This window comes from Pristis pectinata, chromosome 34 (genome assembly GCF_009764475.1).
Source record: "Pristis pectinata isolate sPriPec2 chromosome 34, sPriPec2.1.pri, whole genome shotgun sequence".
Classification (NCBI taxonomy): domain Eukaryota; kingdom Metazoa; phylum Chordata; class Chondrichthyes; order Rhinopristiformes; family Pristidae; genus Pristis; species Pristis pectinata.
Window position 1 is genome coordinate 5,056,548 of NC_067438.1, and position 71,790 is coordinate 5,128,337.

Genomic DNA, 71,790 nt, shown 5'->3' on the forward strand with positions numbered 1-71,790 from the left:
GATGCAACCAGTCAGAATGCTCTCCTGTAGAAACTTGCAAGAGTCCTTGGCGACGTACCAAATCTCCTCAAGCTCCTAATGAAGTAGAGCCACTGGTGTGCCTTCTTCGTGATTGCATCAATGTGTCGGGCCCACGATAGATCCTCTGAGACGTTGAGGCCCAGGAACTTGAAGCTGCTCACCCTTTCCACCGCTGACCCCTGAATGAAGACCATCTATGGAGGGAAATGAACTGCTGACTGACCTGCTGAGTTCCTCCAGCGCTTTGTATGTTGCTCCAAATCACAGCATCTGCAGTCTCTCGTGTCTCAACTCCCAAGGGTTCGTCTGGAGGCGAAAAAAAAATTGATTGGTACCGGGTGCTCCTCCAGATAAGCAGAAGGTGGCGCTGCCTCTCCCCACCTTCCACTGCCTTCGTCCTCTGGTGTCTCGCTTTGAGTGAATTCCCTCCCCCCCCCCCCCCCACCACCAACACCCACCGGCCCACAGAGCTGGGGTGGAAAGACTTAGCATAAAAGGCGCGATCACTTGGGGGCTCACATTTAAACCTCAAACCAAGCCTGTTACCAGAGCGGAATTAAAACAACAAAACCAACTCGTCACTGAAGAGAGTTCAGACGGGGGGATGAATCGGGAGAAGAAAGACTATAAAGCAACTCAGAAGGTTAGAAAGAGTAACTCTAGATCCAGAACAGTTTAAGAGGCTGCCTTGGCATCAGAGGGTAGGACTGTGACCATCGTTGATGGGAAATAATTCTTTATCTCACGGAAAGTAAGATTTAATTTGAGAGCAGGTTTATCCTGTAGAGTGAATTCTCTTCGTCAACAGGGTGAGCGAGTAGGATAAAAGGAAACATTTTATAGATATATATGGGACCGTTATATGCAGGGAGGAGGGGAAAAAGTAAGATTTATCGCAAGGAGCTGTGCTGTGGAGTCTCAGAGCGGACTAGGTGACAGGGCAAGGAGACTCCCGAGGAAGAGGGGAGGGGAGATTAGCCCCGGAACTGGTGTTCAGGTCAGGCACAAGTTAACGTGGAAGCGGCGAGACTGAAAGGGAGTGGGGGGTGAAATAAGGTTACTAACCGCACGGGGGAGGATAGAACGAGGGGGGGGGGCAGCACAGGAGAGAAAGGGGGAGAATAATATAGATAAAGGGCAGGAAGAAGGGGGAGTTTAAAGGATCGGGGTGTCCCGAGAGGAGTGGCAAGACAGAAACAAAGACCAGAAGGGCGATAGAAAAGCGGGCAACGGAGGAGGAGGTGGGGGGGGGGGGAGAGAAGAGAAAAATAGGGACAATAAGATACAGAAACGGGGGCAACTGAAAGGGGAATCAAAAGAAACAGACCTACATCGGTGCTTAGAGGCAGGGAAAACAGAAACGGTGGACTGCATTGGGGAATAAGGGGGAGTTGTTGTTGGGGGGGGGGGGCGAGGGAGCAAATATAGTGAACTAGGGGCAGAAGAAGGAGCTTTGAAAGAGGGGGAAGGGGACTGGGGTAAATGGGGAGCAGAAAGAGGGTAACATAGATATGGGCAGATAGAGAGGAGGGTAATCGGCGGGAAATCGAGGCTGCAGAAACAAGAGGCAAATAGTGGGAATATAATCGGACAAATTGGAGAGCGGGGAAGATTAAGCCAATATAATAATCAATTGGAATAAATCAGTCCTTGATTGGAACTAACCAGGTCAATTGAAATTGGATTTAAAGGAATCAGTGGGCTGCCTTGGGGAGGGAGTTCGTGTGGGCTTGAGTTTTCTGCGACCGGAGACATGGCACTTCTCGGGCGATACACCCATGCAATCGTCAGGGCCGTCCCGACCGCCACGCTCCAGCGGGAGAGGGACGAGGTGAAGGAGTCTGACGAGGCGGTCTCGGAGTTGAACGTGGCCAAACTGCAGCGGCAGCTGGGGGTCTACACCGGGATCCTGAGGCAGAAGCTGGGCTTGCAAGTGGTGGAGCTGCCGGCGCTGGAGGTGCCCGGCTTGCCTCTCAGTCTCCGTGTGGAGGATATCGCCGTGGTCCAGGGCGATACGGCGCTGCTCGCACGACCCTGGGACCCCATCCGGAGGAAAGAGGTGAGAGTGATCGAGCACCCTCCCGCTGCTCGACTTGTTTTTCTTGCCCTCATTTATTGACTCTAATTCTAACTCTTTAGTCTGTCTCTTTCTCCAACTTTTTTTCCTTTTCATGCTAGTTTCTAACTTGCTGTGTCGTTATCTTTGTCTACGTTTGTTTAGATTAAGGGTTAACCGCTTGTTTTCTTTCCCCCTCTTCCTCATTGCAGTTTCGAATCGCAGGCTTTGCACTCCATTGAAATGTTTTCTTATTGTTTAGTTACTGTGACCTCATCCCTTGCATTCGCTGCCGTCCGGGCGGTGTTAGGCTGTTGGGAATGCGTTCTCTCCCTCTCTCTCTGCAACACTCCCCGGTGTCTTCCAGTTGCGTTTCGCTTGCAATTTCGTGCATCACTCTGGTAACTTCTGACAGATGAGTGTGGGGGGGGGGGGGGGGGTGAAGTCTAACCCATCTCCCTTCAATACGCATCGATAACTAGAAGAGGTGGGGGCATTGGAGTTTTAAACGTGATGAATGTTTTGGAACAGACCTGTTTAGTATTGATGGACACGAACAGCATAACCATGGTGGGCCGAAGGGCCTGTCTCTGCTCGAAGACTCGTTTGTGCTGAGATTAATGACAGATGATTTATTGCACGTTTAAAATAAAAAAAAAACTTGAAACTCTCGGGTCAGGCAACATCTGTCCTCGAACTGAAACGTTAACTTTCCCGTCTCCACAGATGCAGATTTTAATTTTACCGCTTTCCTCTTGTAAAGGGGTGGGTGACCCCATAAGAAGTATATGAAATTGTGGGAGGTACAGATCGGGTAGATAGCATTTGACATGAAAAAGACTAAAAGAAGTAGCTTTAAGGTTGGGGGGGGGTCGATTAAAGGAGACCCGCGAGAATTTTTAGTGGCGGGTGCTTGGAACGCGCTGCCGGGGGTGGGGTGTGGTGGAAGTAGCTACTATCAGCAATGTTTGAGGCATTTAGGCAGGGGTTGGGGGGAGAATGTAGGACGTGAAGGCAGACAGGTTTAGTTTAGATTTGGTATGGTGGTCAGTGCAGACAGTGGGCTGAAGGGCCTGTTTCATGTAAATCTTTGGCTATGATGTGCTGGGGGCTGGGAATTGAACATGGAGATTAAACAAACTACTTTTGCACCACTTTGAAAAGTACAATGGTGCCCACATCCTCCTGAGCAAGAAGGACTTGCTGAAAATTAACCCCATGTTCCCTTTGTTGTCTTGTCCTTGCCTCTTAACTCAGAGGCTCTCTCGACACTTCCTGTGTGGGTTTTTAATCGGGATAACTTGCATGGAATGGCCATAAAAAATGGGAGGACGCCATCTGCCCCGTTGATCCTGCTCCTCCATTCAATAAGGTCCTAGCTGATCTGACCATGGACTCATCCACCTACCTGCCTTTTCCCCACAAACCCTTAATTCCCCCACTATGCAAGAACCTATGTGTCTTAAATATTTAATGAGGTAGCTTATACTGCTTCCCTGGGCAGAAAATTCCACAGATTCACTCCTCTCTAGGAAAAGTAGTTCGTCATTTGTCCTAAATCTATTCCCCCAAATCTTGAGGGTATGTCCCCTAGTTCCATTTACACCTACCAGTGGAAACCACTTTGTCTCTTATTTATCCTTTTTCATAATTTTATAAGATTCTCTCTCGCTCTCCTGGATTCTAGTGAGTATAGTCCCAGGTGACTTGACCTCTCGTGGGCTAACCCCTGTGGTCATTGTCTTGATGTACTGTTGACAGTTCTAAAACGGGCCCTTGGACTCGATGGGTCAGTGAGCCCAAGCGTGGGTTGGAGACACGAGACTGCAGATGTTGGAATCTGGAGTAACAAACAATCTGCTGGAGGAACTCGGTGGGCCAAGCAGCCTCTGTAGGAGGAGGGAAAGAAGGAATTGTTGATGTTTTGGGTTGGAACCCTGCTTCAGTACTCCTGATGCAATGTGTTGACCTGAAACATTGACTATTTCTTTCCCTGCCTCAGATTCTGCTCCACCTGCTGAGTTCCTCCAGCAGATTGTTTGAGCACAAGTTGTCTTTTAATCTATCAGACAGTTCCAGAGTTATAATTGTCCTCCCCACCCTCCAGCTGCTCCTTCCTTGTTTGTGAAAGTAAATCACTCTAGGGAGAGGTTTGGGAGTGTCTCGTCAAATGTAAAGAGATTGGGTAAATTCTTTTTGGGAACAGTGCTGTTCTATGAATAAATCTGGACTAAATTGCCCCTGGAGCAAAGTGGCATACTAGTACTACTTTTGCACAGTAGGGCAGGCAAGTAAATCCTTATTTTATTCTTTTTAAGTGCATGAGTGTTAATGGTATCCACTGGTAGAATTGTAATGGGTTTTAAACATTTATTTAGTTCTGACCTATGCTCCGTCACCAGTAAGACTACCTTTTGTTCATTGTGTCTTGCTACATCCTAGATTTGACTACAATAGTCCTCTTGTTCTCCAACTTCTCCACAACCAGGTCTCCTTATCTAGAACTCTACCATCTATCCTTCTATCTTAATGCCCAATTTGTCTTAACACTTCTTGCCCACATTCTCCTAGTTGAGCAATATTCCTGTATTGTGATGCAGGGCTTTGACCTGAAACATCAACAGTTCCTTTTTCGCCCTAAGATGCTGATCGACCCACTGATTTCCTCCAGCAGCTTGTTTTTTAAGTGACTCTCGTTTTCAAATCCCTCCAGTCTGTCCTCCCTAATTCCTTAATCTCCTCCAGCCCCATTTTCCACTGGGGCGTTGCCTTGGGACTGGGGATGACCAGCTTCCCCACACTCCTCGTGGCTGGGGAGCCCATTGAGGGGGAAATCTGTTTGCTTTGACACAGTGGGTGTCACGAGCCAAAGGAGCAGAAGTAGGCCATTTGGCCCATCAAGTCTGCTCTGCTACCTCACCATGAACTAAACTATTCTCATCTAGTCCCAATTCCCAGCCTTTTTCCCCATATCCCTTGTCTCAATACATACCTATCAATCTCCTCCTTAAACACCCCAATGATGGGGCCTCCACAGCTGTGTGTGGCAATGAATTCCATAAGTCCTCAACCCGCTGGCTAAACAAATTTCAACTCACTTCTGTGACTGGGAAGCTGTTGTCTTCTATCACGTATTCTTCATGCTTGGTGCTCTTTTCCCCAGCTCCACCTCCACTTCGACTGGTTGGGGTCCAGGGATTCCCGAGTTCCGTTTTCTCCTCCTCCATCCCCAGGGGACATTAAGAATGTATTCTGTTGTCATAATTGTATCACTGGCCCAGCAGAATTTATTGTCCTCTGGACTATTTTGGAGAGCTCTTGGCATCAACCAAGTGGTAATAGGTAGCAACGTGGGTAGGTCCAAATTGGTTACAATAGGAGATTTCCTTCCCTGAAGGAGGTTCGTCATGTCGTCCAGAAATGGGGCCCTTCAGCCCAACATTGTCTATGCTGACCAAGCACCCATCTGTACTAATCTCACTTACCAGCACTTGGTGCATTGTCTTAACCTCTTCCTTGGGCGGCTCTTGAGTGCTCACTAGGTTTCTGGGTGTGTGGCTGATGTAACTTGCCTAACCAATGAAGCCGGTGACCACAGTGCTGGTGATTGTTGGCCTGGGAGCTGATGCTAACATTTTCACCCATGCTGGCAATGGATTTGATAATTGGTGTACTCTTGTCACATGTACTGAGATGCAGTGAAAAGCTGCTATTGCATGCCATCCACACATCATTCCATACACACCTACATCAAGACAGCACCAAAAGGAAAACAAAACCACAATGTGGAATATAGTGTTGCAGAGAAAGTACAGGTAGACAAATCAGGTGCAAGGGCAATGACAAGGTAGATTGGGAGATCCAGTGTTCATTGTGTGAGGTCCATTCAAGAGTCTTGAAACAGTAGGACAGAAGCTGTCCTTGAGCCTGGTGGTACATGCTCTTTGTGGAATTTGCAGAGATAGCATCGTTAGTGGTGCTTAAAGTATTTCAACATCTATCCCTGTTTATCTCTGACCTGTTGATCCTTTTTTTTTTGCCTCACTATATGCTTTCAGCTGCCATAGTCTTGGAAGCCACTCTCTACTTGAAAAGATGCAGCATCCAGACTCGGGTTTATAGCTCTGTTCCATCGTGTTCACCCTGGGTGCTCTCCTGTGGTTTAATACTTTTGACCTACAGTCAGACATGTTAAAGCTATCTTTTTCTTTCTCCTCCTCAAACTTTATTTATTTCTTTTGTGATCACTTTACAAACCAAAGAGTGAAGGACTTGGGGGTAGTTTAATTTCCAGCATGAATTTGAATTATCCTTTGTATTTCTTTGTGCAGTAGATGGAGGGCCATTTGAGTCTATAACTGACTTTCAGAACAATCGTATCAATCTGGTTTCCCTGTAACCTCTTCTCTCTTCCCACTAACACTAGGAGTAACTTGAAGTGGACAATTAATTCCACAATTGGGATGTGGGGGGAAGCCAGTGTAATTAGGGGGAAGAATGCATGTTCTGTTGGAGAACATGCAAACTTCTCAATCACTGGAGGTTGGGATCAAACCTGGGTAGCTGGAGCTGTGCCATCCACTTTCACAGGAGTGACCACTTCCCTGTCATCCAAGTGAACCACCAGGGTAGAAAGAAAATGCTGGGGATAATTCCAGCATTAGTGGAACGAAAGGAGTTAATGCTTCAAGCCAATGACTCCCTCCATAACTGCTGCTTGACCTGCTGAGTGTCCCCGGCATTTGTGGTTTTTGCTCTTGCATTATCAAAGTAATCTATCATTGACAGGTGCTGTGGTAACTATTGGCCAGTGTTTCAAACTGACAGGTGGATGTGGCCTCTTGAAGACGGCACCTATTCTGAGTAAAGAAACCTGCAAGACTTCATGCATACTTAAAAGCATATGCTAAACCAGTAACTGTCTAAAACCATAGTGTTTTAATGGTTGAGTTTAAAAAAAGAACAAGTACAGTTAAAATTAAAAACCTGTGCATGATTTTAGTGGCAATAGCAAGGTCTATAATGCAGTGTAGTCTCTGTCTTGCCATTATAACCCAGAAAGCTTGGATTCTATTGGCTTGAATTTTCCAAGGATTTGGGAAGGACCATTACATTTTGTAAAGCCTTAAAGGAAATTGCCAGATCTGAGTATTGGCAACTTGGTAGGCATAGCAACAGAATATGAATTCACATTCCAACATGAGTACAGTGTTAGTACAGCAGTTAAATATGAAACAAATAATCCAGAGTTTGAATACCACTTTATAGAAATGAAACCAAGTAATTTTTAAATCAAACTGGTTCACTAGTCTCGGATGAAAATTTGGCAGTTTTTTTAACTAGGCTTGATAACAATAATGACCCATTGGGCAGAAGATGCAAAAGCCTGAGTGCATACTACCAGGCTCATGAGCAGCTTCTAGCCCACTAAGACTATTGAACAGGCTCCTTGTATAATTAGATGGACTTCTGACAATCTACCTCATTATGGCTTTGCATCTTGCTGTCTGTCTGCATTGCACTTGCTTGGTAGCTATGACACTTTATTCTGCATTCTATACTACCTCAAAGCCCTGTGCATGTCTTTTGTACAGATCATTTTTAATCAAAACAAGTTTTTCACTGTACCTTGGTACATGCAACAATAATAAACCAATTTACCACCAATGAAACTTGATTCTGAAATGGCCTATCAAGCTAATCTGTTCAAGGGCATTTGGGGATGGCCTTATCAATGATGCCCAGATACTTTTTGCTGTTAACAGTGCTCCTAGTAGAGTTATAACCTCGTGGTGCTAGTGACCCAGGTTTGATGCTGACCTCTGGTACTGTCTGTGTGGAGTTTTCACATTCTCTCTCCTGTTTCCTCCTTCCCGAAGATGTGAGTTGGTTAACTACCTGTTGTGAATTACCACTTAATGTAGATAAGTGGCAAAGGGGAAGTTGCTGGGCATGAGGGAGAGAATGTGCTGCAGGGGAATGGACTTGGTGCACTTGCTCTGGGATCTGGCATGGACCCAATGTGTTAGAAAGTTTGGTCAGGACCCAGTGACTTGCTAATACTTCCAGATGAAAAAGTTTCTAAACTTCTAGTGCTGTTCCACATGAGAACAGTGTCTGGAAGTGAGGACAGTTGTGTGGGCACTTTTATATAGAGTGGAATTCTTTAAGTGTTGCTTTTCACAAGCAACTCCAGAACAGCTGTGTGCATGAATCATATTTTATGGTGAGATGTCTCTGCATTCTGCTCCATATTAAAGCATGGTGTTTATTATAGAGCCTGTTCACTGTCTTCCCTCAAGGCTTTTGTGAAGTAGGAACTTTCCTCCACCCCTTAACTGTTTAGTTTGGGTTGATGAGTCACACCTTTCTATTGTTCCAATTATCTAAACATCTTTGACAGCTTGGGAAATCCAATTGAAGGCTCAGTAGGAAGGTAAAAGTGTCTTTGAAGGGAATGTTTTTTGGCAGAAATTAAGTTGCTAATAGAGTAATTAAATTGGATGAGCAGAGGTTTGGGGATGGGAAGGCTCTAGTCATGGAGATATGGCATTGAAATGGGTCCTTCAGTCTGAGTCTGTGCTGACCACCAAATATCTATTTGGACTATCCTACATTAATTCCATTTTTTAAAAAATCTGTCCCATATTCCTTTTAACTTTACACCACCACCCCCCCCCCCCCCCCCGCACCTACACACTAAGGGCAATTTATAGCAGCCAATTAACTTAACCTGCACACTTTTGGAATGTGGGAGGGAATTGGAGCACCTGGAGGAAACCCATGCAGTCATGGAGAATGGGCAAACTCCTCACAGCCAGCACACGAGGTTGTTTGAATGCAGGTTACATGCTGTGAAAGATTAAATTTTGTGCATTAGAACCATTCACAATGGGTTGGGCTCACCCACATACTTAACAATTTGTAGTATTGTTATTGGCATGGAGGGCCTTTGGCCCATTAAATCTGCCGGAAGTACTTCTAAAGCATCACTTTTTGGGAGGGTGAATTTTCCACAGGAAGGAGAAGTGCAGGACTGATGTGCACAGCAAGCTCCCACACAACAGTAATAATGAGCAAGGATTTCTTGTACCAAGATGCGGTGAAGTGTTTGTGCAATCCAGACGCATCATTCTGCCTGTACATTGAGGTCACAAGGGAGGAAATGCAGATTAGTGTTACACTTGCAGAGAAAGGGCAGTGCAGGTAGACAAAGTGCAAGGGCCATAATGAGGTAGATTGAGTTCATCTTTATGTACAAGAGGTCCATTAAAGAATTCTAGAACAGTGGGATATAACTGTCCTTGAGCCTGGTGATGCATGTTTTCAAGCTTTTGTATCTGCTACCTGACTGGGGGGGGGGGGGGCGGGGGGGGTGGGGGTTGGGGGCGGATGGGAGGATGACTGGGGTGGGAGGGGTCCTCTTGTTAACTGACAACAGGAGGTGTAGATGGAGTCAATGGAGGGGAGGTTTGTTTTTGTGGTAGATTGGGCTGTGTTCACAACTTCCTACAATTTCTTGCAGTCTTGGGCAGAACAGTTGCTGTACCAAGCTCTGATGCATCCGGATGTCTTCTATGGTGCAAATTGCTGAAATGTCAACTTGGGGGAAAATAATTGGCCAGGACACAGTCCCCTCTTGCTCCTGAATGGTGGCTGCAGGGCTTGTTTGGTCTCACAGACCTCAGTTTGAAGGCTTGTCTGTAGTATTTCATGGGGTCTCAGCTTCTGCAGTTAGTAAAAGATCTGTCAGAATCAAAGACTCAAACCTATAGCGTTTCTAGTCCCATGATAACATGTTTGTGTATAAAACTTGACCAAAAAAAAAATTGGAATTTGTAGAAGTCTGTCCCTTTGACCCTCTTTATCTTGAGTCTGACCTTGTTATCTTGGTCAACTGATTTTTGTGGGGCATAGTTGATCAACTTTCAAGTGCAGTATCCTACTCTGTTAAATGCAATTGACCTCTACTCGTCACATTAAGTTGATATTAGCACTCACTAGCCCTTCTGCAGATCCTATGATCTGTTGCCTGAATGTTAAAACTTTAGTCCCCTTGCCTGCATGTGGACTGTACACCCCCATCCCCTGTGCCTGTCTAAATGCCTCTTAAACATTGTTATTGTATCAGCTTCCACTACCTTGCCTGGCAGCCTGTTCCAGGCACCTACATCTTTTTAAAAAAAAACTTGCTTTAAATTTCCTTAAACTTTCCCTCTCCTTCACTCATCCTCTGCTATTTGTATAGCACAGAAATTGATCCTTCAGCACAACTTGTCTATGCTGACCAAGTTGTCTACCTGAACTAGTCCCATTTGGCTGATGCCCCTCTAACTCTTTTCTAACAATATACCTGTCTATAACTATCATTGTATTTGCCTGTAAAACAATGAAATAAACCTGGATTTGATCCATTGAACTTTGTTATTGGGGAGATTGAGGTGCTCATGCAAGAAATGAGGGGAAAGATCAGCCATGAACTTGCTAAATGGCAGAATAGACAGTCTACTGCAAATGAGCTTAACATTTTTGTCATTGGATTTCAAATGGTTTTTGGACTGCAGACTATTAAAAGTTTGTAATTAGGAAGGAAGATATTGTTAATGTTCCAGCCAACAGTTTGATTTCTTGCTTTGTGGCAGGGGGAGGTGGGGGTGATGTTAATATAGACAGATGACATGGGGCCACTATAACCTCCCTCTGAAAAGCATTGAATGGAACCTTTTTTTATTTTGGTCAGGGCTATGTAATGTGACTCTTTCTAAACCGGCAATGTTTGAATGGCTTGCAGATCCCCATAAAAGAACTCCTGTGCACTGAAGTATCTGCTTGCTTTCCACAGCCCACCCCCCCCCCCCCCCACCCCCCACCTCTAGGAAGGGTCAAAAGTGCAGCTAACTATTACTTCACCGCTTCTCTTCAGGATGGGTTTCTTGCAAAGGAAGACGCAGGGTCTGCCACTGGACTCCTGAGCAGTGCATTCAAATAAATCTGTTCCCCACAAACTTGCAGGAAAAATGTCTCCACTTTTGTCATCTTACAGCTGAACTGTACAGCAGACTGGCTGAAGTGGTGGGGAGCAAGAGGTGGCAGTTTAAAATATCCATTTAAAAAAAATGGAATATTGTTTTCATTTGGAATATTGTTCAGTGTTGGTCACCCTGCTATAGGAAAGATGTCATTAAGCAGAAAGAGTGCATAGGGAGATTAATGACATTGCTGGGACTTGAGGGATTGAGTTGAGAGGTTGAGCAGGCTGGGATGGTTTTCATAGGAGAATGAGGGATGATCTTGGAGGTGTATAAAAGTCATGAGGGGCATGGGTAGGGTCAATGTGCATAGTTGTTTCCCAGGGTTGGGAAATTGAGAACTGGAGGGCATGAGTTTAGGGTATAGACTTATCTATATTTCCAGTAGACTGTCTATTCTGAGGGTTAAATTGGGTGGTGCATGGACTTGATTTGTTGAAGGACTTGTTTCTATTCTAAGAAATTCTAAGACTGATACTAAGATAGATCCCAAGGAAGAATTGGTATTCGTTCCATCCAAACTTTTGCAGCATGGATCATCTGGCCATTCTCCAAAGGAGTCCAGATGAAGTGTCTCAACCGGAAATGTCAATGGTCCATTTCCCTCCACAGATGATACCTGACTCAATTCCTCCAGCAGTTTTTTGCTCCAGATTCCAGCATCTGTCTTCAATCCTACTTATCTATATTTCCACTTCTGCATTTAGTCCCACTTCTAACTTTTTTGGTCTTGTGCACTCAAACTGGGGATTAAATATTGTCCTTGCTCTACTGGTGTGGATGGTGCAAGTCAGATGCAGCACAGAAATGGGTCCTTCAGCCCACAGTCTGTGCTGACACCCATTTTTGCACTAGTCCTCCCCAAATCCTCTTTATTCCTGTCAACTTGTACCTCAGTGTTTCCTGAGGTGAAGGTTGTCTTCCCTTGAAATGCCTGGTCTTTTAACTTGGCTTCTGCATTGGGAGGAAGGTTGTGTATGGAGCTGTGGAAAATCTAACACTGGCTTAGAGGAAAAAACCTTTTGGTGAGGGTTAAATTGAGCAGATTACAACCCAATGTGCTTGATAAATCTCTTGTATTAAGATTTATCTCTGTATTCAAAGCTTTGTTTCCACCATTTTGTTCTCAGCAGAAGACATCATTAGCAATGTTTGCACTGATTATCCATCTTTCTGCTCTCTCCACACCCCCTGATTTCTGCTCCAATTGGTCACATTGTGACTCCATCTCTTTCCTTAGACTAGATAAGAATGGTGACCTCTGAAGGCTATTGTAAGTGGCATCTTGGTTCAATAGTCCAGTGGCTTTGTGGCCACAACTGCTGACACTGGCATTTGTTTGTCCCAGATTTATCTAATTACTTTGATTCTGTGGCAGCTGTGAGCTTTGGACTCTTCTCTGGATCATTGGTTTGAGCACTCGCTGTTATGCTGCTGGACTTTAGTGCTTGTTAACAGTAGCAAGGCAGAGGGCAGGAAATGGTAGTCTTGGTTGCTCAATTATTGCAAGCGTAGAGCCTTGGAGTTGTACAGCATGGAAACAGGCCCTCCATCCCACCAAGTTCATGCTGATCTCTGCCCATCTATGCTAATCCCACTGTCCCACATTAGGACTGTATCCTTCTATGCCTTGCCTATTTAATTTCTGTGTAAATGCCTCTTAAACAATTATAGCTGATTCCATCTCCTCTTGGCAGTGTGTTCCACCTATCAAGCATGCTGTAAAACACAAACTTCCCCCTTGGATCCCCTTTAAAACTCCTTCCTCCCACCTTAAACCTGTGCCTTTTTGCTACCCCTACCATGAGGGAGAAAGGCTGAGTGTTAAAATTTATCTATTCCCCTCATAATCTTGCATACCTCTATCAAGTCACCCCTTGGCCTCCTTTGCTCCACAGAAAATGAGCCCAGGCTATCCAATCTCTCCCCACAACTAAAGTCCTCCAATCTAGGCAATGTCCTGATAAATGCCCTCTGTGCTCTCCAGCACAATTACATCCTTCCTGTGGTGTGGTGCCTGGAATTACACACATTCCAGTCACATTAAAAATATACTGCAAATATTCTGGATAGGCAGCACCTGTGGGGAGAAATTTAAACAATTTGCATTGATTAAAGATCAATGCTTTTTGTTGAAAATTATTAGTTGGACCACAGTGTTGTGCACCTTATCTAGTTTCCACATCAGTGTGCAGAAGAGATTTGCAAGGATGTTGCCAGGACAGTTGTAGCTGGAGGGAAGTTTAATGATGAGTTTACTCCTTTGGAACCTGAGGCTGCAGGGAGATGTTTTGATTAGTATTGAGTACCTTGGCAGTTGATTAAATGGGCACTCTGTAAAACAATTTTAGTTACTTAATTGAGGTGGCCCTGCACATGATACCACTGCCTCACAGCTCCAGTGACCCAGGTTTGATCCTGACTTCTGGTGCTGTCTGTATAGAGTTCCCCTTGGTGCTCAGACTTCCTCCCACATCCTGGAAGAGAACATGCTAGTTGATAGGTCAATTGACCCCTAGTGGTTGGAGATTTCGGGTGGAGTTGATTTTGGGGAGGCGGGTGTTGGGGGGAGGAGGTAGAGAAGGATTGCCTTAAGCCAACAGTTTCAATGGACCAAATGGCTGCCTTCCATTGAGAAATCTGAATTGTGAAATGTTAGATCACTTGGTCCATTCCAGCTCCCAATGATGCAATCTAATTGGTTCCATTATCCCCACTTGATTCCCTGTTCTCTTGCAGCTTGTTCTTGCATGGCCCATCAACTCCTGATTCTTTGCCACTTAGTTCATTAAGGGTAATTTACAGCAGCTAAGTAACCAACCAGCATGTCTTTGGGCTGTGGGAGGAAACCAGAGTGACTGGAAGAACCTGCAAAGTCTGCAGTAGTAGAAGCTGGGGTTGAACCTGGATTGCCAGGGCAGCTGCACTACCTGTTTCATCACCCTGCTGCCCTGTGAATTATTTTCACCTGAGTATTGGTTCATTATTGTCACTTGTACTGAGGTACAGTGGAAAAACTTGTCTTGCATTACTGATCAATTCATTCCACAGTGCAGTTACATTGAGTTAGTACAGAGTGCATTGATGTAGTACAGGTAAAAACAATAACAGTACAGAGTAAAGTGTCACAGCTACAGATAGTGAAGGTAAACAATAAGGTGCAAAGTCTCAAAGTAGATTGAGGTCAGAGTCCATCTCATTGTATGAGGGAACCATTCAATAGTCTTATCAGTGGGGTAGAAGCTGTCCTTAAGCCTGGTGGAACATGCCCTCAGCCTCCTGTATCTTCTACCTGATGAAAGAGGAAAATGACCCAGGTGGCTGGGGTCTTTGATTATGCCGGCTGCTTCGTCCAGGCAGTGAGAGGTAAAGGCAGTCCATGGAGGAATGTGGGAATTGCTTGCTGAGGTGTTGGTGAAACCATTGCCCTGCCCAAGTATCTGGAGGTGCACTTCTCAGTGTAACCTACGCTGCTGTAGATTACAGACCAGAAGTGGTTCTGCTCTTGTTAGCAGAAGTATGACGGGGCAAATGGACTCTACCTTAATTTTCTGCTTCTGTAGGAGTGGTGACACCCATTTAGTGCAAGATTTGAAGGTAGTTTGTTAGATTAGCAGCTCCTTGGCTGCAAATCTTGGCCTACGTTCAGCATTTAGTGTCCTTGTTGGATAAATTCCATAAACCATGATTTGGCCTTTTACACCTCCCCTTCTTTGCTTGTGACTCTCTTCCACCTACTTTGCGTTGGATGTGATGTTGAGCCAGTGTAGTGGGTGCCCAAGCCTCTTATCCTGAAGGATTAAATTGCTGTTAAATCTTGCAGAGCATTTCTAGGAAATCTCCACTGTACTATGTTGAGTGGGTTTCTGTGAATTCAGTATGGGAGCTGACATCCCACTTGTGGAATGGTCACTGAGAGAGACTTCAACCAAACATGCAAGGAAGGTCATCCTGTTCTATAGGATATAGTAACATGCAGAGTAAATTACTTTGTCTAATTCTCTAGAGTTCAGTTGCTTGAGACAAGATGGGTGCTGTGGTGTTGGTCATGGTAGGATTGTGCAAAAAAAAAAAATCCAAGGGAAAGTATTTGTAATCCTCAATCCCAATTTTGAGCACAAGGTTCAGCATCCACATGTTGAGTTTAGTCCTGTAGCACAGTTCCCCCCCCATCCCCAAAATAAAAATCACCACCTATAGGGCAGGCCATTTTGGCACACAGCCTCATCTGCCACTCGGTATGGCCAGGACTTATTATTCAGATTTGGTCCCTTGTTCCAGCTTTCTCTCCATATCCCTTAATCCCTCTAACAATAAGTGATTTGAGGGTGAACTCTCTTGTGTACGCATGTACTGAGCAGGCAGTGAGAGGTACTCTGTGAAGGTTGAGGGTTTGAAACTCTAGCAGAGATGGGAAAACTGCAGGGTGAGGCTCCCCTTCTAAGAGGTTTCAATAAATCCCTGTCCTTTGGATGGATCCCACTGTACTAGAGGGGCATGAGGGCTGGTGAGTTCTCCACTACTTTTTTCCCCCTCCTAGGGTCGGGGAATCAAACTAGGAGGCATGGGTTAAGGTGAGACAGATATTTAATAGGAATCTAAGGGTGGGGGAAGCTTTTAATTGTTGGGTGGTCAGTATATTGACAAGCTGCCAGAGGAAGTGGTTGAGACAGGTACATTAACTAAATTTAGACATTTGGACAGGTACATAGATAGGAAAAGTTCAGAGGCCAAATACAGGCAAATGGCAATCTTGGACCAGTTGGCCAAAGACCATGCTGTATGACTCTCAATTCCCACATTATTGTGGGAGCTCACCTCTACAAATTTCCTTCCTGCTTCATCCTTCCATCTTGGACACTGAATGTCAAACCTCCTATTGGTAGCAAATCTTTTGTCTGTTGGCTAAAAGCTGATGTTAAAACTCAATGGATGGGAGTGAATGGATGTTCAATATCCAAGTATGTTTGAGCTGTTTTGTAGCTGGGAACATCAGCTTTCAGTCTGTTTGCTTTGACTAGAAAATGCAGCTGTTTCTTGGTATGCTAAACAGAGGCAGCCAGCGAATCAGCATCTGTGTTGGGGTCGTAACCCTTTTTCATTAGTCCTTGTGAAACTGGCCACCCAGCTCCCCTGTGCAATCTGCTGGCTCTGGCCCCTGATGGCAGCTGTAGTGCTGAGCACTTGCAGACTTCCTGCTTGTACTGGAGGGCTAGATGCACAGTGTATTGAACACTGCACAGAAACAGGCTGATACTCTGTGCCTCCTCCCTGTTTTCATTGAACCCTATGTAATTGTGGTTTTGATTTATTAACTAGAGGCACCAGCATGTGTTGTGGTCTGACTCCTTTCTATTCTCGGCACCGGCTGCTAAGAAACTAGAATGAAACCATGAGTGCAGATTTTGTCTTTCTCCTCACCCCTCCCTATGCACCCTGAAGGTTCTGAGTCCTGACATCAGTCCTTGCCTGCCTGCCTCTCCATCCTTGCTGCTCACTCCAGTGAGTGGGGGATAACTATTCTACAGTGGTAGGAATCATATTTTACTCCCTGCAGATCATAGGCCTGAAGTTTGGAATGGATGCTCTGGTTAATTATTATACTGTTGGTGACTTTTGTATGGAGCTGCTTAAAGCATCAGACATGTTCAAAAGGGGAGAGAACCATTCTGGACCTTCAAGTCCTTGATATTAAAGTAGAGGCAAAGCAAATTTCAAATTGAGACATTAGTACTTGGCCCTGAGTATGAAGGCTGTGGGTTCAAATCCTGTCACATCCATTTCTGTGCTGGGATGATCCCTCTCTATCCTTCTGGATATGGTAATTGTTGCTGCGATACTAATTCCATTGAAGCAGAGTGGCTGATCCTTGTGGTATTGGTTTATGATAGTCATGTGTGCTGAGATGGTGAAAAACTTTGTGTGCCATACATAAACTATCATGATACTTAAAACAGAATGCAGAATATAGTGTTGCAAGTAGACAGTGCAAGGTAGATTGACAGATCAAGAGTTTCTTTATCATCTAAGGTCTAAGTCTGAAAGGTGGTCAAGAAGCTGTGCTTGAGCCTGGTGGTGTCTTCAAGCTTCCCTATCTCTCCAATGAGAGGGAGGTGAAGAGTGACTGGGAGGGGTCCTTGATTATGTTGGCTACTTGAGGTAGTGTGAAGTGTCGATGGAGGGGAGGCTGGTTTGTAAGATGAACAAGGTCACAAAAAAATATGAGCAGGAGTAGGCCATTTGGCCCCTTGAGCCTTCACCCACCATTTAATGTGATCATGGCCAATTGGCCCAAGTCCTTGTTGCCCTTGGATTTTTGGAAGATCAAGGAATTATCACTTCCTCTTTAAATACTCTAAATGATTTATCCTCTTAGGATGGAGAATTCCAGAGACTCCCATCCTCTAAGTTCCTACACACTTTATTTAAAATGGCAATAGTTATCAGAAGGAACTAAAATGAATGACTTGGTGATTATTGGCTCTCCATGGGAGCTTCCTGTGCAGAACTAGTCAGTTTCCCTTGTTACCAGAGTGCCTTCAGCACTTCACAATTACCTTTTGGGAGTATAAACCAATTGCTGGTTCCCTCCCTCCCTGCTTGCAGCACTGAATTAACATGCTGTTTGTTTGCAGGTAATTGCTAATGAGACAAATATCATTGTCTTAGATGTGTTGCTCTTGGCTAACAGTTTTACTTCACCAACTTCACTACAAAGGAAGTGGTTGGTGTTGAGATTATTGTATTGCCCCAGATGTGTGCAGGGGATCCAAGGGTCACTGGGCCACAAAACTGAAGGAGTAGCTTGAAGTGCACAAATGTGTGCAGACCATGACAGGCTTGCTTTCCACTGTATTTTAATAGCCCCACCACAAGCCTGTATTTGAATAAAACCTGACATACATGAGTTTTACAAGGGCAAAAATTGCTGGCAGGTCACTATTTATATTACAATGAAATGAGCATTCTATTTTAGTAGCTTTGAGTCAACAGTGGATGATGCATCTGGTAACTTCAATCCATTGATGCTGTGTCAGCTCCCCTTTGAGGCAATAAAAGGGCCCATGCAGCCTGTCCAATCTAATTCCTCCAGAGAAATCCATTTTTCTATCTTTTCACCCCACTCCCCAATTTGGTTGAATTTGCCTCCAGAAATGTGTCCAGTTCCCTGGATTCCAAATGTCACTTTTATCTGTCCTAACTTGACAATTCCCTGTTTTCTCATTTAATCTCCTCTTCCATCTTCTCTGCATCTTCAACTTGTCCCATCTCTGCACTTTCCCTGTTTTGATGCAGATTCAATGATGAAGAAAGAAATCTTTTTCCCTCATGGTCTCAGCATTGCTGGTTTTCCTACCCCCACATTGCATTATAATTCTACTCTCCCTTGTTCTCAACCCTTTTGCTATTAAGACTGCAGTGTTAATGCTTGATATTAGACTCATCAGATTTTGGATTCTTGCAAAGTGTAGTGGTTAGCATAATGCTACAACAGCACCAGTGACCCAGGTTCAATTCCCACTTCTGTCTGTAAGGAGTTTGTACATTCCCCTTGTGTCTGTGTGGGTTTCCTCTGGGTGCTCTAGTTTCCTCCCACATTCCATAGATCCACAGGTTAGGAGCTGTGGCCATGCTATGTTGGTGCCAGAAGAGTGGCAACACTTGTGGGCTGCCTCCAGCACATCCTCAGTAATGCAAAAAGACTCATGTTACTGTGTTTTGATGTACATGTGACTAAAATCTTAAACAATAGATTCATTCTCAAGATAGATATTCAAGTCCTTTATCCCTGAAACTAGAATTCAATGGTTACAGCATAGAGGCCACTCAGCCCACACTTCCTCCACTTTTTCCAACTAGACCAACACCAGTTTCACCTACCACCTTTCTCTGTAGATTGTAAATGTTTCTTGCATTTATCCAGCTCCCTCCCCAGCTACAATGGAACCTGCCTCCACCACATTGGCAAACACTACACATTCTCCAAATAACCAGTGGTTTGCCCCAGGTGCTCCAGATTCCTCCATAGCCCAAATATGTACATGTCAGTAGCTTAATTGGCCACTGTAAGTGGTGAGAGGTAGAAGAATTGAGGCAGCTAATGAGAGAATGGATTACGGGGAAATAAATTGGAGTGGACAGGGTGATTGGGTGAATAAAATGGATTGGTGTAAATGGATGGTTGGTGTTGACTTGAGTCAAAGGACTCTTCCATGTATATAACTCTCTATTTGAAGTCTAATGCCCTCTTTCCTATAATGTGGGGACCAGAATTGAACACTTATTCCAGTTGAAATTATTCTATACAATGTCTTCTGTAATTATTTCAAAGGCAGTCTCTCCATTGTATTGCTGTACTCAGATGGTTGTAATTCTCTTATCTGGGCTTTTTAAATGTTGGTTCAACTTGGGCTATTTTTCGACTTGCTATAACAAATGGTGTCTAAGCCTGAGTATTTCTGGAAGGGTTTTAAAGGTGCAATGCAACCTCCACTAGCCTGTTCATTCAGTAAAATTGGGCTGAAAACAGTCCAGTCAAATAAAAGCATGATAATTTTTAAAGCAGGACAGTATTAAGGAAACAAATGGTGTTTCAATGCTTGTTCGGGTGGGGGGGGAGGGTGGTGAAGGTATGGATTTAAATTCTAGGCTTCCCTAAAACCTGAATTCTCTAAATGGGGCAAAGGCTTGTATGTGTTGTGGCTTTAAAACACAAACATCATTAATTGGGATACACAAGGGACTGCAGATGCTGGAATTCCCAGCAAGAACAGGCTGCTGAAAGAACTCAGCAGGTCAGGCAGCATCTATGGAGGGAAATACAGTTGACATTTTGGGTCAAGACCCTTCATCTGGATGGGGCTAGAACACTCCAGATGACTGGGTCAATCACTTAAACTGAATAATTTCTATACTTGGTTGGCTTGATGTTTAGCCATTGGGTGTCACTGTGGGTGGAACTTCAGCTACAGGATGAAGCTGAAATAGTATTGGGCACTAATCTCCCTAGTGACAGGAAGGATCTACTCCTATTAGTGTATGAGGCTGCTTGGGTTTGATTTCTGGTGCTTTCAGTTATCAGAGGCTTTGGACAGATTGTGCCAATTGTCACAAACCAGCAACAAAAGAAACACACTGAGCACGATTCAGTGTTTAAAAACTATTTTATTAATCACTACTTGTGATAATACATAAAATAAAAGTTTAAAAAAAATGTTAGTATGTTAGAATTCAAAAATGTTAAACCTTGAACGTTAACCCCAAAACTAAACTCTTCGTGTGTGTGTGACAAAGTCCAAAACTCCCAGTTCCTGAATGGTTCTTAAAGTTCAGTTCCGCAAGCCATAAGGTGAAACATGAGCAAGGGCTTCTTCAACAACCACCGTTGTCTGAAGATAAGATGTAGATGTAGAAAAACATAGAGTACATACGAAATCCAAATGTTCCACGATGGAACCCAAACGACACTTCAGTGTTTACTCGGTAGTGACTTCCTCACCCCGAAAAGCATCCGAACCGTGGTCGTCCACATACAAATACCTGTTTCCTTCTACAGGTCAGCAACAAAGTGAACTCCACCGGATTACTTCCAACTTCCATACATGGATTTCAGTGGCGCAAACAGTTATTGTTTCTCATCCATCGATAGAGAAAACAAGCAGGCTGGTGTCTCTCTCCCTTCTCTCTCTCTTCTAACTTCTTCAACAACGTCATTACGTCCTTTATCTTCTATTGACGTAAGCACGCCCCACACACATACACACACACTCTCTATCTTAAAGGGACTTTCACTGAGTCCGTAACACAATGCACAGAAGAGGTGATCTCATTGAAATAAGCTAAATTATGGGATTTGATAGGGTAAATGCAGGGACACTTGGCTGTGGTGTCTGGAGCAGGGTTACAGTCTGGAAGGAGTTGGCCATTGAGGATTAAGATATTTATCTTCAGCCAGAAGGGAGTGAATCTTTGGAATCCTCTACTTGAGGGCTGTAAAGGCCCTAGTTGCTAAATATGTTGGTTATAGAAGATAATGTTTTCTCATAAGTGCAGCTACATCCTGTTTAACAGTAACTGGTACATTGGTTTAATTTAAGCAACTGAAGACTCTATTTTCAGTAAGACTTGTGGCACCAGAAGATGCTGTATTTCAGTGGGGGCTGGGGAGAAAAGTCTTGGAACTCCAAACCTTCAAGTTATTTGGTTCCCATGGTGATTCCAGTAGTATATTCCCAGAAAACTTTGGCAGTCCACTAAGGATAAGGAAGATTGGGTTTGGAGAAGTTGAGGGCAGGGCAATTGCTTAAGCTCTTGCATTTGTACACCTAGTCTGCATCCCTCTCCATTCTCCTGTGCTTGTGGAAGCCTTCAGTAGATTATCGGCCTGGAGTGTGGTGAGGACCCCTCCATTCTAGTGTCACCAACATCTTCCTCTAGGGGAACAACTTGACTTTTGGACTCCAGAGAATGGTTACATGCTTGCCATTCATAGGGCAGTTGCCTTCCAAGTGGTTCTTTCCTCTCAGGAGGTTTGAGGTGGCCAGATTTGTGGCCTCTTTCAGAGCCCAATCTTGTTGGCCCTTGCAGTTGGAGAAACTCTTTGGGTATTGACATCTTTCAGTTGAGCTGGTGGCCATCTTGTGGCTCTTGATGTTTAAGGGCAGTTGCTCACGTAAACCACTTGTATTTGCAATTATTGCTGAATTGCATTGATATACAATGGATGTACCTTGATCAATATTGGTGGCTTAAGCTCCTAGTTGATTATTCTGCCTGCAAGATTCACTGTCCTTTCACTTTTGTATCAACAATTGACCCTCCTGAGAATTTGGCACTAATATTGCCTTCCTAGTGTTTTCTGTAGTGAAGAATTAGGCTCTACCAATAGTAACCATGACAACAGCAACCAGGCCTAAAAAGCCTTTGCTACATGGGGGTGAAACCCTCCTCACTGCTTTCCCTGATTTCCACTGCTTTTCAATCATGCTCTCACCCAGACTTTATACTGCCTATATTCCCTCTATCCTTCAGTCCAGATGAAGGATTTGACCTGAAACATCAACTGTCCACTTCCCTCCATGGATGCTCCCTGATCTGCTGAGTTCCTCCAGCATGTGTTGCTTCAGATTCCAGTATCTGCAGTCTCATCTCCATTCTGCTATGTGGAAGTAACTCCCTCTATCTCAGTACTTGTGTAATGCATCTGGGCTTGCCCAAGGTATTTGTCTTTACTGTGTGGTGTTGATTAATTGTGAAGGGCTGTACCTCATTCTGAGAACATCCTGTGATTCTCAGAATTGTCATAGCATAGGAGGCAACCTTTCAGCCCACCAAGTTGCTGCTGTCTCTGGATAGATGACAGGTTCCCATCTTGTTTTTCCCTGGAACTCCAAAATATTCAAAACAGGCAGTGAGAAGCTCAAGTGTCTAGTACTACCCACTTTTCATACCAACTGGTCAGCAAACCAAACCACTTCTGTTGCTGTTTTTGCACAGATCCCAAAATTATACTTTGCCATAAAATAGTGGCTTCCCTGGAATGTGGTGTGCAGCATCTGACCCTCCTGAATCATTCTCACTTGAGCTGGCTGCCTTAAACCCAACAACAGTTTGGGTTTTGTGGAGTCGGTCATAGAACTCAAATGGGCCATTCAACCCATTTCAGTTCATACCAACCAAGCACCCATTTACATGAATCCCCATTTCATTCTCTCCCACATTCTTGTCAATTCTCCCATTCATCTCTCTACACTAGACAATTTCCAGTTGATCTACGAATCTACACCATCTAGGATGTAGGAGGAAGCCCACACAGTCACGGAGAATATACAAACTTCACACAGCACCTGACATCAGAGTGAATGCTATCACTGGAGCTGTGAGGTAGCAGCTCTACTCTAGTTTTGTTTTAATTGTGCCACACAAACTAGGAATGAGATCTTTCTCCCTTTACAGTGATACCTTTTCTCCCATTGCCACACACCTTAAAGCATCACTTGTCTATGGAACAAACTAAGCTTCTAGAGAATTTAACTGCAATTCTATGGTACTCTCCTGGAATAACAGTTACTTAAGACTGGTCTAGTCACAAACCAATTTCCCAGGGCTCAGCATGGCTGTCTGCCCACTTGAGCGGGGGGTGGGGAAGGGAGGGAGAGGAACAGCTATGCAGCCAATGCCACAGACCTGGGTTAAATCCTGATCTCTGGTGCTGTCTGAGTGGCATTTGCATGTTCTGTGTGACCACAGGTGCTCCATTTTCTTTCCACATTGCAAAGGTGTGGTTTACTGGGTTAATTATCCCTAGTTGGCGATTGGTAGAATCTGAGGGAATTGATGGGAATGTAAGGAGGATGTGTATATAAAATAATTGGGATTGATGTAGGATTAGCATAAATGAGTTGATGGGCAGGGAATTAATGGGCCAAAAGGCCTGTTTCTATGCTGCATCTATCTATAACTTTGCCTGGACTATATTTTCACTTGATTTGATGTCACAAATTGAACGTGAAATCACAATAGCTAAAGTAACCCTTTGATTACACATTTGATGTCACAAATTGAACGTGAAATCGCAATAGCTAAAGTAACCCTTTGATTACACATTTGATGTCACAAATTGAACGTGAAATCGCAATAGCTAAAGTAACCCTTTGATTACACATTTGATGTCACAAATTGAACGTGAAATCGCAATAGCTAAAGTAACCCTTTGATTACACATTTGATGTCACAAATTGAACGTGAAATCGCAATAGCTAAAGTAACCCTTTGATTACACATTTGATGTCACAAATTGAACGTGAAATCGCAATAGCTAAAGTAACCCTTTGATTACACATTTGATGTCACAAATTGAACGTGAAATCGCAATAGCTAAAGTAACCCTTTGATTACACATTTGATGTCACAAATTGAACGTGAAATCGCAATAGCTAAAGTAACCCTTTGATTACACATTTGATGTCACAAATTGAACGTGAAATCACAATAGCTAAAGTAACCCTTTGATTACACATTTCAGTGGGCTGCCACTTTATTCTTTAATGTTTATAGCAAATGAAGTTTTTCTGGAAATAATTAAGTCCAGAAGTGTGTACATTATTAGGAGTAGGCCACTCAGCCACTCTAAGATCACGTCTGATCTGGTTATAAACTCTGTATGCCTGTTGACCCACAGTAACCTCTCAGCCCTGTGTATTTTTTCTGCTTTTAAAACTACTTTTTTAAAAAGAACTATTTCCACTATCTCTTTTTGAGGAAGAGCTCTAAATTTTGCTTCTCTCAAATGGATGACCCCTTAAAGTAATTCCTAATTCAAGGTTCTCTCTCAGGAAATGTCCCCTCTATGTATTCTGTAAGGACATGTCAGATTCTTGGTTCAATGTCTTCACTCAGTTGTGACTCCCTTTTGCCCCAGAGGATCCTGGATGTTCAGTCATTGAGTGAGTTCAGGCTTTATTGTGAATTTTATGGTTGCTAAGGGATATGGTGGTTAGACAGAAAAGTTGAGTTGAAGTCAAAATATTAACTGATCTTGCTACAAAGCAGTGATTGGGGGACATAAATCCAAGCCCAGCTAGTTCTGGCAGTGATATTAATAGTTTTTGAAATGGGAAACACAGCTGTTATCAGTGTGGGGAAATAGAATGAGCATCATTCTTGATGATGGACGAAAACATTCCACATCTCATAAATAGAATTATAGTAAATTTTAGGTTTTAAATTTCACCCAAACATCTCCTGTGGGGCAGATCTGTGAAATCTGATTACTGTGGGGTAAAGAACAGACTAGCTCTTGGTATGGACTTAACAGGCTAACTTATTTTTGTCCCTCCAGTTTATTGAACTGTTTCATATTGATGGTCTCGGGTGAGATGGAGTGAGTCTGGATTGTGATGATCTGTCACAACATCCGAAGGGCTGTGACCCTGTTATTTCTGCCCTTTTAGCTGAGCAAAGCAGAGGACTGATACTAGCCCAGTAAATAAGGTTCATTTCTTCACTTGCAGAGTGGCTGCAAGGTGCACCATCCACAACATGCACTGCAGTTACTAGCCCAGGATACTCCCACAGCACCTCCCCAAGCCTACAACCTCTGAGCAGCAGGCACATGACAGCACAATCACTTGTGAGTTGCCACCAATTTGCACAACATCTATCATCAAAGACCTCCACCATCTTCTCCTGCCATGCCCTCTTCTCAAGCTACCATCAGGCAGAAGGTACAGAAGCCTGAAGTCCCACACCACCAGGTTCAAGAACAGCTACTTAAACCATTGATTCTTGATATCTTTTAGTCACATATACATTGAGAAACTGTGAAATGCATCTTTTGCATAGTGTTCTGGGAGCAGCCTAAGTGTTGTCACACTTCCTGCACTGACATAGCATGCCCACAACTTCCTAACCTGTACGTCTTTGGAATGTGGGAGGAAACTGGAGCACCCGGAGGAAACGCACAAACGCCTTACAGACAGTGGCTGGAATTGAACCTGGGTCGCTAGTGCTGTAAAGTGTTATGCTAACTGCTTACACTACTGTGCCTGCCTTAACCAACCTGCACAATCCTAATCACTACCTCTATTATAGCAACACTATGACCACTTTGCAATACAATGGACTCCTTTTTGGTGCTAATTGTGTTCTTTGGGGAAAAAAATTTTCTCTTGTGAATGCTGCTTGTGATGTTGTCTGCCTGTGTTGCTGCAAGTGAGTTTTTCATTGCACCTGTGCGCACAAGTACTTGTGCACATGACAATAAATTTTACTTTGACTTTCTCCTAATCTGGGAATATATTGCTGATCCTTTCATTGGGTCTAAACCCTGGTGTGCTCTTCCTTGCAGTACAGGGAGTACCTTCACCAGAAGGATCAGTGGTTCAAGGGGGACACTTGTCCCCACCTTATGGCAATAAGTGCTTGTGATATGGTGGGGAACCATCGCCCAAGGTGCTGGGAAACCTTGGTGCAACTGTGGGCTAATGTTGCATGCTGTGCTGGATTTTGTTTATCAAACAGGCTATGGATTTCTGTGGAGTCCTGTAGGTTGCAGCAGTGTTCAGAACAGTGACCTTGTGGTTATGTTCTGGGAGTTGTAATCAGAGGCCTAGACTAATGGAATTCCACAGCACAGACAGGCCCTTCAGCCCACCATGTCCATGCTGACCTTTCTGCCCACCTACACTTTTCCCACTTCCCCATGTTAGGTGTGTATCTTTCTATGCCTTGCCTATTTGCATGTTTGTCTAAATCCCTCAAGCAGTGATTGTATCTGATTCCACCTCTGGCAGCATATTACAGATATCAGCCACTCTAAGAAAATTTCAAATTTAACAGATTAAGACTGCTAATTAGTAACCTGTAGTGATAACCCATTTGATTGCACTTCACTTAAATGTGTGGGGAAATTGCAGTAGGTTTCTTTTTCCCAAGACCTGACCTAGACAGCAATGTGGTAGTCTGACACAACCCAGCAAACAAAGTGCACACAAAGGCCTTTTCTCGGCCTTTTGGCTAAGATCAAGTGTAGTATCGATTCGTGGTGGATCTCGACTGACACCAACAGTGAAGGAAAGACATAAAGGACTCTTCGTGATCAAGCAGCTGCCTGATGAGAGCTTAACCTGCTGACACAGGAGGATCCTAATGCTGACTGGGGAACCAGTCTAACTCCCCTGTTCAGCAACCACATCAGGATGGCAGCAGTGATGAGCACCTTGGGAGGAGGGATCCACAATACTGTCAGGGTGATGTTGAAGGACCTCAGCGATGGGATCCCTTTCACAAGGGACCTCTTCATCAGAAGGTCCTTCTGGATGTGTGCAAGTTTGAGGTGAAGGACATCTACTGCCTCCAGGACTTCACGGGTAACAGGTAATTGGACGTTACCTTCAAGTACCTGGTTGGATGGCAGAAGTTGTTGGAGGACTTCCGGGAGAAGGGGAATGAAGCTCCGCTGTCACTGCTGAAGGTACAGCCTCTTCACCCTTCCCACCCAGAAGGAACGTGTGGTAACAGTGCACGTGTTCAACCCCCATGTGCCTGTGGTGGATGTCCTCACCTTCCTGGCTCGGTACGTGGACGGAGCAGGAAGTTGCATCGACATCAAGGACCTGTTTAGGATCTGGACCAGCAAGCGCCAGGTGAAGGTCAAGTTGAGGGTCGACACAAATGGATCCATCATCCACCCCCCCCCCCCCCCCCCCCCTCAGCGTTTGCCATCAGAGGGAACTGTGGATACATAATGTACATGGGACAACCCAGGGTGTGTTGCAACTGCAGCAAACCCGGACACGTGGTGGCCCAGTGCAGCGCAGTCATCTGCAAGAACTGCAAGCAGGAAGGTCACCAGACAAAAGACTGTCGAGAGCAAACGTTGCAACTTGAGCGGGGAAGCAGGCCACCTCTACAAGGCCTGCCCAAAACTGGCCTGTACCTATGCACAGGCTATGAGAGGGGGTGCCAGCACCAATGACACCCTGAGGAACACCGACACACCCCCCCACCAGCACAGTGGCCCCAGAAGAGACCGAGACCAGGGAGGGTAAGGACAGCCGGACCGCCTCAAGTTCTCAACCCACTGCCACGAACTCCCAGCCCCCTCCCCAAGAGGAGGAGTCAATGGAAGAGGGAGTGGGGGAGGGACAGGAAAGGGAATGGCAGACCATGAAGAGGAAGAAGGTGCGAAAGACACCACCCAAGAGACAACAGGCCACAGAAAACAAGGGCACCGGCAAGAAGAGTAAATCAACAGGTGGACACCAGCAACCTCTCCTTGTCGGATGATGAAAGCAGCAGAGGAAGCAGCAAAATGGAGGAGAGAACGTGGAAGAGAACCAACAGAAAGGAACAACTGCCCATCGCCCCCCAGCTCCTGGAGACCGGGGGCAGCACTGCAGAGGCTGTCGCCCCCCCCAGCTCCTGGACACCGGGAGCAGCACTGCAGAGGCCGTCGCACCCACCCCCCCCCCCCCCACCACCCCCAGCTCCTGGAGACTGGGAGTAGTACTGCATCTGATGCAACCCAGCACCAGGAGAGGAAAGAAACAGAATCACCAGGAAAGGGAACAGGGGCACAGTCAGATCCACCCCCAGCGACGACACCAGCCTCGCCGCTTGTGGCCCCACACCCAGGAGGAGACCCCTCCCAGTTCCTGAGCCCAGAATCAGTGAGGTGGTTCACCAAAGCTGTGAGTATGAGGGCCCAGGACAAATGAAAAGGGACTGTAATGGGAATTGAACTCCAAAAGAACCATGGAGATAAAACTGGCATCTCTAAACGTGTGCAGTGTGAAGCACACCACGTGATGCGTTAACGCCTTGCAGTACCTCGGCAAGGTCAAGGCAGCTGTCTCTTTCCTACAAGAGTGCGGACTGCCACACCTCCACAACTATCGGAGGTGGTCGCGATGGTGGACCCACGGACAGTCAGTATGGTCAGGGGGCAATGATTGTCGGCTTCTGGCCTGGGGATCCTGATGCGGGGGGGCAACTTCTCAATCACCGAGGTCGGAGAGGTGGTGGGGGTCGGCTCCTCGTGGCAGATGTGATGTACCAGAACACTCTGCTCCGATTAATTAACGTGTACACCTCGCCTGTGCGGAGCGAGCAGCTGGCTGTACTCCAGCAGCTCCCAACACTGCTGGTGACGTGTCTGACCGGTGACTTCAACTGCATCAATGCGGCTGGACGATCCGGCAGTGCTGACAACAGACTGCACAGCACCTCCAGACTCCTGATGGAAACGGTAAAGGATGCCAAGTTGCGCGGCACCCCTGCAGGCAGAGCACAGCCGCAACATACCTGGTCGAGGTCGGACGGCTCAGCCCGGTCCCAGATCGACTTCCTGTTCGTGTCGGAGCCCATCGCGGTCAGATCCACTGACGTCACGCTGGTGTTCTTCTCTGACCATCGTCTCCTCGGCCTTCTGTCACCTACAGGAGGACCAGAAGGCAGGCAGGGGGACGTGGAAGTTGAACATGAAGCTGCTGACCCCAGAGAGCATTGAGGAACTAAAGAGGGATTACACAGGTTGGAGAACCGTGAAACCCCTCTTTGACTCTCCTGTGCACTGGTGGGAAGTGACAAAGGAGAACATCAAGAGGTTCTTCATCTGAAGGGGGGTCCAGAAAGCAAGACTGAGTCAGGGAGCTGTGTCAACTCCAGACAGACTTGCAGCAACTCCTACTGCAGTCGATGGGGGTGGATGTGAGGGAGGAGCTCCAAGAGGTGAAGAGCCAGCAAGCCCGGCTCCACACCTGAATCCTCCAAGATTATCTTCCAATCCAGGGTGCACTCGGTGGAGCAGGATGAGACATGCTCACGTTTCTTCTTCCAGAAGGCGCACGGGTAGCTCTATGATCCACAGCCTAAAGGAAGAGGACGGCTCAGTAGCATCCTCGCAAACAGACATATCAAGGATCTGCAGATCCTTCTATGCCAGTCTGTATGACACAAAGGCCACAGACAGCACAGCCTCCCAGAACTTCCTGTCCTCTATCACGAAGGTCTTAGAGGACAGCAAGCGGGAGAGTCTGGACCGACCACTGACCCTGGAGGAGCTGACTGGCTCCATCTGTTCCTTTGAGTCAAATAAAACTCCCGGAAGCGACAGCTTACCGGCAAAGTTGTACTCGGCTTTGTGGGACTGGATGGGCCCCGACCTGCTGGAAGTGTACAACACTATGCGTCGAGCTGGCAGCATGTCAGAGTCCATGAGGAAGGGCACCATTACCCTCATCTACAAGCAGAAGGGGGAGAGGGAGGACATCAGGAATTGGAGACCCATCTCACTGTTGAATGGATTATAAGATCCTGTCCAAAGCCATCGCCAACAGGGTCAAGTCTGCTCTGGGACAGGTGATCCACCTGGACCAAACCTGTGCTGTGCCTGGCAGGAAGATCTTTGACAGCCTGGTGCTGCTCAGAGATACGATCGCCTATGTGCAGGACGGGTGGACACCTGCCTGGTCAGCTTGGACCAGGAGAAGGCCTTCGACAGGATATCACACACGTACATGTTGGACATGCTCTCCAAAATGGGCTCTGGGGAGGGAATCAGGAATTGGATCCAATTGCTTTACACAGACAACCATAGTGTAGTCCAAATCAATGGGTGGGAAACAGACAGCTTCCCCATTAAGTCTGGAGTCAGGCAGGGCTGCCCTCTTTCCCCTGTCTTGTTCATATCCTGTATAGAACCCTTTGCTAAATCCATCAGGAAGGACAAGAGCATCAGAGGGGTGACGTTGCCAGGCAGTGGGGGCACCCAGGTGAAAACCTCCCTGTACATGGACGACGTCGCTGTCTTCTGCTCGGACCCGAGGTCAGTCGGCAGATTGGTCAGCATCTGCGACCGGTTTGAGTCGGCATCAGGCCAGGGTCAACTGCACAAAGAGCGAGGCCATGCTCTTTGGCAACTGGCCCGACCGATCCAACATCCCCTTCACTGTCAGGCCTGACTATCTGAAGGTGCTGGGGATTTGGTTTGGAGGGGCTGGGGCGTGTGACAAAAATTGGAGGGAGCAGATTGGGAAGGTGAAGCAGAAACTGGGACTGTGGGAACGGCACTCCCTATCGATAACTGGGAAGAACCTGGTCATTAGGTGTGAGATGCTCTCAGGGCTGCTGTAAGCGCAGGTGTGGCCTGTTCCTCGCTCCTCCGGCTTGGAAATCACCCACGCTGTTTTCTGGTTCGTCTGGGGATCCAAGATGGAGCGGGTCTGACGGGTCACCATGCACAAGTCCCTGGACAATGGGGGTAAAGGTGTCCCCAATGTCGCCCTCATGCTGATGGCCACCTTTCTGTGGCTGCATTAGGCTCTGCGTGGAACCAAAGTACGTGGGCACCAAGTGTCACTACGTACTGAGGTTCTACCTGTCCCGGCTGTTGCGAAGGATGGGCCTGGCCCCGTGGCCACACGGTGTCCCAGTCAGCTGGACGCTGCCGCTCTACCGGTCCTTCGTGGAAAAGTTCTTCTGGACCAACCCCTTGGACCATAAGTCCATCAGGAAGTGGTCAGCACGGAGCATCCTGCAGACACTGCAGGAGAAGGACTCAATGGACACTGGGGTGGTTCCCTGAGCAGAATGTCCAGACCATCTGGCAGAATGCCTCATCGCCAGAACTCACCGACAAGCACCAAGACCTCGCTTGGCTGGCGGTGAGAGGGGCCCTCCCAGTAAGATCTGTCCTGCACGGTTGGGGCATCACCCCCAGCGTGCGCTGCCCCCAGGAGGACTGCGCTGGGGACGAGATGGTTGCCCACCTCTTTGCAGGCTGTGGGTTTGCAAGGAGGGTGTGGCAAAAGATGCAGGGGTCCATGTCATGTTTCATCCCCAGCAGCAGCATAACGGAGGATTCTCTGATCTACGGGCTGTTCCTGGGGACACAGATGGACATCAAGTGCTGCTGGAAGGTCATCTCAGTGAAAGACGCCCTTTGGTCTGCGCGAAACTTGTTGGTCTCCCAGCACTGCAAGATGCCTGTAGGGGAATGCTACCGACTGGCGCATTCCAGGCTGCAGGAGTACGTGCTGAGGGACGCACTGAAGCTGGGTGCAGCCAGCGCGAGGGCTCAGTGGGGAAGGATGACAGTTTAGGGTTCTTCTGCCACAGGAGAAAGGGGAGTGGGGTCAGGCGAGGAAGCTGCTCAAAGGTTGTAAATATGGGATTGGGGTATCACCCCAGGGAGCCACACATGTGGCATCGGTGCTGTGTTTTATATATAAAAAGGTAACACTAAGAATTGAACTGTACATGAATGTAAAGGTTTGAACAGTTTATTATTGTATATAGTTTCCTTTATTATGAATAAAGTTTATTTTGATATATAAAAAAAGTGCACACAAAGGCCTCATGATGTTAGAACCATTTAAACTTGGTTGCTTTTTAAAGTAAACCTGGCCAGTGATTGTGTGAATCTTCCCCAGCGTGGGGAATTGCAGCGCAATTGCTCACTGGACAGGATGGGCTCATCGAGGGTAGCGGTGGCATAGCTTGTAGAACTGCCACCTCACTGAGCCTCAGACCCAGGTTCGATCCTAACCTTCAGCACTGGAGTTTGCACATCCTACCTGTGACTGTAGGAGCTTCCTCCCACATTCCAAAGACTTGCTGGTAGGTTAATAGTAAATTGCCCCTGGTGTTGTTTGATTTTTTTTTTGGGTGGTTGGGGGGGGCGGGGGGGTTGCAGGAAGTTAATTGGTATGCAAGGATTTTTTTTTAAGTGGATGGTTGATCAGTGTGAATGGGTACAAAGCAAGTGCCATCCAGTGCTTGGTATCCCACTGATCACCTAAACATTCACTCCCCTCTAGTGCTACAATGTGTGTTCTATAGAATACACTGAGTTGTTGATGGGAATGTGGGGAGAATAAAATTAGATACATCAATGGGCTTTGGTCAGTGTGGACTCCGGGCTGAGGGACCTATTTCTGTGTATGAGTTTGGTTGTGGCACTACTTTTTTGGGATGCCTCTAATCATGGCTTAAATGATTCAAATTTTCCTCCATGCACACTCTGTACCAGCTTGTTCCTCCCTCCTGAAGGTTTTTCACTTTTTTGGTCCCCCACATGCTCTGAAATATTTTTATTTTATCCTCTATTATTAAAAAAAAATCATTCTCACTGTTACTGCTGACTTGAGTTGGACTTAAATGGCATCTTTCTATGCCAGCTTTTGGAGCAATCCTATTTCTCCCTACTGCCCTGCAATCTGTTCTTTTGGAAATAGATACCCCCCCACACCCCAAAACAAAGGATTCACCAATTTGCAGCAGCCAATTAACCTAGCAATCAGTATGTCTTTGGGATGTGGGAGGAAACTGGAGACCCTGGGGTGAAACCCACAGGTCACAAAGTGCAAACTCCTCATGGTGCCCGAGGTCAGGATTGAACCTGGGTCGCTGGAGCTGTGAGGCAGCAGTGCTAGTTAGTGTCACCAGGGCAGGTCCCATCTGTTCTGAGCTCAATCTGCTGCCAGGGTCCCCTGGGCCTAATCAGCTCTGCTCACAGACTTGAGTCTGAAGACCTGAGTGGCTAGCAGTCTCTCACTGGAATTTGGGATTGATTGACTTCTGTCTACTGTTTTTCCCCTTGGAAGAGGTGGGGCACTCCTGGACATTCAAGCTCCATGTTCCTGGTCCCTTGCTTTTCCCACTTTCAATTCAAAGGTGTGATTAATGAGGACTACTAATGTTGGAGCCATGTAGCATGGGAGCAGGCCATTTGGCCCACTGTATCCATACTGACCATTGGGCACCCATCTGTATTAATCTGTAACTTTCAGCATGTGGCCCAGAGCCTTCAATGCCTCAGCAATTCAAGCGCTCATTGAGACACTTTCCAAATTCTGAGTGACCACAATAATTTTTAAAAGACAGTTGGACATGGACAGGAAAGGTTTAGGTTATGGGACTAGCTTGGATGGGCATTTTGGTTCACATGGACCAGATGGGCTGAAGGGCCTGTTTCCATGCTGTGTGACTCTGACCCCAGCTGTGTATCAGACCTACTTTCCACTCTGGGTGAGAAAGGTTCCCCTTGCCCTAATTCTTGTCTACCTCTGCTATAAGGTAGATGGTAGGAAACTTCCCCCTATCTATACCTCTTGCATTTATATACAGTGTTGCCTGCTGTGCAATGGGAGTCGCTCTTGCTGCTTGTGGATTCAAGGCCCTTAAGAGGTTTGACACCACATCTAGTCTCGTACCCCAGGAGGGCTGTGCTTTCTTTAGATTGCATGTTAGATGGGTCCCCAGTCTCCTGTCAGCAAGTAGTTGCAAGAGGAGCGTAGTCAGTGTTTTGCCTCCTAGAACTCTGCTGTTCACTTTAAAAGTAACTGGGCACAACTATAGGAGCTTGCTGTGCACAAACTGCCTGTCCCTTCTCCAGCTGTAAAATGTACTCTCCCATAAATAGATATGGGACATTCCATATTGGTGACCTGCTTGAAGTCAGCAGTGTCTTGGGAGCAAATGAGTTAATGTGGAAGGTACTACAGTGAGTTTGGGAATGATACATGGGTGGGGGTGGCAGGAAAAGCTACACTGGAAGAGGGAGCAGGTTAGGGGAATGGTGACTATCTGTAAACCTGCAAAGGGCAGCAAACTGGGAATATGTCTGCCAGGAAAAGTGCAGATGCGCAGGAGGGCTGAGTCTAAATGGCATCTCGTGCTGTGTGCAAGTCCTGCTTTCTATTGTCAGTATTTGTCAGCCAGGCAGCTGTACTGAAAGATCAGCTGGTAAACAGCAGGCCTCCCCTGGGAATGAGGTAGGTAGGGTGGAGTGTGGAGTCTCAGCCCCATTGTGTAGTGAGACACCAATGAGGTAATGGTAAGACTCTGCATATAAAGGAACACTCATTGTTTCTGAGCCTCTTTATGTACTAAGTGCTGTTTGAAGGTGTGGTGCCTTAATCCATCTCCTTACTGAGGGAGGAGTGGCAACTACCTTGTATTGCTGCTTCTGTGAGTTGATGATTTTCCCCTTTAAAATCAGTCTGATTCTGTTTGGGGTGCAGTGATGTTTTCATCCAGGTGACAACCTGGACAGGTTAAGTGTGTCGGGGGGGGGGGGGGGGGGGGGGCGGGGGTTGTGGGTGGTGGGGAGGTGGAGAAAGACACCCACTTAAAATTGGGTCTAAGACTCCTGCATAAATTCTGTAAAGAACAAAGATCACGGTAAATAAGATCTTCTGGACAGCCCCAAAAAGGCAAAATCTATCAACTTGTTTTATTCTCCAGAAGGTATTAATGTTGCAGATACAACAAGTGTTTAAAGAGGCTGCTAGATAAGCACCTGAATATGGAGAGATATGGACCATGTGCAGGTAGAAAGAATTAGTTAAACTGGGTGTATTTGGTTTACTTGGTTCAGCACAACATTGTGGGCTGAAGGGCATGTTCCTGTGCTGTACTGTTCTATCATCTAACCACATGAAGCACAGATGACTTGTTTTTCTACCCCCCTGCCCCCACACACATCAGATTCTCATCAATAAGGTCCTGCAAATGGAAATAGGATCTTTAGCCAGTCAAGTCTGGACCTAGTTATGCTAATTCCACTTTCTCCCCATATTTCCATCAACTCCCTGCAGATTCTACCACTTGGCTGCATGTTGAGGGCAATTAGTGGCTGATTGTAAACTACATTCTTCAGGATGTGGTAAGAAACCAGAGCACCCAGAAGAAACTTTTCCCAATTGGAGGACATGTTAATTCCACTGGAGGTTGGGAATTGAACCTGCATCACTGGAGCTGAGGCATTGGCTCTATTCACTGTGGATCTGCTGCCCTCCAGCAAAATTCCCAGAAGTTACTTTGAAAAATTGTTTGCCAGTGTTGGACAAAGCTTCAGACGGACAAAACATCAGACAGACAAATCTTGTGCTTGTATCTCAGGTCTGACTTTTAAATTTATTTAAATTAGCATTTAAAGAAACTTTTGGAAGAAATAGGCCATGTCATTCTTCAAACCTGGCACTGGGTCTCCACACATCTGCCTGTTTTCTGGAGAAACCTGAATTCCCAGAAAAGACTAAAAATGTAAACTCTAAAACATTGCACAATTCCATGTGAATCATTCAATGTTCAGACAAGTAATTTTTTTTGTAGCAGAGAATACATGCAGCCAGCTTGGCACTTCCAGCAAGTGCACAGAAGTGTGTTAATTTTGATTTTGTTTTCTTCCCCACACTCCCCCACCTCACCATGGGATGGGTTTCTCAAACCATTGCTGAGATGGTCACCGGCATAGTAACAATGCAAATGGGAGACTGCCAGCCATCTTTACAAATACTTTTTTTTTTGCTGCAATCTGTTGCATAACAGCTGCCAGGAGAGCTATTTGGCTGCCTCGAAGGCCAGCCAGTTGAAATGTTGCAAAGTCACTTTTCTCCCAGAGTTTTTTGGTCTGTGCTGCCAGATCTGGTCTCCCTGGTAACCACTGGGTTAGTGGCCTGGATTGCAGCAGGGTTGATGTGAATGGTATCATTCCTCAACCCCTCTGTAGTACTTCTCACCTCTCTGCTAGTGAGAAGTTTCCCTGAACTTCAACCTGGGGCCCAGCTGTTTGTGGTCGATATGTGCATCTGTGTATCCATTCCCCCTAATTACAGTGGCTTGCTGGAAAGGGAAATTGACTTTAAGAAAAAACAATAGTGACTGCATTAAATGCAGCTGGTAGAGCCTTTTACCTCGGCTCCAGTAACCCAGGTTCAATTCTAACCTCTGGTACTGTGGTGTTTTCATGTTTCCCCTATGACCTGTGGGTTTCCCCCAGGTGCTCTCTTCCTTGCATATCCCAAAGATGTGTGAGTTGGTAGGTTAATTGGCCACTGTATATAGCCCCTACTGTGTAGCTGAGTGATAGAATGTGGGGGAGATGAAGGAATATGGGACAATATTGATGAATTGGAGGATTAGTGTGTTACCATCAGTGGAGATGCAATGGGCTGAAGGACCTCATTCCATGTTGTATGACTCTAAATCCCAGCATAATGTTCAAGACTTGAAATCTCATTGTGGGCCAAAGGGCCTGTATTGTGCTGTTCTGTTCTTGTCTCTTCCTACCTTAATTTTTGGTCTGCTTTGTATCAAATTTTAGTCTTGCATTGTGGATTCTGGCAGCCAGTAAATTGGCAGATCTGCAGAGAGCAGTTTTCAAGTTTAGCCATGCCCCACAAGCAAGCTCTTGATGTCAGTAGATAATGTGATGCTGATGTAGGGGGTAAATGCCCCAGAATACCAGATGGTTTCCCTACTCTAATCCAGTGGCCAGAAGTTTAATGAGCCTTGTACCTCCTCCTCCTCCACCCCCCCCCCCCCCCCCCAAAAAAAAACTTGAGGATGACTCTTGTGTTCTGGACCAGAGGGAGTGGGTTAACTTGTTCTGTAGACTTTGGGGTGAAAGAGGGCAATGGTTAATCTTGTAAGTAACTTCTTTGGTGCACCCTACATTATTGCAGATGTTCTCATTACAAATGGAGTTGGTTTATTATTATTGTCACTAAGATGCAGTGAAAAGCTTTTCAGCAAGCCATTCATAATTTCAAAACTACATTAAGGTAGTACAAGGGAAAAGCAATAACAGAATGCAGAGTAATTTTAGTTGCAGAGAAACTGCAGTGCAGGTAGACGATAAGGTGCAAGGGCCATGACAAGGTAGATTGAGAGGTCAAGTTTCTTTATCGTACAAGTACATTCAATAGTCTCTTAACAATGAGATAGAAGCTGCCCTTGACTCTGTTTTCAAGCATTTGTATCTTCTGCCTGATGGGAGGGGGAGAGAAGAGAGAATAGGTGGGGTCTTTGATTATGTTGGCTGCTTTCCTGAGGCAGCAGGAAGTGTAGACCTGGTTTGTGGTGAACTGTCCACTACTCTCTGCTGTGTCTTGCAACCTTGGGCAGAGCACTTGCCATACCAAGCTGTGATGCCTTGATGGGATGCTTTCAATGGAGCAGCATTGAAGAGTGATGTGAATGGGTTGCTGATGGTGCAGTGGGCCAGAGCACTGACTGGTGTCTTTCATGCTGTAGGTGGAAACTGTGAAGACCATCTTGCAGGAGTTGAAGTTGCGTGTGCTGGAAGTGACTGACGAGGAAGCAACCCTTGACGGCAGTGATGTCTTATTCACAGGTAAAACTTCTTGGTCCCTCCCTCTCAGGAAAACCTTTGACAATTTTCCCCATTGTTTCTCTTCCCATTCTGGAAACACATTTGTGTGCTTTGTACAGTGCTGCACTTCTGTACTGTGGAGTCCACGTCCAGTTAGGGATACCATCCCTTGTTAAGATGGCCAATACCTCACTGGGCAGCACAGCTAGTAGAGCAACTTGAACCAACCTGGTTTGATTCTGACCCCTTGTGTAAGCTGCACACAGACCACATCATTCTCCTGGTGGGTATGGGCTTCCCCAGGTACTCTGGTTCCATCCCATAGCCCAAAGACATGCAAGTTTGTAGGGTAGTAATGGGCTGTTGTCCCTAGTGTGTGGGTGAGAACCTGGGGGAGTTAATGGTTATGTGGGGGGAAAATGGGATTAAAGGATTAGTGTAAATGGGCAATTAATGGTTGGCACAGACATAATTGTACAGTACAGAAGTGGGGCCCTTCAGACAACATGTCCATGTTGACCTTTCTGCCTACCTATATCAATTCCAGCTGCCCATGGGAATATGGGGAAACTTTGCCAGGTATAGACTCATTGGGATTTTTCGGATAGTGGCTTGCAGGAGTTTTACTCTTAACATGTCGTGAAATGAAGCCACTTTCTCCAGGTGGGTTAGGTGGCCCTAGTCTTCTTTCCCACCAAATGTCAAGTGCCAGACCATTTAAGTGACTTTGGTTCCTTGGCTTCTCTGATGCCACCTTGATGCTTGCTCCAATTAGTATCCTGTGTGTATATGACTCTGGTTTTGGGTGCTTTCAGCAGTATGTTCAGTGCTGGGCCATCCCTCTCACCAGCTGGGTGGGAATTGGTGATGAGGTTTGTGGTTGGGGATCCCCTCCCCCTGTGGGGTCTCTGCTGGAGACTATAATGGAACCTATCTCTGGGCAGACTTGGGGTATTGACCCTAATGTCTCCATAGTCTGTTTTCTCTCTACTTGGGCTCAAATCTCAGATCTCCAGGCCTGTTTGTATATGAACCTTTCCATTCACATCTGCCCATGGTGCAGTTTATCGTCTCTCCAATTGTGCTATTTGGTAGGAGTGGCCTCTGTTTGGCCAACAGTGTGCACCAAATGTAACTCTGGCTTTTGATACTGAAGCTTCATCAATGGGTTCATTCCTGGGATGGGAGGCTTGTCCTTTTGCAAGTGGTGAATGAAATTGGATTTGTATATAGAAATGTTTAAAATTGAGGCATAGCCAGGAGATGGGTTTAAAAAAACCCAACTACTAGGGGGCATAGTTTTAAGGTGAGGAGGAAAGTTTTAAAGGAGATTTGAGGCAAATGTTTTTTTGAAAAGGGTTGTATGTGTCTGGTACACCCTGCTAGGGAAGTGGTGGAAACAAATGCAATAGCAATGTTTAGAAGGAATTTAGACTGGGCAGGGAATTGAGGGAGATAGACCATCTGCAGGCAGATGTGTAGTTTAAATTGGCATAATGTTTGGTACAGACATTGTGTGCCTATTGCTGTACAGTTTAGAAAAATGGGCTTTTTTTTTTATTGCAAGAAAAAAGATCCTCGATGGTGAGGAAACAAGCTGTTGGAGGAACTCCACTGGATCAGGTGGCATCTGTGGATGGAAATGGACAGTAGACATGTCAAGTTGAGACCCTTCATCTGGACTGACCCAAAATGTCAATGGTCCGTTTCCCTCTACAGATGCTGCCTGACCTGACTTCCTCCAGCATTTATTTTGCTCCAGATTCCAGCATCTGCAATCTCATGTCCCTGAGATCCTTGGGGGACATGACAGGGTAGATGTTGGGATGTCCCCACTAGAGGGAGAATAATGAATGAGGGACATAGCTACAGAATTAAAGGGACAGTTATTTAAAAGTGAAGTGTATTGGAACTTGGTGGTGAATCTCTGGAATTCTCTACCCTGGATCACTTTGAGTTGCTCCAAGAGGTTGGATAAATTTTGGGAGATGACAAATGTGGGTTTTGGGGAACTGGAAGAGAAGCCTGGAGCAGATCAGCCATGATAGTATTGAATAGTGCTTGAAGGGCTGAGTGGCCTACTATGTGTTAACTTGTTTTGCTGATTCTGTTTGCCCAATCTTGCAGTGATTTCAATACCTAATCAAATTAAATTTTTCTCTGCCACCCGCCCCCCCCCCCCCCCCCCCCCCGACAATTATTTCTGTTTCAGGACGTGAATTCTTTGTTGGGATCTCAAAATGGACCAATCATAAAGGAGCTGAATTTGTTGCAGATGCTTTCAAGGTGAGGCACAGGGCAGTGTTTCCCACCCCAATGTCAGGGTCAAGAGGTGGGAGAGGATGGACAATTGGTAGAATGGCCCAATACAGGAGAAGTTTGCCATATTCTCACCACAACTCTTCTTCCCCCAAACACCCCCCCCCCCCCCAAAAACCATAAATGTGGGATTGGAATTGCACAAGATAGCAGAAAAACTTAAAATGAGAACCCTTGGGATGGGTTTTCTGGGGACTTGTTCAATGGAATTATCTCAGTACATAGCTTCCTCCTGGGTGCATTTGACCTGACTGGGCATGAATCTTCCTCTGGATTAAATGCCCATTGAGAACTTTAATCACTGGGTCTAAATCCTGCCCCACAGCATTGTAGGGTTACCTTCAGAGGGATCACATCAGTTCAAGGTGGCTCACGACCACTATCAACAGACAGTTGGGAATAGTCAAAGCTGTTTTTGCTGGGAGAATCTGCATCCCACAGGAATATAAATCGAAGCATGCTGCAAGTGGGAATCTGATGCATTGTGCTGGTGTTCCACCTGGGAAAGGAGGTTCTGGAATTGCATATCTCCCTAAACATTTGTGGCTTGCCCTCCATGTTTCTCTCCACTCTGACTTGGAAATATTCACCCTTTTAGAACCAGAGAAGGGCAGGTGATTTATATTTTGGGTAAAGAAATGGAATTGGGAATTGATTTGCTGAGGGTCTTCACTTTTGCTAATTCATCACCCAATTGACATACTGTGGGTTTGAGAGGTCTTGTACATTTCCTGGAACATAAAATACTCTGCTGCTTGGAGATGTGGTTGCCAATTTGTTCCCATAAACAGCAACCTGACACTGAACAGATGTATTTTACTGAAAATGAAAACTTGCTCATTTCTCTTTACATCAGTATTGGCGATTTTACAACATTACCCAGACTTTACAACATTAGTGACTCTTTACAAAGGAGCTACACTGCACTTAATGGCAGCTTATTTGGTCCTAAAATAGAAATTCCCTTTATTTTGCCCATTGGCCACTCTGTTACCTAGACTAATTTATTATTTCTGAATTCTCAGGTCTGAAATAGTAACTCTTTCAACAGATGTTGCCTGACCTAAGTTTTCCAGCATTTTATTCTGTATTTTATGGATATTTGTTGGAAAGGAGTATTTCCCAGATGCTGGGGAGATGCTTCCCAAAATGTGACCTGAAAGATTGGTTTGTGCTTTGATAAGACTCCTTCATCAATGCAAAACCCTCTCAGTACTGCACAGTTGTTTGATGTATGTTATTTACTTTGGAAGTAGGATTTCAACCCTAAAGTTTAGTCTGAAACAGACCCAATGACCCTTTGATCATGTCTTTTGGTATCTCCAGGACTTCACGGTTTCTGTGGTGCACATCCCCGAGCCCCATCACCTGAAGAGCTTCTGCAGTATGGGAGGTCCCAGCACCATTGTTGTTGGGAGCAGTGACATTGCTCGAAAGACAATCAAGGTAAGGCAAGTTGATGGGGGCACTGCTTGTACATGTCCTGACAGTTTTTCCTCCACCACTCCACCCCCTATATCTGGGGATTTGATTACCGGGTCCAGGAATACCCATATTTCCCTCTTGCCCCTTGCACAAGCTCTCCAATATCACACCTTGATGCAGCTTGATGCAATTATAATTGATTGTGGTAGGAGTTTGGTTTCTGGCTGTGTTCATCTCTATCTTTTCCCTAGATGCCTGCACACCTGCCTTCCAGTCAGGAATCATTGGATGTTTGTAAATATTGCTCTAAGCCAGCTTCTGTTCTCTTGGGAGGGGTACAGAAGCAAGAACCATCTAGTGCTTGGTGCCCCCATTGACCATCCTAAACATTTGCCCCTTCTGGTCCTACAACCACTGCAATGTGTGCTCTCTATTTAAAATACACTGCATTAGGGGGGTGCAAGTGGATGGAATGTGGGGAGAATAAGATTAGATTTGATGGGTGTTGATAGCTGGACTTGGTGGGCCAGAGGGACTGTTTCCATGCCATAGAACTCTGTACCTCTGACCCAGGCTGTCTGACCTCAAACCCTGCCCTCGCCAGCAAGGGGGGGGGGGGGGGGCGGCAGACACAAGTGCTACCATCTACAGGCTCTCAGAGTTGTGCATCAATCTGACTTGGAATATATATTGTCACTGGGTCTAAATCCTGGAACTGCCTCTCCAACAGCACTGGGACAACCCTAAAGATTGAGAGGCATAGACAGCTGGTATCTTTTTTCCACCTGGGGTTGAAATCTAACAGAGGGCATGCATTTAAAGTGAGAGGGGGCAAGTTTTTAAGTGATAGATGCCTGGAATGCACTGCCAAGGGTGGTGGAGGTAGGTGCAATGGAGACGCTTAATATTGCCCTCAAAGGCACATGAGTGCAGAGAATGGAGGGATATGGACATTGTGTAGGCAGAAAAGCTGAGTTTGGGTGTTGTACATAGTCTGACAATATTCTGGGCCAAAGGGCCTGTTCTTGTACCATTCTATGTTCTAGCCCATCCCCCACCACCTTGAGGGCAATTAAGGATAGGTAATAAATGCTGATGAGAGCCCAAAATGAATATCTTAAATCTATGGGAAACTTGGTGCATGCCCTTGATGTTTAGCAGGATGGTGCAGAGGGAGGTTTACACTATAACTAACACATGCTGTCCCTACCCCAGGAGAGGAAAGATTTCCTGACATCTTTCTTTCTGACAGGCAATGGAGCAGCTGACAGACTTCACCTATGAGAAGCTGAGCGTGTCGGACGACGCCGCGGCCAACTGCATCTACATGCGAGTCGGTAACAAGAACGATACCCTGGTGCATCGGTCGGCTGAGGAATTTCCAGAAAGCTCTGCAGTAAGTGGGATGGATTTGTGACCTCTGGGATTATTCTATGATCCCCTGTCTGGATGCTTTGTTGGGGGGGGGGGGGGGTGGGGGCCGGGGCCGGGGGGAAGAAATGGAGACGGTGTGTCAAAGCCTTCCATTACTGAGCTGTGGGTGTGGCCACTTACCACAGCTGCTGTTGTCCAGCCATCCTATTGAGTAAAGAAGGCATTGAATTTAAATGTTGAAGTTGCATTGCAGTTTTGTAAAACTCTGGTTAGGCTGCATCTGGAGTACTGCAGTTCTGGTCGCCCCATTACAGGAAGGATGTGGATGCTATGGAGAGGGTGCAGAAATTTACCAGGGTGCTGCCTGGATTAGAGGGCATGTGCTGTGAGAAGAAGTTGGACAAACTTGGGTTGTTTTCTCTGGAGTGGCAGAAGCTGAGGGCAGACCTAGTTTAGAAAGTTGAGACATGAATAGAAAAGACAACTGGTATCTCTTTTCCCAGGGTTGTAATGCTCTAGTACTAGAGGGCATTTAAATTAAGAGGGGGCATTTAAGTTAAGAGGGGGCAAATTCAAGAGATCTGTTTTGTTTTAGAGGGTGCCTGGAAAATGCCGCAGGGGTTGTAGTGAAGGCAAATGTGATAGGTGTTTTAAGAGGCTCTTAAGTGCACACATACTGTATGCATAGAATGGAGGGGTATGGACATTGTTAAGCAGAAGGGATTAGTTAGGTGTTTAACTAGTTTGGCCCAACATCATAGGCTGAAGAAACATAAGCACAAGAACAGGCTCTATTCTTAAATGTCCAGTCTCCAATTCCATGTATCTCCAAGTGAGCCAAACAGTTTGCATCCTTGCTGTGATGTTTGACCGTGACTCTGGGAGTCCATGTCTAGCTGTGGCTGAGACTTCAGTTACCCAACCATCTCCTGCCTCATCTCTGGTCTCAATGTTTTGATTTGCTCCTGACTTTTCTCCCTATCTTCCTGATCAGGTCTCTCCCATAAACCACAGTCCAAAACTCCACTACTCCATGACTAGTAAGAAAACTGCAGATGCTCCCAATCTTGAAGGAGATGCTCAGCAGGTCAGGCAGCATCCAGAGGGAAATGGTTCAAAGACTTTCTGTCTGAACTGTGCCCAAGGCCCACTTTCTCCCACTGTCCCTGTACTTGCTGATCAATATTGACCAACATTACTTGCATTCTGCTTGCCACGTGTGTCTAAGCCCTACTAGCCTCTGATCTCCTCCACAGCTGAAGTTCTGGCTTACTGATCACCCTTTATTTTAATGGCTCCCCCATTGGTAGCTGTTCCTCAAGAGGAGCAGTGGTAGGCTACCAGACCCTTCATGCCTGCTCTGACACAAGATAATCATGGTTGATCTATGTTGGCCTCAACTCTTCTGTTCCAGTTCCCTATAACCCTCCATACTTATCCATCTCCACCTTAAACATATCTAATGATCTGGTCTCTGCCACAGAATTCCAAAATTCACTACCCTTTGATTTCTGCACACCTCAGATTTAACTGCCCAACCCTTGACTTTGCAGCTATGTCTCCTTGTTTGTCGCTCTCACCAGTGAGTTTTCTACTTTGTGAAGTCTCTTGAGAACCAGTGTTTGAATAAGGTCATCCTTAATTCTTAACTCAAACACAGACCCTAACTGTCTAACCCCCTCAGTAGGACAAGCCTCTCATCCCAGGACTTGGCCTGGTGAATCCCATATGGATTGCCTCCAATACCCTTTTCAATAAGGAAACCAACACTGCAGTGTCCAGTGTGGCCTGGCCAATGCTATAACAAAACCACCCTATTTTTAAACTCCAATCACTTTGAAACCTTCTCAGAGCCATAGAGCATTACAGCACAGATACAGGCCCTTCAGCCCAATCAGTCCCTGCTGACCATGGGGCACACCCAGCTAGTCCCAATTTCCTGTTATGCCCCAACCTTACATGTACCTATCCAAGCGGTTCATAAATGAAACTGTTGTACCTGCCTCAACAACTTCTCTGGCAGCTCATTCCATATACTTAACACCCTCTGTGTGGAAACAGTTATCCCTTTGGACCCTTTTTTTTTTCTCTTGACTACTTGTTGGACCTGCCTGCTAACCTTTCTGATTCTTGCACGAGAACACCTAGATCCCTCCTGAAATTTCCTCCTACCAAGGTCCCTAACTCTTGAATTTGCTCCCTTGAGTCTCTTTCCACCCCTGTTCAACCATTAAACCCAATACCTGCTGCTTGTACAACACCTGGGTGAAGCAGCCTGATGAGTTGCTCGCACAGTGACCTGCCTCTGGATGTTCTTGTCCTTCAGTCATTAACTTGAAGCAAGAAGTCATTAGCTTGAAACAACATTAGCTTGAAACATGCCATTCTGTGGCATGGCAACCAGGAAGGATGTTATTAAGCTGGAAAGATTCACTGTTACTCGGACTGGAGAGCTTGAGTTACAAGGATAGGCTGAGATTTTCTGAAAAACAAATGCAGAAGAGAATCCCCTATAAGGATCATCAAGCAATACAGCATGGCTACAGACCCTTCAGCCCATCTCATCCATGTCAACCAAGATGCCCATCTAAGCTAGTCCCATATCCCTCTAAACCTTTCCACATCCTGCCTGAGTCTTTTGAACCTGCTCAACCCCTTGCTCTGGCAACCTGTTCCACACACAACACCCTATGTGAAGAAGTTGTCTCTTGGGTTCCTATTAAATCTGTCTCTCTCATCTTAAATCTGTGCCCTCTTTTTTTATTCTTTCCCAGGGGCAGGGGAAGACTGAGTGCATTCACCCTATCTATGCCCCTCCAATCTCCTGTGTTCCAAGGAATAAAGTCCTAATCTGCCCAACCTCTCCCTATAACTCAGTTGTGGCAACATCCTCGTATCTTCCCACTCTTTCCAGCTTAATGGCATCTTTCCTATGGCAGGGTCCTGTACAAATTTGCAAGATGGTGCCAGAGCATGGCAACTTGTTGCAAGCTGCTCTCTACAGATCTACTCATCTTTTACTATAATTGTTCTAACTGAATGTATCTGCACCATGTAATGAATTGATCTGTACAAACAGTATGCAAGACAAGTTTTCCACTGTACCTTAGTACAAGTGGCAATAAACCAATACCAATATATGCAATGCCCTGACCAGTGAAGGCCAGTCCCCTGTCAATCTGTTGTGCCACTTTCAGGGAAATATATACTTGAAGTCCCTCTGTTCTACAACACTCCCCCAGGCCCTACCATTCACTGTGAATGTCCTACACTAGTATGACCATAATTGAAAATTTTGCCTAGGTTTGCCAAACTTTTTTCTTCCCTCTTTTCTCCCCCACCCCTTTCCAGTACAACATTAGCACCAGTTAGAGGAGCTACAATGCAGACTTCCCAGAATAGGGAGACATGGGCCCTCTATTTGAAAGGAGGCTCCCACTTCCCAAGCCTATAAGCTTTAATCACCTGGTTTGTTTCTGGGGGTAAAAGCCCAGTGCTGGCTTGCTATAAGAGGGGCCAAGCTGTGTATTTTCAGCATAAGTTAACTGCCAGCTGTGACCCAGACAATATTGGATCAGCACCATATTTGCAACGTGTCTGTCCTTGGGCTAATTCTTCACAGATGTTTAAACTATGCAGCAACAATGTGGCTGTATATGCATGCATGATCTCTAAATTTTGCAAATGACATTGGGGTGTGATCAGCACAGGATATTGGCAAAACCAGGTGCTCCAGTTTCCTCCCACATCCCAATGATGCACAGGTTGGTGTTAATTGGCCACTAACTTGCTCCTTGTGTGCAAGTGAGGGTTGGGAGAACTGGGGCAGTTAATGGGAGAGAATAGCTTACAGGGGAATGAATGGGATTTCTGGCATAGACTTGATGGGCCAAATGGCCCCCACAGCTTGAAATATGAATTCATCTTACTGGATGAGGTTAATGAGATTTGTTCCTGACAATAGCTTTGAGCTGTACCAACAGCATTTATGACAATGAAGCAATTTTAGAACTGCAAACCAAGTGTATTTCAAGAGGGATACAATTAGTCTTCACTAGACTTGTCTGACCAGGAGAACAAGTCCTGGACACTTCCATCAGTGTCCACTTACTAGGGAGCAATTCTTCCCCCCCCACCCCACAAAATAATTTTACAGGCTGGGTGTCCTTTGGGTAGCTGAAGGTAACCAAATAAGTGTGTGTAGATGTAGTTTTGATGCAGAGAAGAACTAAACAGCCCATCAGATGACTTTTTCCTTTGAGGTGGGAAAGGAACACTTCAACCTGTGTCTAGAATGTGGGACTTGCTGGCATACACACCAACCACTCCCTGTAAGGGTAAGTAGCACAAGCATCCAGAGGGGAAGGATGGTGCTTCCATCCTCAGTGACATAGGCCATTCAGCCCATCAAGTCCATTCTGGTCTCCATTCTCCCTTCTACCTCTTTGTAATCTATTTTTCCCCATCAACTGCCCCCCCCCCCCCCCGATTCTACCACTTGCCCACACACCAGGAGCAATTTACGGTGGATTATTAAGCTACTGACCTGCATCTTTGCCAGAAAGAAACCAGAGCACCCAGAGTCACGGAGAACATGCAAACTCCTCAAAGTGCCCAAGGTCAGGATTGAACCCAGGTTGCTGAAGCTGCACTGTTGGGTGGGAGGAACTCAGCAGACATTGGTTGTGCTCAAGGGGAGGGGTATGATGACCACATCCCCTTCACTGGAAACACCAGAGAATGATGTCCATGGCAATGTGCATCCTTGCTCCTTAACATTGAGTGTGCATTCCTCTTTATATATAAAAAAAAATCCATTCAGTTTAACTTCCACAGATGCCCTTGAACCAGCTTCTCTTTCACCTTTTAATGGTTGTCAACAGAGCCAAGTTCACTGGCCTCCAGTTAGGCACCAACTTGCCAGCAAACTCTGCCAACTAAGAATTGTCAGGACTGCAGGGCACTGGACCCAACACATCCAGCAGCCCTGTCCCAGAACTCCAGGCTCACTGCCTTGTTGCTAAGGGGACTTGGCCCAAACTTCCACCAGTCACAGGCTGTTCTTTTTAAAGTGTAGAAGATTTATTAACAACCTCTTTAATGGTTTGCAGCTAGTGGGGCTTTAAACTTTCATTTTTGTTTTGCTTTAGTTGTGTGTGGAATTTACTTGGTCATGCTGTTGGACTGTACTTGATGCACTCTGAAACAGTATTTCTAATCAGTGTGGAAACTTCCAACTTTTCCTGAATTTCTGGCAGTAATATCCCCATACCAATCAATCTTTCACACTCCTTGAAGGATTTGTGGGTGAAGTAGTTTGAAGGGACTAGGAGTTAAAGTGGAGAGCTGAGGGACTTCAAAAGTGCAAGTAAGTGGGGGGGAAACTTTCCTCCTCTGGCTAGAGTAAACCATCAGCAATCCAGTTTATAAAATTGGCATAAATACTAGAAAGGAAATGAGAAATATTTTGAGCATTGCTAACATCTGGAATCCACTACCTTGAGAGTGCTGGTGGAATCTAACTTTTAACACAACTTGCAGACTAAATTTTTTTTAAACCAATATTTGGGCTGCTTCCCAGCTTAATATCTGGAGAAAGGCTATATTCCTGACCATTTGACTTGGCATGTTTAACACTCCATGATGCAGTGCTGCCTGGTCTGAGTATGTTCTAATGGACAGACATTAACTTCAGGTTGAGGGGTGTGGAGGAAGGAAAATATGACAGTTGCCATGTCCTGAGAGTTTGCTCCAACTGTCACATGACTTTGAACCTACCCTTGGACACTTGTGTTGCAAAGCACTTTTGCAGGCAAGATTTTTGATTGCAATGTTTGCTGCTCATTCCTGCTGTGCAGAGATTTGAATTACAGTGAAACTAGATGTCTGACAAACTGAAAGGGGTTAACTGCCCATCCACTTCTTGCATCAAAGTCCTGTGGCTGGGGTGGAAGAAGATGGGGCTTTGGCTTCGGTTCTTGGTCAAAAGGTGGAAGCTTCACTGTACTGGAGTCTGCAGTGGGACTTGGTTCCATGTTGACCTGCCTCTTGGGTGATCATCCCGCAAACCTTTCTGTTCATTGTGGAGCTGGTGAATGGAGTCAAACGTTCTCACACTGGCTTGTTTGTGGAGAGATTAAGGGAGGGTCTCCTTCCCCTCTACTGCCTGACAATTTGGGCTTGTTCTTGCCCTTTTTGGGCTCCACCACCCCCTATTGTTTGGTGCCTGACTGTCAACCATTGAGTTGGGGCCCTTTCCCTGCTGCCACAGGCAGTGCTAAGTCAACATCCTTGTGAGGAAGGGACTCAAATGAAATACAATTTAATATTGTTAGTTGCCTTCCCCAAAGACACGAATGCAAGAGCTGCAAGTAGCAGGTACAGTCACTGGCTTACAGCGCCACTGATCCAGGTTCCATGCTGACCTACAGTGCTGTCTGGGTGGAGTTTGCATGTTCTGTGAGCATGTGCTCCAGTTTTCTCTTGCATCCCAACAGCATAGGCTTGGTAGGTCAATTGGCTGCTGTATCAGCCCCAGTGTAGATGAATGCTGGAGGAATAGTTGAAGGGTATAGGTGAGTGAATTGGTTATGGGGAGGGAGGGTAATGAGTGGGGGAGTGAGACTAGATTTGTTCTGAGCTGGCATGATCTTGATGGACTGAATAGCCTCTTATGTCAGAAAATGAGCTTTTCCTGAGCTGCTAACCCATGAATGCAAATTCAAGCCTCTCCAGACTCCTGCCCTGACTTTTATTGCAGCCCTGTCTCCAGTCCTACTGTGATACCTGTCCCTACCATCTGATCACCTTCCAAGGCTCTAACTCTGCTCCAACTGTAACCACTTGCACACCCCTCACAGATTGGGTGACTGCTTCATCAAGCACCTTCGTTCCATCTGCTGCAAAAGCAAGGACCTCCCGGTGGCCACCCACATCAATTCCACATCCCACTCCCACACTGACATGTCTGTCCACGGCCTCCTCTACTGTCACGTTGAGGTCAGATGCACATTGGAAGAACAACACCTTGTATTCTGCCTTGGGAGTCTCCAACCTGATAGCTGCAACATTGATTTCTTGAACTTCTGGATACCCCCTGCCCCCTCCCCTTCCCATCTGTTCCCCCACCTCCTTCCCTTTTATTCCATAGTCTACTGACCTCTTCTCCCAGATTTTTTCTCCTTCATTCCTTTGCCTCTTCCACCCATCACCTCTAGCTTCTCACATCACTTTCAACCCACACTTACCTGGATGCCTATCACCCACTAACTTGTGGTCCTCTCCTGACCTTATTCTGGCTTCTGCCCTCTTCCTTTCCAGTCCTGATGAAGGGTCTCGGCCCAAAACGTTGACTGTTTATTTCCCTCCATAGATGCTGCCTGACCTGCTGAGTTCCTCCATCTTGTGTGTTGCATACCTCACCCATTTGCCTTTGCTCCACCACTGGTATCTGCAGCCAAATTCTCAGGTTCTCCTTTTCTTGAGCTCACTTTTACAATGCACTTTGAGTGACTTTATCCAGCACTTTTTCAGTTTCCATTTTTGACCCCTTTAGTAATTGGTTTGTCCCACATTCTGAGATGCAGTGGGAAGCTTTTGTTTGCATGCCATCCAGATGAGTCATTCCATACACAAGTACATCAAGGTAGTGTAAAGGAAAATGCAGAATAAAATTTGTTGAAAATAGTGCCACAGGTAGACAGGGCAGTGAAGGCATTTGGCACACTGGCCTTCAGTCAGGGCACGGGATAGGAGCTGGGGAGATTGTGTTGCAGTTCCGCAAGATGTTGGTGAGGCCACAATTGGAGGATTGTGTACAATTTTGGTCATCCTGTTGTTGGAAAGATGTTCTTAAACTAGAAAGAGTACAGAAAAGATTTACCAGGATGTTGCCTGGACTAGGGGTGGGGTTATCAAGTGACAAGGACAGTGTACAGACTGGGACTTTATTCCGTGGAATGTAGGAGATTGAGGGGTGACCTGAGAGGTATAAAAAGTCATGAGGGGCATAGACAGGGTGAAAATGCAGTCTTTCTCCCCAGGGAGAGGGTGCGTCAAAACGAGGGGAGAGATTTAAAAGGGACGTCAGGGGCAGTTTCTTCACGCAAAGGGTGGTGCCTATTCGGAATGAGCTGCCAGAAATAGTGGTTGAGGCGGGCACGTCAATGTTTAATCTATGTAGATAAGTACATGGATAGGAGAAGGCTATGGGCCAAACTCAGGCGGAAGGGACTAGCTCGCTGGGCAATACAGTCGGCATGGATGAGTTGGGCCGAAGGGCCTGTTTCCGTTCTGTATGACTGACTATAGCGTCACTTGCAGAAAGTGCAGTGCAAGGGCTGCAACGAGGTAGATCGAGAAGTCAAAAGTTCAAATGTAATGTACATGAGGTTCGTTCAAAGGTCTAAAAGGAATAAAAGCACTTGAACATTACAAGGAGAGGAAGAGCTGTTTTAATTGAGGAATCTGTCGCTGCAAATGGTTAGTAGCTGCTATTGTTTTCAACATGTTTCTTTTTTGTCCTTCTAGGCTTTTCAGAAGCTCCCTGAGTACACGCTCATACCAGCCTCCTGTACAGAGGTAGCGAAGCTCGGGGCAGCCCTGAGTTTTTGCTGCATTCTAATCAATAAGAAATATTAAGGACCAGGACCCAGTTAAGGCCTCAGCCTTGGCTCCACTGTGGAATAGAATAGAATTGGCTCTGAATGATTGGATGTATTGGAATGCTTGGATCAGGAATCTGTGTTGCTCCTCCCCGTCAAATCCCTGTGTGTAAACCTTGTGTGTAATCGGGGGCCCAGCCCATAGCCAACTGTGAGCAGAGCTGCATTGTGCGGGAGAGACTGGAGACGGCAGTACAGTGGCGCCTAGCGTTCATGTCCATTATTGCAGCTTTTGCTCTGGGAATTGTTATTAAGGGATTTTCAGAAAACGTGGATCCTTTTAGCTTTCTGGAACGCGTTCACTTTTCTATTTGGGGAAATTTTTTAAATATCAAAGTGCTTGAAGCTTGATCCTGTATATCATACTTCACAATAGTTGTGGCTTCCCACTTCCTGCCACAACGGATTCTAGTCATCTGGAGGGAAACGTTCTCGGAATTCCACTATTTGATTCCTTTTCCCAGTCTGTGGCAAGTTGGGCATGATAGCATGGAATGCAGAGAGGCAGGAATGCATGATATTCCCGGAAATTCATTGCTTTAATGTAGAAAGAACGGTCTTGCAAACATACTGATACTAGTGAAGCAAAAAGCTCATCTTTTAATAACTGTTCACCTTGCTGCATTTCGTATTTGGGGTCAAATAATGGAATGAAAAGGTCGTGTTGCGTCCGCTTGCAACTTTTGGAAATTGATACCATTTCCTCCCCGAAGGTTTTCCTGTCCCCTCTTGTTATTTCCTGAAGGCGACGTTCTTTGTTTTCAAACTAGTCTCCGTTTTCATTTTGTTTTTGAAGGAAGGTCCATTTCAAGCTGTTCCTGTGCCAAACAGCGCAGTGAGGTGGGATCCCTACCACCTCTGATCTAATTCACAGAAGTCCTTTCGGGGGCCAACCAGTCGAGGGTTATGTACCCAAATTAATGCAACAAGGCTTGTATTCCCACCCCACCAAGTGCTGCCCAGATGGCAGCAACAGTTTCGTTGACCACCCTCGCCCCAACTCCAGATTAACATTTGCAGCAACTGATGTTGGAAAGGCGGGAACTGCTTGTTCCGGGTGTGGCCAGCGGGTGCCACTGGTTCCCCCTCAGTCTCCTCTTCCCACATTAGACATCAGTTAAAGCTAGAGCTTCAGAAGTACAGATTCTCCTCCGTTGCTAATACAAACGTTCATAACGGAGGAATGTTAATAGCCCATTATAATTGAGCGTGACTGGTTGTCGTATTTGGCAGCTTAATACAATTAAGTAGCTCTTTGGTTTAGCATTTCTGCAGAGGATGACCAACTTTATTCAGTGCAGGGATAAAACTGTTTATGCAAACGTGTGCAGTGTTGGTCGGGCGCTTGACTTTGTTCTGACTTTGTGTGGCTGTGTTCACGTGACCCCTCTGCCAGCGAGTATCAACCGGACGTTGGAAGAAGAGCCCCATTCTTTCATTAACACCGCTTGATGGACTAAAGTGGAAATATCTGGCTCGCCTGTGGGTCTTTCGTTACTCAGTGATCCAAACCCGGGATGACCACTTGAAGTTGAAATTGCCTCGCATTCGAGCTGTGAGACAACTGGATTGAAGGACTGAGTGCTCTCCCCAGTTCTGGATTGTCATTCTGCCAAACCTGTGTGCATGCGTAAAACCAGTCTTCGCAGATACTCCTGTCGACACTGCAGCCTGATCATCCAGTATATCACCTCAACCTTTCCTGAAGTGAGACCACGTCGGGAAAGAGCCAGTCACTTGGTGCTTTGTCCGTTTTTTTTTGTATTGTCTCTCCCCTTTTGTAAGCAACTCTTCAAAGAAAAATAAAATACTTTGCAAATTATAACCGTCTTTTTGCTTCTGTTTTGAATATAGGTGGATATTTATTGTCGCCCAAAGATTGTTTAGAACCTTGGGTATACTTGACTTTTTTGCTTCCAAAAATCACTGTACAGCCCAGCTCCAGTTGCTACTTATGCTGTCCTTGATATTCTTCTCCCAAAAGTATTGTTTTTTTGTTCCTGGTACAAAGTTAAATTCTTAGCTGGCACAATTAAAATTAATGTAGAAGGCTGCTGTAGACTACAACAGGATATTGATAGGATGCAGAGCTGGGCTGAAGTGGAAGATGGAGTTCAACCCAGACATGTGAAGTGATGCACTATGGTATTTGAAGGCAAAGTACAAGGTTAATGGCAGGACTCTTAATGTGGTGGAACGGGGGATCTTGGGGTCCAAGTACATAATCTCTCAAGGTTGCAGCGCAAGTTCATAGGGTTGTTAAGGTGTATGATGTGTTCATTAGTTGGGGTATTGAGTTCAAGAACCACAAGGTAATGTTGCAGCTCTATAGAACTCTGGTTAGTCCACACTTGGAGTATTGTGTACAGTTCTGTTCACCTCCTTATAGAAAGGATGTGGCAGTTTTAGAGAGGGTGCAGACTATTTACCAGGACATTGCCTGAATTGAAGAACATGTCTTGAGGATAAGTTGAGTGAGCTTGTGCTTTTCTCTTTCCTCAAGAGGATGAGAGGTGACCTGATTAGAGGTGTACAAGGTGCTAAGAGGCATAGATCGAGTGGACAGACATGCTTATACCCAGGATGAAAATGGCTAACATGAGGGTGCATAATTTTAAGGTGATTGGAGGAAGGTATAAGGGGGATGTCAGGGGTAGGTGTTTTTTTTACATAGTGGTGGGTGTGTGGAACACTGCCAGCAGAGGTTGTGGGGGCAGATACATTGGGGACATTTAAGACACTTAGCCCTTCATTTCTCTATCATTCATGTGTCTATGTGGTAGGGAAGTTAGATACATCTTGGAGCAGGATAAAACGTTGGCACAACATCGTGGGCTGAAGGGCCTGTACTGTGCTGTAATGTTCTATGAAACTTATTTCTTGGCCAAATCTCATGATATCGATACAGACACCACTGGAAGGTCAACTACAGCACTCCAAACGTGATCTAATCAGTGGCTTGCATATCTGTACCATAAATTCGCCATCACTGTGTTCCAGTTCTTCCTCAGACCTTACCTAACACACAGGGTATTAAGTATAACTAGCAGGGGGAGCTAAGCACTAAAGTACCTCCGTGTTGCCCCTGGTGTCTGTTTCTTAATCAATCCTGTTTTCCTTTTATCTACTTCATTCATATTTGCTATCACGGGTACAGGGCATAGAATCTATGTAAATATCACATGTTCAATCCCCAGTGACCAACATTGGGATGACTGTGTACTCAACTAGTTTATTAGATATCAAAAATGAAAAATGTCACCTGCTGGAAATTTGAGATGAAATCATGGAATTCTGGAAACACTCAACTGCTGTGACGAGAGAAACCGGGTTAATGTTTCACATTGAAGACCCTTTACCAGTTGTCTTCAAGTTGAGGGGGAAGCGGGTAGGCCAAAGATAATGTCCCTGATAGGGTTGGGCCTAGAGTTTCCCATGTGATTCTGTTTTTGGCACCTCCTTGTTAATTTAATGAGAACGATTAGAGTCATAGAGCAATACAGCATGGAAACAGGCCCTTCGGCCCAACTCATCCATACTGGTCGCATTTGGCCAATATTCCTCTAAGCCTGTCCTCTCCATGAACTTATTGGTATGCCTTTTAAATGTCTTTATTGTACCTGCCTCAACTACTTTGTCTGGCAGCTTGTTCTATATACACGCCACCCTCTGTGAGAGGGGCAACTCAGGTCACTTTTGAATCTTTCCCCTCTCACCTTAAACCTATGCCCTCTAGTTTTTGGTTCCCTTTCCCTGGGGGGAAAAAGATTTTGTGCATTCACTCTCCATGCCCCTCATGATTTTTATCTCCATAAGGTCATCCCCTCAGTCTCCTACATTCCAAGAAGAAAGGTCCCAGCCTGCCTAACCCCTCCCTATAACTCAGATCCTCGAGTCCTGGCAACGTTCTCGTAAATCTAATTGAAGAGAGAGAGAATGTTTAAAAGCTGTGAAATGCTGGTCGCAGCTGCTGATAAACCCGAGGCCAAACAGAGAACGTTGAAAATTCTCAGCAAGTGTCTGTAGAGAGAAAGAAAACCGAGTTAATCTTACAGATGCATACCTTATAGAAAAAAACACCGTAACATTTATATTAGCAACTTCGATGTGAGGCATAATTAGTAAGTTTGCAGAGGACAAGAAAAGCTGTGGTATTTAGTGTGGATGATAGTCTTGGGCCAAAGAACCATGTTGATCATCTGGTAAATCGGGCAGAACAATGGTAGATGGAATTTAATTCTGATAAGTGTGAGGTGATGCATTTTGGCAGGGGTGTTTGACAGGATATACAGCATTAATGGTAGGGCCTAGGGACAGGGGAACTAGGTGTACAAGTCCAAAGGTCCCCGAAGGTGGCAGGACAAGTAGATAAGATGCTTGCCTTCATTTAACTGAGCACAAAATTTAAGAGCAGGGAGGTCTTGGTACAAATTTATAAATCGTTGGTTAGGCTGAAGTTAAAGTGCTATGTGCAGTTCTGGTCACCACAGTGTAGGAAGGACATGATTGCGCTGGAGAGGGTGCAGAGGAGGTTCACCAGGGTGCGTCCCAGGGCGGAGTGTTTCACCAATTTGGAGAGACTGAAAAGGCTGGCGTTTATTTTGCTTGCAGGAGGGAGAGATGGTTCCTGACTGACGTGTACAAAAATTATGAGACGTTTAGGTAGGGCAGGTAGGAAACGCTTCCCCGTGGCAGGGGTGGCTAAGACCAGACGCCATAGGTTTCAGGTGAGGAGTAAGAGGTTTAAAGGGGATTTGAGGAAGAATTGTTTTCACCCAGAGAGTGGTTGGAATCCGGAATGCACTATTGAGAAGGTGCTGGAGGCAGACACTCGCAACTTGAAGGGGATGAGTGGTATGGGGGTGGGGGGAAGAATCTCATTGAAACCCACCAGACACTGAAAGGCCTGGATAGAGTGGACGGGGAGAGGATGTTTCCATCAGTGGGAGAGTCCGGGATCCGAGGGCACAGCCTCAGAATAAAGGGACGTCCCTTGAGAACTGATATGAGGAGGAATTTCTTCAGCCAGAGGGCGGTGAATCTTTGGAATTCGTTGCCACAGACGGCTGTGGAGGCCAAGTCATTGGGTGTATTTAAGGCAGAGATTGACAGGTTCTTGATTGGTGAAGGGGGTTGAAAAAAATCAGCCATAATTGAATAGCACAGCAGACTAGACGGGCTGAATGGCCTAATTCTGCTCATTTATCTTATGGTCCAACATCTAAGAAGTACCTGGAATCACTGGGGCACAGACCAAGAGCTGGTTAATGGGAGTAGTATAGATATAATTTGATAGTTGGTATAGACACAGTGGGCTGTTCCTCTGACTCTATGACTCTGGATGCACTGTTCCTGCCTATTGTATGCATACCCTAGGGTGTTAAGTACAGGTCTGATTTGCTCATGTTAATCCCAGTATACACTCAGTTATTACCTTTCTAAAATGGCATGTATCAAATCTAGTAAATCCCCTCTTTAAGATTATTTTTCATTGTTCTTCTGCTGCCCTTTCGATTTTAAGGTCGACCTTTCCTTTCCCTCCATGGCTGCTGCCTGACCTGCTCAGTTCCTCCGGCGGTTTCATTTTGCTCCACATTCTTGCAGCTTCAGTCTCTTGTGTCTCCTTGAGGTCGGATTCTGTTCCCTGACCACCAGTCTAAACTTGGTGCAATGTTCAGCATTAAGCCCTGTCCTCCCAGGATACAACACCCCAACACTGCTCCATCTTGCATTTGCTTTTCGTATCTTATTTTTTGAGAAGGTGCACATTTTAAATTAATGAATGCAAAGAAGCCCTTGGATACATTTACCAGAATTAATACAGAATTATAAGGATTTGCATTGCAGAGAAGATGCAATTTTATTATTGATGGTTATTAGTTTACAATCATTTTGTGTCTACAGTTTAATCCACATTTTGCAGTCCTATTGAATAAACTAAACAATTAATATGTATTTGTTTTTACTGTACCTTGTGTACTTCCGAGCATATCGAAATGCTTTAGAACGAGGTAAATACGGCGGGGTTTCGATTTATATTCTATTTATATTTGATAATAACCTTATTATAATACAAAGGGGAAAGAGATGTGTGCTGTACATCTGCATGCAGCCTTTACTTTGCTCTTCATGCTCCTCCTGCTGGTCGACCGCACTACAGCAGCACGAGGTAGGCAAATACAACGATTTGCACAACTCAATATACTATTTATAATCCAGCAATATGGTAAGAGGTTGCCCGCAGACATAAGCACATCGGCCCTTCTACGCAACAGTAAAAACTCTTCACCCGCTTGAGAGGGCAGATTACCATGCAAAAGACCGTACCCATGGCAATGCCTTTCAGTGCGAAAGTCAGGTGAATTTTGCACTCAACTCTTGAGCTGGGTTCGAATTCACGTCTCCCCGATTCCACAGCTGACGAAAAACAGTTAAGACGTTAACTGGCAGAAAAATGCATAAGCAGATCCCTTAACATGAGATTCTGACATTCAATATACTAAGTATGAACTGTGGTGAGATGCAAACTGGCCAAATATAAGCCGTGTCTAGATACAATTCTCCGAAATAAACCGTTTTAATCAAAGTATAAATCAACTTCGATTTCTGTTTTTCAATTTCCCTCGAGTTTTTCATGTCCTCGCCGTGATATGGATTTGGCGGAGGCCTATTTGTTTTAAGGGATGGACTCCCCATTCAAGTCAGGCGTGTCAATTGTGTTGCCGTCAGGAAGGAGGAAACTGCTGTAAATTGGTGGGATCTCCCCGGTCCTTGGACAGGAAGGTGTGACCTAGAATTTAAAAGAAAAATTGCATTTTTTTAACCGATTCTAATTACGTTTTATCGCACGGTATTGTCGGTGTATTCACAACCGTCTGCACATTAAATCGGCCAGCATTGTTAAGAGGAACTATTGCTCCCTACCAAACCCCAAAATTACTCCAGAATCCGCTTTCATTGCACGCCTTCTGCCACACCAGGATATCTCAATGCGATTTCCATCTGGAAAACACCGTGGAAAGAAAAGAGGCAAGTCCAATTTTGGCATGGCAAGATCCCACAACGGGTACAGGATGGGTTGATGGGAAACGAAAACGTACACGTGCTGTAAATGTCCATTAATGTTACACCGAGCACGGGACACGGGTAGAGGGTGAACAAAATAAAACCACTTTGCTCGCTGTTCGAGCTGACGCGGAACGGAGCCTTCGGTGCTGGACACCAAGGGGGCGCTTTGAGTTACAAGAGAACAATTTCAGCCCGGCACTCCTCGCAGACAGCAGATGGAATAGCGTGTCCACATTTTCCCAGCCCAGCGACAGGATTCATATGGGGCTTGGTCTACCGTACCTAAGACAATGCACTTAACTGCCACCTGAAATGGTCCAACACACCAGCCAGTTGAAGGCCAGTCAGGAATAGGACAACTTTCCAAACCGCATCCGCACGGACTATCCATGAAAAAATAACTCCACCAGATCATCTAGCCGGCAGGACTTCATATATATAAGCAACATTTAAAATTCTTACCTGGCATTTCAATTATATCTGTAAAATGAACATAAAATTTTCAATGGTTACATACAATGATTAGTGATACAGTTACATACAGTACTTACATAAGGTGATTGACAACACTGGCAACCAATGAGAGGGATACAAGCGTCATTTAGTGGTCCAGCATGGAAACAGCCCACCGAGTCCATCAAACAACAATTTACACTACATCAATCTCATTTTATCCTCTCCACGTCCTCGTTAACTTCCTCTGAATTCTATCACTCACCTACAAACTAGGGGCAATTAACCTACCAACCCGCACGTCTTTTGGGATGTGGGAGGAAGCCGGAGCACCCGGGGGGAAACCCACACGGTCACAGGGAGAACGTGCAGACTCCACACAGACAGACAGTACCGGAGGTCAGGATCGAACCCGGGAACTGCAAGGAACAGCTGTGCCACTGTGCCGCGCTTTATGTTCACCGGGAGCAGAGCCCTGAATGAATGTAATATTATTCAAGTTTCATTTGCGGGAAGACATACAACCATCAGTTGGATGGCGTTAATGTTTTTCTCCGAGCCCATTCCCCTCACCTCCCGAGCAGTGTGCTTTCAATATAACGCAGGCACATAATCACAAATCGCAAAACCCATCAGACATTTATAGTCACAGCGCTGTTACACTCCTACAGTCGTCTCGAATATTTTCTACTTACTGTCGATTACAATAAGTTCTGTCCCATTCCCTTTTCCCTTTCCAACCCCTCGAATCTCCACCTCGCAGACGTAAAGATCCGAGTCGAATTTCGCCAAATCTTTGATTTCAATGAACGCCGTTTTCTGGGCAAACAACTTCTGACCTGATCTGACCACGCTGTCCCGATAGAACGGAATCTGATCACTTATTTCCAAGTTCAGCGAGGGCCGTCTCCAACCAAACTTCCCGACGGAAGATGAGATCACCTCGAAAGTGCAGTTCAGCAGCACCGACCCTCCTTGCGTTGCACTGACCGAGCTTGGAGTCTGGGCCACTTTGATCTCAGTCATCACTCCTAGAGTGTAAATGGAAAGCCTTTCTCTATCAGTGACTTCCTACAGATTGACAGAGATTTCACTCCCCCCCCCACCCCGGGGAAGATATCTCAAATTATGAAATGTGTGGTTTTATCATCACTGTTTTGTGTCTCTTTTTATTCAAAACATCATCGCCGAATTCCTCCATCTACTATACTCCAAATAGTAACCAGGAGCTCACTGTTGACCAGAATCTCAACTGGACGAACAAGTAAACACTGTGACCAAGGAGAATGGTAAAACATTGGATAATCTGTTAATAACTCAAGCCCTTCAACTGCCGGGACTGGGATTGAGTTATAAAGAGGGATTGGATAGGCTGGGACGCTTTTTTCCCCTGGAGCGTAGGTGACCTTAGGTTGATAAAATCACGAGGAGCATAATCACAGTTTCTGTTTTTCCCTAGAGTAGTGGAGTCTAAAACTCGAGAAGTTATAACATGACATCCCAATTCCTGTACTCGATGCCCTGACTGATGAAGGGAAGCTTGCCAAACACCACCTTCACCACCCTGTCTACCCGTGCCGCCACTTTCAGGGAACTATATACCTGGATCCCTAAGTCTCTCTGTTCTACAACACTCTCCAGGGCCCTGCCATTCATTGTGTAAGCCCCGCCCGCGTTCCACTTCCAACCAATTTAACTCACCCCACGTGATAACCCTGGCGGTGCTGGATCGCCGCCTGTTTGTGTTCCTTATCCTTGTATCCTCATTTCTTTGGCGTTCACATTATCATTCCTAAGGAACTGAACATTTGTCATATTTCATTTTTACCCCAGGACACAGAATGATGATATTCGGCCCATCAAGTCGATGCCGGCTCTCGGAGCAGTCCCATCAATCCCATCCTCCTGCTCCTGTGAGAGCCAACAAATAATGGGGCTCGTCGCCTTCCGACTGGCATCACTAGACGGCCAACTAGTTATTTCTGTCTGCCTCTGGTGATGGGGTTGGGGGCTGTTGGTGAGGGCGAGCGAGTTTGCTTCAGCGTCTCTAGATATGTGATGTTTTAACACGAAAAAAATTATATTGTAAAATGCAAGTGAAAAAACTGCGAGCTAACACCAGGTCACTAATGTAACAACTTGGGTCTGATATAAAAATTCTGCACGTTCGATTAGAGTGCAAATGTACAAACCACTTCTTGAGAGGTCGGTGATCTGAACCGATAATCTGGTATCCTTCCCCACAGATGCTGCCTGGCCCGCAGAGTATTCCCAAAGTTTTCTGCTTTATTTTCAGTTTAAGTTGCCCGCATTTCACTTTTGTATCCGGTCGGCTAAGCACCCAGAAGTTGACTTAATACCGGAGTAATTTGCATCAAGGCTCTTTGGCAAAATTAATGTTTAACGGGGTAGCGACGCTTTCGGTTGCTGGAGAATGTTTAATGTTTATCACATCTACTTCCTCAGAAGGTTAAAGAAATTCGGCATGTACCCGATGACCCTCACCAACTTTTACAGATGCACCATAAAAAACATCCAGCTTGGTACGGTAACTACTCTGCCCAAGACCGCAATAAATTACAGAGTTCTGAACGCAGCCCAGTCCATCCTCCCCTCCATTGACTATGTCTGCACTGCCCTGGGAAAGCAGCCAACATGATCAAAGACCCCTCCCACCCAAGTCATTCTCTCTTCTCCCCCCTCCATCGGGCAGAAGATACAAAAGCTTGAAAGCACCTACCACCAGGCTCAAGGACAGCTTCTGTCCCGCTCTTATAAGACTCTTGAACAGACCTCTTGTCTAATAAAGATGAACTCTTGATCTCTCAATCCATCTCATCATGGCCCTTGCACCTTATTGTCTGCCTGCACTCCACTTTCTCTGTAACTGTAATACTATATTCATCATTCTGTCATTGTGTTTTTGTTTCCTTTTTACTACCTCGATGTACATATATATGAAACGATCTGTCTGGATGGCATGTAAAACACTGCATCTCGGTACATATGACAATAATAAACCAATTACCAATTATTTAATAATGGAATGCACCATTTCAAAGAGTGTAGTCTTCATGGAAGACTTTGGGCCAATACGCGAAAAAGAAACCAGTTGTCGGGCTGCATTGGGACTAGTTAGATGGGATGGGGGCCGATCGGGCACTTTTTCTGCTTAGGAACGCGGCGATAAAGGTAACGAAGGATTCAGCGCAACGAAGCCCGGTACAATGCAATCAAAAATGTTTGCTTCACACACCTTATCTCTCAGTTCTGCATTGGGAAACAGCCTGAGATATCCACACACTTCCAAAGTCACGATATATTTGGAATTAAATGGTGAAGGTTGCAAGACAATGACTCACCGGCGGATAAAAGTATTGCCACGAAGGTCCAAAGCGTCCACCTGTGAATACCCTCAATTTTGGCACTATTGTTGCAGGACAACACGACCGCTCATGTGACTAGATTAGCCGCACAGTGCGGCTAAGCCTTTTGAACATCGCACGGCTGACGCTGCCGTCGGTGGAGGCATTGGCTCCAGGTGCACAACAGCGCCTGCGCTCTTAGTAATTTCCAAATTATACTGGGAAACGATATTTTGAGATTAAATAAGATTTCTTAAAAGAAAACTGTTAGTGCACAAACATCACGGAAAAAGGCTAAACTGTTAACATTGATTCATACAGATTAACAAACTATTGGGCAACTTGTCCAGAGAATGGAGCAATGACCCAGAAGCGATTTCAAATCCCACCGTGGCATCTGAGTTAATCACATGAATTCGGTGTCCGCAGTGGTGACCAGGAGGTTTCCCGTTTATCGTAAAAAGAAATAATCGGTTAGGTAATGTCTTCGGGGACGATAATCGACCCTATTAACCAACACTGAAACATGACTGTGTTTGAAACTATTCACAAAGGGCACAGGTTAATGTGGGTTAAGTTAAAATTTTCAGAGAATCAACCTGATGTTCGTGGCCTAGCAGTTAGTGCTGCTGTCTCGCAGTTTCAGGACGAGAGTTCGATCCTGACCTCGGGTGCTGTCAAGTTCCACGTTCTTCCCGTGACCGAGTACGTTTATTCCGTGTGCTCCCGTTTCTTTCCACAATCCAAATAAGTGCTGGCAGGTGAATTAGCCAGGGCAAGTCAGTGAGAAAGGAACCAAAATGAGGGAATAGGTTGCAAATCTGCAGGGAAATAGGGAGGGGGAGGGGTCGGAGTAATAGTGCTGCTCTGTTGTGCGACAGCAAGGACCCTTTGGGCCGAATGGTCTCCTTCTGCGTCGTTATGAGATTGTTGACAGAGTTAAAGTGGATTAAAAGTCTGACAAGACAATTTCTGTTTCTGGTAGAAGCAACGAAGAAAGATCTGGGGTCTTACTGGGGCGGTAGAGAATAGCAATTCGGCCGTACTAGTGTAGTGTGTTAAGATCTCTTCACCGGATTAACAGAAGGGAATGAGATCACCAGAGACGGTACAGAGGAGAATTACTAGGATGTTGTATGGGTTGGGTATATCCCAGTTACAAGGAATGGTTGTCATGGTTTGGCTAGGGAGAGATTAAGTCGAGGTGTATGAGGACTCGGATCTGATAGGTAGTGGTGGCCGATTCAGTTGTAATGTTCAAAGAGGAGTCGAGTGAATATCTGAACTAAAAGAAATTTCAGCCTTTATGGACCGAAGTGGGATTAGTTTAATTATTCTTGCTCAGAACCAGTTCATGCGCAATAGGCTGAACGACCTTCTTACACATTTCTATTGGAGACCCAGACAAGGTGAAGAGGAAGGACCGTATTTCCTTAGAAATGAGTTCAGTAACCAAACGAAAGGAACGGCGCTGCATTTATTTAAGGCAACTGGGGAAAAGAACAGTGAATGCTTGAGGAAAAGCTGTCCCTCGCAGAAAACATTGGGGCCTGAAACTCGCTGCCTGAAAGAATAGTGAGGCAGATACCCTCAACACATTTCAAAAGTCATTGGGTAAACTTATCCCACAGATATAAACTAGAGTCTACATCGATAGGGTAAGTATTCATAGTCTTTTCCCTAGGGTGCAAATGTCAAATGCTAGAGGGCATAGATTTATGGTGAGAGACGGCAAGTTTAAAAGAAATTAGCGAGGAAAGTCTTTTCACAGTGACTGGTAGGTTCTCAGAACGTGCTCCCGGGGACGTGATGGAAGCAGATATGGTATCAATGTTTAAGAGGCATTTAACCAGGTGAGTGAACAGGAAAGGAAGAGAGGGATATACACCCTGTGCAGACAGATAGGGTTAGTTTAATTTGGAATCATGGTCGGCACAGACATGGTGGGCCGAAGGGCCTGTTCCTGTGCTATACTGTTCTATGTTCTATGATCTATGTTCCATGTTCAATGTTCGATGCTCTATGTTCGATGTTCTTCCATCTTCTATGTAGAGGGTTATTAACCAAGAGATGAGATGTGGATTAGTGTCTCGCAAGGAGAGGATGGGCCAAACGATCTCCATATGGCCTGTAGCTCCGTGATTCAATTGATCATCTCTGGTTTGGCCAAACTGATGGAACAGTCACACTTCCTGCTCTGCTGGTGTTCTGTTAGGTTCCTCTGCTGTGACAGAGGTTCAATAGAACACACACAATGCCATGCCTAAGACAACACAGTTCAGCCGGACGGAAAACTGAAATCATGTCATTTATCTGCATTAGTTGCCGAAACAAGGAAACAATCCACGTTGAATGGTACCGTGAACATTTTGGTTTGTTCCGTGGATGCGTTTACAAGCTGCAATCCTCCTTTGATCACGATATTACCTCCTACGACTGTCTTTGAATACAAAACTACCGAAATCTCGAAGGCAGATTCACCCACAGAAGGAGAGAGGGCATCTCCAGTTCAACAGGAGAGGTCAAGCACAATTCTGTACTAAGTGACTACATGACTTCCAAAACGACTTCATTGGCTGAAAGGAGACACAAGAGACTGCGGTTGGTTTCTGAGATTTTCAACCAATTATCCGGTGATAGGAATGATTATACCACAAATGAGTTATTCGATTAATTGGATTGTTGAAACTATTGAAATTAACCGAAAAGGGGTATTCCGCTGAAAGGCCGGACGTGCGAAGGTTGCATCCACCGGCGTTTAGAAGAATGAGAAGGGATTTTTATTGAAGAGTCTTGACAGGGTGGATGTGAAGAAGAAGAATCTAGAACCAGAGGTCATTATTTTAAAAAAAAGGGGAGAGATGAGGGCATATTTTTTCTCCGAGAGGGCCGTGAGTCTTTAGAACTCTCTTCCTCAAAGGTCGGAGTTTTTAGGGCAAAGATAGATAAGATTATTGATCAGCAAGAAATTGGGCGGGAGTGCAGAGTTGAGGTTAGAATCATTTCAGTCTTGGAGTCTTGGTCCAATTGAATAGTGGAGCAGGCTTGAGAGCTGAGTGGCTCCCCCCTCGGATCCATATGCTCGTAAAACAAAGATTATCTCCCGTCACAACCTCGAGATGCCTCAAAGCAGCTTTCAGTGAATGGAAGTCTTGAATTAGAGTTTCGACCTGAAACGCCGACAACTCCTTTTCCCCCACCGGTGCTGCTCGACCCGCCGAGTTCCTCCAGCAGATTGTTTGTTGTTCCACATTCCGCCAACCGCAGTCTCTTGTGTCTCCTTTCAACCAATGAGGTCGTTTTGGAAGTCATGTGGTCACTTAGCACAGAAACAGGCCTTTCGCTCCAGCACGTCCACGCCGTCCATCAGATACCTATCTATACTAATCCCGTTTACAAGCACTTGGCCCGAAGCTCCCTATGCTTTGGCGATTTAGATACTTGTTAAATGTTGCGACGGTCTCTGCCTCCACCCCTCTCCCCTCAGGCAGTGCGCCCCAGACTCCAAGTGTCTGGTTGGAAAGATTATTCCTTAGGTTCCTTTTAAACATTTTACCTCTTACCTTGAGCCCATGCCCTCTAGGTTTGGGCATCTTTGCTACGGGAAAATGTTTCCGACTATCTGCCCTGTCTATGCCTCTCATAATGTTATGCATCTCTGTCGGGTTCTGCCCTCAGCCTCCTGCTGAAGAAAACTAAACCCACTCTATTCAGCCTCTTCTCATAACTGAAACATTCACCAGGCAGCATCCAGGTGAATCACCTCTGCACCCTCTCCAATGCAATCACATCCTTCCAATAATGTGGCGACCAGAACAGCACACTGTACCCCGGCTGTGACCCTAACCAATGTTTCACAAAGCTGTACCATAACCTCCCTGCTCTTACATTTCATGCCCCGGCTAATTGAAGAAAATTTCTCTATTCTTTCTTCACCACCTTATCTACCCGTGTTCACATCTCCAGCAATACTTGGACGCGTGTACTGAGGTCCCTCTGCTCCTCAGTAACAGGGTCTTGCTATTCCTTGTGGTGTCCAATCCTTATTAGTCCCTGAAATATGCATTACTTTCACAGTCACCAAGATTAAATCCCATCTAATTGCTCTGCACATTGACCAACTGATCGGTATTATTCTGTAGACTGACTATCCTCCCCACCGATTCCTGTATTCACCATTGATCACAGGCTTCCAATCAAGAAAGCATTCCTCTACCATCAACCTCTACTATATTACCAAGCCAGTTTTGGATCCGATTTGCCACTTTGCAGTGACTGTTGTGATCTAGGAAACACCAGTCAATTGGCTCACAGCCAGAGCTCACAGGCAATGTTGTGGTAAACCAGTGTTTTTTTTTTCTTTGAACGGTTAAGGATTATTTGTAGGCCAGGTCATTGGATAGAACTCCTCTGTTGTTTTCAGAATAACGCAATGGATATTTAAGACCCACAAGAGAGGTGAGATGGGATCTTAGTTTAATGCTTAGTTTAGTTTAAGATGGTACTTCTGATTATACAGTACTCCTTTAGCACTGCACTTGGATTCAAGATTGGGACAAGCTTCTTGACACAGATGACTATTTGACCCATTGAGACTTGTGTAGTCTTTAGTAGAGTATGCCAGCCAATCCCACCCCATGTACTTCCACCATAACAAGCGAATTATTTTTTTTCCTGTCCAATTCCCTCACGGAAGACCTGACTGACTCCTTCCCCATCTACTGACAAGCAGTGAGATTCAGATCATAACTACACTTTGCATAGAAAAGATTTTCATTGCATTGCTTTGTAGTCCCCTGCACCTTCACTTTAAATCTGGGTCTCCTGGTTCTCAAGCTAGCAGCTGAGGGAACAGCTTCTCCTATGTACCCAGCCTAAACCAGTCATAATACATTTATAAGAAATTGCAGATAATACATTATTTTATTCTTGTTCTGGTGTGAGAACATGAAGCCACAACGTTTGACCCAGAGCCGGAACTGCTACTCATTGAACACCAGACTGTGACTAACTAAAACAAGTACTTGGGAACTGATTTAGTTCAGCTTTTAAGAGGTAGTTTTATGGGAAGTGAATAAAAATGTCCTGTTGTGTTATTGAGCAGACGACGAAAGAAGAACTGACGGCTTTTGTGCAGAGAGAAGTGAAATACTCTTAATCATATTTAACATGACCAAAGAGGAAAGCCAGTCGTAAGAGCAATGTCAGCATTAAACTGCATAGTCACACTGAGACTGATAAACAGGCACTATCCTACAAATTGTATTACAGCAAAGGAGAGTCTCTGACACTCGCGTCTATTTGCTATCGATCCTTAATTTTGATCCATAATTTTCACACCGTACTTTAGGGGTAAAACTTTCCACATGTAATTTTCTCCCTGACTACAGATTCTAAATATTGGACAATGTTAGGTAAGAGAGACTGTTGATGGCGTTGACAAGGCTAGTATACACTTCCCACTCCAACTTTCACTTTGAGCTGTATGACTTGCACTTGGAGTATTGTGTGCAGAGGTCGCCACACTGTAGGAAGGATGTGGTTGCGCTGGAGAGTTCAGAGGCGATTCACTATGATGTTACCTGGATTGGAGGGCATTAGATATGGGAAGAAATTGTGTAGGCTGGACTTGCATTCCTTGGAATGAAGGCAGCTGAGGGGTGACCTGAAAGAGGTGTATACGATTATAAGAGGCATAGATAAGAAAGATAGTCAGCATCTTTCCCCCTTGGCAGTGGTATCAAAAACAAAAGGACATAGATTAAGTTGAGAGGAAGGAGTTTTAAAGGGGAGCTAAAGGGAAAGTGTTTTACACAGAGAGTGGTTGATATCGGGAACTCGCAGCCAGAGGAGGCGGTGGAATTAGATACAAGCACTACCTTTAAGAGATATTTAGACAGGCACTTGAATAGGCAAGACATAGAAGGATACGGACCCAACGCAGGAAAATGCGATTAGCGTAGATGGACAAAAAAGTCAGCATGGATGTAGTGGGCCGAAGATCCCGTTTCTGTGCCGTACAACCCCATGACTCTATAACTTTTGGAGAACATTTTCAGAGGGCGTATTTTAGGATCCCGGTGTCACATATAGGCCTAAAGCCGGAAAAGACAGTAGATTTCATTCCCTTATGACAAACGTAGACAAAAACAAGCTTTTTACCATAGAGATGTCACTGATACCAGTTTTCTTCATTAACTAACTATTTAAATTCACTAACTGCCATGGTGGGATTTGAGTCCATTAGCATAACCATTCTTCCAACTACCTAGGAAGAAAGGTTGTAATTGACGGTTGCAAACTCACTGATTGAGTTAGCGGTGATGGAAGCTCTGATGGTCCTTTTAAGAGAGGGGGTAGATATGGGTGTATGGAAGTACAGAGGGATTTAGGTGTTCCAGTGCATGAGTCACAAAACGTTAGCAGGCAGGTCCCAGAAGTAGTTAAGAAGGCAAACAACCTTTAGGTCTTTACAGCATATCGATTGGCTTTTAAGAATAGAGACCTTCTGTTTCAATTGTTACAGGGTTTTGGGTGAGGCCACACCTGAAATACTGTGCACGGTTTTGACTCCCCTACTTAAAAAGGATACTGTAGCATTGGAGGCCGTCCAAAGGAGATTCACCAGGATAACTTCTGGAATGAAAAGATTTTCCTATCAAGAGGGCTTAGACAGCTTGGGTCTGTATTTTTATTTTGGACTTTAGAAGAATAAACGGTGACTTTATTCAAACATATGAGATCCTAATGGGGCTCGTCAGAGTAGATGCTGGGATGTTTTCGCTAGTGAGTGTCACGAACAAGGGGACATAGTTACAAGATAAGGGGACAGTCATTTCAAACTGAGGTACGTAGAAATTTCTGGTGAATCTTTGGCATTCTCTGCCTCAGAGAGTGTGGAATAAAGTTCATTCCAGATAGTTAAGGCGGGATAGATGAATATTTGAAATATGGAGGAATTATGAGGAATTGGTACAGAAGAAGAGTTGAGGCTTGGTGCAGATCAGACACGGTCATATTGAATGGGGTCAGACTTCAGGGATCTGGTGGCCTACTCCTGCTCCTATTTTCTTGTGTTCTTGTGGGTATTGTTGTTGTGATCCGGAATCTACTGCTTGAAAGGACAGCAGAAGCATACTCAATAGTAATTTCAAAAGAACATTCAATGAAAACTTCAACAGTGGGTGGCAGGTGTAACATTGCGGGACAATGGATGGAAAGCAGGGAAGTGGTTCTTCGACAGTTGGCAGAAATATGAAGAGCCCAAAGCTGCGTAGTTCTATAATTCTCCACGACCTGGTAGGCAGCGTGATTCCTCTGAATAGCTGAAATGTGATTATTCACATGCCACTGATTTTATATCTATCAAGATTCCATGAAGCTTGTAAGTTGAGGAAGGTTCTCGATGTTTTGCATGTCCGGAAAACAAGTATCAGAGGGAGAAATCCAGGTCACTATTAGTACCAGTAACGATATTGTAAGCTTATCAGCGAAAATACTTGAGGATGAATTTACATTCAGTTCTTAATGGCTGAGCTGTTTTTCATTAAAAAGAACACTGAACCATAGAAAGATGTACATCAGAAGAGGTTCTTGGGCCATTAATGACAATGTACAATAACTTTTTGAATTATACTCACTGCATCAGCTGTTCCCCCTTTGACCTCCATGTATTTTCCTTCGACTAATTGGCTGAAACCCCCCTCTTCAATTGTACCATGGAATCTGCTTCCACCATTCTTTCTGGTTAAAACAACATCCCGTGCAAAAAGTAAAACATTCCTTCCTGGTTTCTCTGCTTCCCTTGTCAATTACCTTCATTTTTTGTTGGTTACCCACCTTCTGCATTGAATATGGTTTCGTGATCAGAACACCATTGTTCGCTCTTCCTTTCACCCTCTCTGCTTGGAGGAGAATAATTGCAACTTCTCTGATATCTCCCTGTAACTGAGGTGCCATAGCCCAGGTACTACGGCAGTAAATCTTTTCTGGACCCTTTTTAAGGCTGTGGGATCCTCATTAGAACCGAGCAGCTCAGCCATGACCGGTGTTTTAGCACAGTTATCTTTCTGTTTATTCTGCTTCTGTGGAACAAGCAGAGGATTACATTACATTACATTACATTACAACCAGCTTTGTGAGGCTGCAGAGTGGCATGGCTAGTAGAGCAAAAAACACGATGATGCTGGAGGAACTCAGCAGGTCTGGCAGCATCCGTGGAGAAAAGCAGGCAGTCAAGATTTCGGGTCAGGACCCAGGAAGCTAGTTTCTCTAGCTGGAAGAGTAACTGCCTCATCGTTCCAGCAACCCAGGTTCAATCCTGATCTCCGGTGCTGTCTGTGTGGAGGTTGCACGTTCTCCCCCTGGCCTCGTGGACTCCCCTCCGAGTGCTCGAGTCCTCTCCTACATCCCAAAGATGAGCTGGTTGGTATGTTAATGGGCTACTCTAAATTGCCCCCAGTGTGTAGACAAGTGCTAGAATCTAAGGAGGATTTGATGGGAATGTCGGAAGAATAAAATGGAGTTAGGGTAGGATTAGTGTAAATGGGTTGGTGCCGATTCTGTGGGCCACAGGGCCCCTTTCCTGTGCGGTATCTCTCTACGCCATCATTCGCCCAAAGCAGTGCACATGCAGGAGTAGGTCTCTCTGCACTCTCGGTAAATATGTTCATATTGTCTCGCTGCATTCTGGTTTGCAGGAAGGGTCACCTTTCGCCGGAGATCCACGCTCTCGCGTTTCTCCCCAGCCACTTCCGAAATCAGCACGTGGTCCAAAATGTTTTGGAGCAGCTGAAGTGGGACATCGCGTACGTTGGGATGAGATATCGAAACGAGGAACCAACACCCGCAGCAGAAATGTTTCCGTTATTCAAAGAAGCAGTACATCATAACTTGTAGCACTGCACTTGCTCAATGCTGTAAAGTTTCTAAATGTTGGGCAATGATACTTAAGCCTTTTAAGAAACCCCAACCTAAAAACATAGAACATAGGACAGCACAACACAGTACGGGCCCTTCGGCCCACGATTTTCTGCTGACCCATATAAACAATCTATCCCACTCTCTACTTCACCTCCCATAACCCTCTATTTTTCTTACATCCATCTGCGTATCTAAGAGTCTCTTCAATAACCCTATCGTATCGGCCCCTACCAACCACCCCCCCTCCCACCCCCGCCAGTGCATTCTAGGCACCCACCACTGTCTGGTTAAAAAAAACCTACCTCTGACATCTCCCCTGAACTTTCCTTCACGCACCTTAAACGGGTGACCTCTAGTACTGGCCATTAACGCCCTGGGGAAAAGGTGCTGGCTGTCCACTTTTGTCTATGCCTCTCATAATCTTATATACCTCTATCAAGTCACCTCTCATCCTCCGTCTCTCCAAAGAGAAAAG

At 45.5% G+C, this 71,790-nt stretch overlaps 2 protein-coding genes and 1 non-coding gene across 3 annotated transcripts; 2 read left to right on the top strand and 1 right to left on the bottom strand.

Moving 5' to 3' along the window:
- The first annotated feature begins 547 nt into the window (after positions 1 to 547).
- Positions 548 to 53,310, top strand: ddah2 (dimethylarginine dimethylaminohydrolase 2). The gene is made up of 7 exons (XM_052043695.1): positions 548 to 664; positions 1,713 to 2,080; positions 37,648 to 37,747; positions 39,939 to 40,012; positions 41,372 to 41,491; positions 42,723 to 42,866; positions 51,374 to 53,310. Exons 2-7 carry the CDS (start codon positions 1,775 to 1,777, stop codon positions 51,482 to 51,484), a joined length of 855 nt encoding a protein of 284 aa, XP_051899655.1. The 5' UTR covers positions 548 to 664; positions 1,713 to 1,774; the 3' UTR covers positions 51,485 to 53,310.
- LOC127586159 (U2 spliceosomal RNA) lies at positions 26,603 to 26,800 on the top strand. The gene has a single exon (XR_007958660.1). It is a non-coding gene; the product is annotated as a U2 spliceosomal RNA (small nuclear RNA).
- Positions 53,311 to 57,537: 4,227 nt separating the features above from the next.
- On the bottom strand, positions 57,538 to 60,661 carry LOC127586088 (natural cytotoxicity triggering receptor 3-like). The gene is made up of 4 exons (XM_052043899.1): positions 60,631 to 60,661; positions 59,724 to 60,059; positions 59,038 to 59,055; positions 57,538 to 58,297 (listed from the first exon to the last, which is right to left on the bottom strand). Exons 2-4 carry the CDS (start codon positions 60,052 to 60,054, stop codon positions 58,233 to 58,235), a joined length of 414 nt encoding a protein of 137 aa, XP_051899859.1. The 5' UTR covers positions 60,055 to 60,059; positions 60,631 to 60,661; the 3' UTR covers positions 57,538 to 58,232.
- Between the last annotated feature and the right edge of the window lie 11,129 nt (positions 60,662 to 71,790).

Coding starts and splice junctions, on each gene's coding strand:
- ddah2 (XM_052043695.1), top strand. CDS start 1,775: ATGGCACTTCTCGGGCGATACACCCATGCAATCGTCAGGGCCGTCCCG. Junction 37,748..39,938: donor CAGTGATGTCTTATTCACAG/GTAAAACTTCTT, acceptor TTTCTGTTTCAG/GACGTGAATTCTTTGTTGGG. Junction 42,867..51,373: donor AATTTCCAGAAAGCTCTGCA/GTAAGTGGGATG, acceptor TTGTCCTTCTAG/GCTTTTCAGAAGCTCCCTGA.
- LOC127586088 (XM_052043899.1), bottom strand. CDS start 60,054: ATGACTGAGATCAAAGTGGCCCAGACTCCAAGCTCGGTCAGTGCAACG.